Source organism: Notolepis coatsorum (genome assembly GCF_963971535.1).
Source record: "Notolepis coatsorum genome assembly, chromosome: 15".
In the NCBI taxonomy this organism is placed as follows: domain Eukaryota; kingdom Metazoa; phylum Chordata; class Actinopteri; order Aulopiformes; family Paralepididae; genus Notolepis; species Notolepis coatsorum.
Genome location: NC_140179.1, coordinates 96,335,229 through 96,399,432, shown reverse-complemented (window position 1 = coordinate 96,399,432; position 64,204 = coordinate 96,335,229). Strand labels below are relative to the sequence as shown.

General features: G+C 44.5%; 1 protein-coding gene across 1 annotated transcript; it reads left to right on the top strand.

Annotated features, from left to right (window-relative positions):
• The first annotated feature begins 25,459 nt into the window (after nucleotides 1–25,459).
• LOC311241492 (putative N-acetyltransferase 16) lies at nucleotides 25,460–54,491 on the top strand. Its single transcript, XM_084330339.1, has 5 exons — nucleotides 25,460–25,691; nucleotides 32,928–33,123; nucleotides 45,264–45,373; nucleotides 50,326–50,440; nucleotides 53,638–54,491. Exons 1-5 carry the CDS (start codon nucleotides 25,639–25,641, stop codon nucleotides 54,217–54,219), a joined length of 1,056 nt encoding a protein of 351 aa, XP_084186465.1. The 5' UTR covers nucleotides 25,460–25,638; the 3' UTR covers nucleotides 54,220–54,491.
• Nucleotides 54,492–64,204: the final 9,713 nt, after the last annotated feature.

The following is a 64,204-nucleotide window of genomic DNA, read 5'->3' as shown; positions in this document are numbered from 1 at the left end:
CATGGCTGTACATTATGTTTGGGATCCAGAGAGCGACCCACAGTATGATTCAGAAGAAGAAGAAGAAGGCGATTTGCTACAGCGAGGCTTACATTACATCGTTTCCGATTGGTAAGTTGATTGATTGCACTGTTAGTTACTGTTATCTAATGGTTGTGTACTTCTGTCGCGGCCCGTCGAAAACACACACTAACGTTAGATTGTACTGACACCCCCCCCAAACAACAGCGATCGAGGCTTACATTACATCATTTCCGATTGGTAAGTTGATTGATTGCACTGTTAGTTACTGTTATCTAATGGTTGTGTACTTCTGTCGCGGCCCGTCGAAAACACACACTAACGTTAGATTGTACTGACACCCCCCCCCCAAACAACAGCGATCGAGGCTTACATTACATCATTTCCGATTGGTAAGTTGATTGATTGCACTGTTAGTTACTGTTATCTAATGGTTGTGTACTTCTGTCGCGGCCCGTCGAAAACACACACTAACGTTAGATTGTACTGACACTAACGGTACTTGACGATGAATTGAAATTGGGGGACCCTGATGTAAACAAGACGAAAGTCTTTCTCTGGTCTCCATCATAGCAGTTGTTGGTATTGAGCAGTACTGTAGCAATACAAATATGGTATGTCATAAATATAGAGATGTAGCAGTACTGTCTATCTATATATATGTTACGATGAATTGAAATTGGGGGACCCTGATGTAAACAAGACGAAAGTCTTTCTCTGGTCTCCATCATAGCAGTTGTTGGTATTGAGCAGTACTGTAGCAATACAAATATGGTATGTCATAAATATAGAGATGTAGCAGTACTGTCTATCTATATATATGTTACGATGAATTGAAATTGGGGGACCCTGATGTAAACAAGACGAAAGTCTTTCTCTGGTCTCCATCATAGCAGTTGTTGGTATTGAGCAGTACTGTAGCAATACAAATATGGTATGTCATAAATATAGAGATGTAGCAGTACTGTCTATCTATATATATATTACGATGAATTGAAATTGGGGGACCCTGATGTAAACAAGACGAAAGTCTTTCTCTGGTCTCCATCATAGCAGTTGTTGGTATTGAGCAGTACTGTAGCAATACAAATATGGTATGTCATAAATATAGAGATGTAGCAGTACTGTCTATCTATATATATGTTACGATGAATTGAAATTGGGGGACCCTGATGTAAACAAGACGAAAGTCTTTCTCTGGTCTCCATCATAGCAGTTGTTGGTATTGAGCAGTACTGTAGCAATACAAATATGGTATGTCATAAATATAGAGATGTAGCAGTACTGTCTATCTATATATATGTTACGATGAATTGAAATTGGGGGACCCTGATGTAAACAAGACGAAAGTCTTTCTCTGGTCTCCATCATAGCAGTTGTTGGTATTGAGCAGTACTGTAGCAATACAAATATGGTATGTCATAAATATAGAGATGTAGCAGTACTGTCTATCTATATATATGTTACGATGAATTGAAATTGGGGGACCCTGATGTAAACAAGACGAAAGTCTTTCTCTGGTCTCCATCATAGCAGTTGTTGGTATTGAGCAGTACTGTATTGTAGCAATTTTGATCATTGATTGATAATTTCATTCACCCTCAAATCAATCTACTAGGTGCACGTGCGGAAATTGTGAACGGATGCCAACAGAGGCTGAGAATGTATGCTGCATGGAAGTTCCACAGGTAAAGTAGTAACACAACCTTGCATCTTGGTAGCACTGAAAACCATGCATATGGCTAACGATTTAATTTTCTATATATATAGGTCAGACGTCGAATTAACCAGGAACCAACTGGACTACTGTGCATGGTTGATCATCCGGGATTGGATCCAGTGTGCTTCAACCCCTATACCATCCAAATGGCAACTAATATCTACAAGGCAGATTTTGGCCGGATACCAGAAAGCGGAATCAATAAGTAAATAATATTTATTACAGATTTATATATTTTTTTACAGGTGTTTCTCCATCTTGCATCTCTCAGACTATACTAATCTTTCTTGCAAACACAATCTAATCCTTATTTCCCAGCTTTTTTTTTATTTTATTTGTGCATAAATATAATACTTGTTTTTCTTTAGCCGTTTCAGATATATCGCGTACAGGTGCTTTGTCGCGTGGTGTTTTGGATACTTAGGCCGCAGAGTGAGGGTAGTAATCCCTTCCTGTGTAGTGGTTCGAATCCGCACCGAATTTCCGGATGCTGATGGTGTCTATACTGGCTTCAGACCGGTACAAGATTGAAGCGTGACACATAGGCGGAAACCGCTTCGTCCATGGAAGGCCTGTCGAACTGTGCGCACAGATGTTCTGGGATGGGAATCGCCTCTACCACCTGGATATATGGTTGGGGGTCACGAAGGACGGAGTCAAAGAGGAGCTCCATTAGCTGGTTGACATAGTCTGTAAATGAGAAATTGTTATTTGTTTTGTCATGTTAAAAAGGTTATTATTTATTCAATTTATTGTTATTAATGCATTTCCACTGTAAGTGGAAATATTTTTCTATTTATATAGGTCATGTGTGTGCAATAATAAATGTTGATATTTTGACTTACTGACTGTCGCTCGGATTTTCCTTGGTTTAATTGTGTGTCCACCCTTTTTGGCCTTTGGAAAACTCATCTTGTAAGCCGGCGCTCCCGAAGCGTTTGTGGCTTGCTGGCGATTTGAGTTTTCATTGAAATGCATTGCAGCTAGGTATAGTCTGAAAGGAAAATTTCAATAAGCACAAGCAATATATTTGTAGTTGATCTGAGGTTATCTAATGCAACATAATGAGTTATTTGACAAATCAGGAGTCCATAATTAGTCATTTGTACACAATATAAAATACCTGCAAAGCATTCCTATGTATGAAAAAACAACGTTTTTTGGGGCAAAACGTAAAATCACACTGTGATAGGACTCCAATGAAGACGTTTGATGGTGTGGACTCAGTTTGGCGACATCTTTGATGATCCTTGTGTTTAGCAAAACCTTCTCGAGCTGGTGGGCCGGTTTTGAGTCTAAAGTAAAAAAGAAATTGCATTCAGATATTTCATTAGAGTATATTACAGTAGATTAGAATTATTCAAGCAAGTATACATTTGTAAATCACACCAATCTAGAATGAGGACATAAATAAATATGTTGAGTATATATTCATGATGAAAGACAGACAGACATACCAGGTTTAACCCACTTGCTACTATCTCTCGATACACGGTCAGCATGAAGACAACGCGGATAGAGTGGTTCTTCGTCGTGTTCATGTACATTCATCATGTGATTGAGACATGACTTCCACCTAGCAACCCTCTCAGCGGCCGTCTTGGATGTGGCAGCTGTCCAGTAGAGGTGGTTAGATATGTGAGGGCGCCATTTTTTTATCACCTTGCAGTCTTTCGCTTGTGCAACTTTGTCTAGCTTCTTAGACAGACCTTGAATTACATAACATAACATAACATTACATAACAGTCGTATGACATACATGACATACAGATAGACAGTACTGCTACATCTATACATTTTTTGACATACCAGATTTGCAATTACAGTACTGGTTGGGTGGGTGGGGGGGGGGGGGGGGGGGGGGTTGGTAGGAGGGGTGGGATTGAATGTGGGATGCCTTTCGACATACCTTTGGCCACGTGCCACACATCGTAGAAGTGTTTGATGCCGAGATCTCTCAGGTACTTTTGAATCTGCGGGTGACGGTCTGTGACAATACAGTCGAAGGTCACGGATCGGTCGTTCAGAAGAGCGAGGCTTCTCCTCAAGCCCTCTAATTCCATTTGGTAGCTGCCTCCAACCTCATTGCTCTGTTGAGGTACAAGGAAGGGAAGAGCAATGAAATAGCCTTTTCAAAATTCCACAATTTCCATTTCCTAACCCCCGCTCACACACACAGCCAGCCAGACCACTTCACACCTACAGCGATTCAAGATTCAAGACCGAGAGCTTTGTGTTCGTTTGAGCACAATGAAGGGTGCGGTGTCTCTTCAGACTTGTTAATTACCTGAATTAGTTGGACGTCTATGACATGATTGGTGGCGAGTTCCATCACAGAGTAACTTCCGTACTTAGCACTGTGGCCTGTTGAAAATAATAATAACAATTTCAATCAATGTAGTGCAATATTAAAAATGTATTCATAAAGTAGAAATTTGACATTGGGGAGCTTTTTCTAACCTGGAGAATCGGCTCTCATGTCACCGCCGATTATCACCTTTTTTTTCTGGCTTAATCTGGCGAGGGTAACGTCTTGGTCCTTAGACCACATACTGAGAACAGCGGGTTCCAAGAACTTCTTGGCGTGTTCCCGAAACGCTCTGTACTTTATTGTGGAGACGTGTAACGCATTTAGGACCTAAAAGAATAAATGAATAACGCTTTGTTAATATGCACGTGTGAATCACAAACAAAAACATTATGTATATCTGACTTGTCAATCAAATCAATCAAATCAAATACCTTCTCCATTTGGGTGAAAGATGAGCCAGTGAAAAAAACTGCTGCAGAAAGCTGAATATTTCCAGCTGGTGTGCTCCCGATGAGAGGCTGACTTGCCCATTTACGGCTGTATTTACAACCGGGGCAAACTTGGGAGACAGCCAAGAAGGTCCCTCGCGTAGTCTTCTTGATATGACATCGAGCATCGCACACCGGACACTGTTGAAATAATTCCAGTAGACTGTCTTCGTAAACGATGTATTTCTGGACCTCATAGATTGGTTTTGACGGTTCCCTGCTCGAGAAAAACACAAATAAATAACACGGCACAACTATACAGCTTTGTATTTTTACAGGCCATGGAGATGTTTGTAACAACTAACTTACGCTAGAATTGAGGGCTCGCTAATCAAAGAGTCAATGTTGAAAGTGGAATCCTGCGGCTCTGGAACATCGATCGAGCTGTAGGTCACTTCATCGTCATCAGACTCCAGTCGTGGTCTTTTACTGGGTCTAAACCCCTTCACAGGTGTTGACGTGGATGGTCCCTGTTGATTAGACCAGTATCCAGTATTTTGGGTCCCCACCGCAACAGATACAGACACGACTTTCGCCTGAACACCTATTTACAAAACATAGTTTAGTCAAACAAGGGATTTATTGATAACTTTGCTCACTCACTCACTCACTCACTTACCCACCCACCCACTCACTCACTGACTCACTCACTGACTCACTCACTCACTCACTCACACACTCACACACTCACACACTCACACGCACACACACACAGATGAATAATCTTTCGTCTTGTTTCCTTTCATACAGGAATTGCAGCCCAAAGAGCTTCACAGCAGTAATATAGACATAAAATTGGCATAAATATAGACAGGCATAAAATAAGCAGAGGACTGACCAAATAAAAACAATGCATAAAGTAAAATAGACATACAATTTGTATAAAATAGACAGAATAAAAGCAGTGCAATAAAATAGCTCTCATTTACAGTACAATAATCACAGTCTGGATGCATTGAGTCAAAGCATAGGCTAAGGTGAAGAAATGTGTTTTTAGCTTACATTTGAAAATATTTAGTGATCTAGCCTCCCTAATGTCCGTATGTAGGGTTTTCCATAATTCACAAAGGCTGCATCCCCGATTTTCTTTTGGCTGTGGTTGGGAACCTTCAATAAACCAGTAGTAGATGACCGTAATGCCACTTTGGTGTAATATTTACAATTTATAACATGCATATAAGTAGGTACATGAGCATTTTACACACTAACTTCCCGCTTCCATTTCTAGTGGTGAGTTATCACCCACTAATGTCATTAGTAATATATTATTATGTAATACTATTGTAGCCTAATATATAGTCACACTGTAAATAATATGTAATAACACTAAACGCCTTTATCCAAAGCGACTTACAAGTTCTGTACAACAAGGCAGCAGGAGTACAACCCTGGCAGCTAAGGGTAAGTAACATTGTTCGTCAAACTGTCGAACGTGAGCACTACAGTCTTGAGATAAGTAAGTAGTAGTAATATAGGCATAGTAGATTACTTAGTAGCAAAGTGCATACTAGTAAAAGACAGTATGATCTCAGGCCAATCATAAGCCAATCATACCATCATATCATAACAATCAACCATTGATTGAAGCGATACAGGCAAAACCATTACCATTATGCCCCCCCCCCCCCCCCCCCCCCCCCCCAGAAGACCTGAGTGAAGGTCATACAGGTTATCTGGGCGGTCAATGACTCCTCGGATATACCCTTTCTATTTCACACTCACACACACATAGAAACACCACACACACACACACACACACACACACACATTCACATAAACAGACACATATTCAAATGTAGATTATTTCTCTCTCACACACACACACACACACGCACACACACACACACACACACAGATGAATAATCTTTCGTCTTGTTTACATCAGGGTCCCCCATTTTCAATTCATCAGGACATATATGACATACATGACATACAGATAGTCAGTACTGCTACATCTATACATTTATGACATACCAGATTTGATTTGCAAATACAGTACTGTTTGTGATACTGAAGGAGTCAAGAAAAGGGAGTATATACATTTGACTGTATATACTGTATATATACTGTATATTGACAACCATACTGGGTAATTTACATTGGAGGTGGGGGGGGGCACACTGTATAAACAAGTAAAACTGTACATTGAGGGGGGGGGGAGACACTATACAAACAAACAAAATTGTACATTGGACTATTGACAAAACCATACTAGGTAAATGACTGTACATTGGAGGGGGTTGGGTTAGGATATTTACAGGGGCCAGTGTTGAATTGCAGTCTCCCGTAGGTGTCCCTCGAGAGATGTTTTGAAAGTGGGTGATCCACATTCCTTTACAGCTTTGGGTGAAAGCGGTGGGTGAAAGGGCCAATCTAAACAATTCTGGGTCACATTATTACATTACATCACACTGAGTTACAAACCTACCTTGACTCTTGACATGTGAACGTAGTGTTTTCATAGAAAGCTGTGTACCAACAGAACGTATCTTTGGGTTGTCTGTCTGGCAACTGAAGTCCGTTGAAGCAGTAGAAAGGCGTACATTGGCGCTGGAACTTGTGGCCTAAGAATGACCAAATCGTAAATCAATTACAATATAATCCAAGCCACAAAATATAACGTTACCTTGTTTACCTCTCACTAGTTGTGTTCTTTTATTTAGAAGTTATGACTAGCTTGCTTCAATAGTTTTCTATAACGTTACTTTATAAAGAGCAGCAGTTATATACTATAACGTTAGATGGTATTTATGATAACATATCTCACCCAACCCTCAATGTTCCCTCACACATACAAACAGTGAACGTAGCTAGCAACAGTCAGTAAGTTATATGGCTAATTACGACATATCTACTTACTATTTGTGTCGGTCGCGTATTGAAGGTACAGCTCCTTTGTTTAGAACCAACATGGATACCACGCCAGCATCAAAAATACCTTGATTGGCGACGTCCTCGGTGGAAAAATGTGCAGTACAAACCCGAGTATTAGACGTTGCGACGGAACTTGGAGGGTCGCCAAAAAGGAACTTGTTCCATTGTTGGCGAAGTTCGACATCAACGGGAAAACTGTGCAAAGACTTCTTTGTAGCTCTACAGCCAGGAACGTTACATGTTCTGCGGGGTTTGCTCATCGTGAAATATAGGCGAGTGACGGCATTCCTGTTTCTAGGTTGTATGTGTCGGCTGCAGGTAGCAAGAATGGGGGCGGGCATTAGCTAAAACCACAGAGCCAATCACATCACCGTGCGCTATCAACAGCGCCCTGTGACGTGCTCCAGGTCGTCAAATCAAAATGACCTGATTTACTAGAGGCAAAGAGGGGATGGGCTGTAACTGAGGAATTCGCCAATATAGTATTTAGGCCCAAAAACACATTGATACGAACTCCTATTACTATAATACAATGCTAGAGACTGAAAAATGACATTTATAATGCATGGCACCTTTAAGTCATCTCAGAAAGCATTTAAAAAATAATGAAACAGTGACATGCCCATATAAGGATTGTAGCTATAGCACAAATGTTTACTCTTCATTCAATTGCCATAAAAGCAGAGAACGCCAATTAAGTCTTGCATCAGACTTAAAAGCTGTCGTTGTTGAGGATCCCCAAGACAGGATTTCTGAGGTCACTAGTGATTTGCATGAAGAATGTCCAGGCCAGAGCATAGAAGTGGTGGATGATGATGATCAATGTGACACTGACAATCTAAGAAATCAACTTAAAATGAACGTATCTTCCTTGTTCCTAAAGATGCAGGCTATCCTCCATGTCTCAAACACAGCTAACCCTACTGTCCCTACTGTCCCTACTAACCCTACTAACCCTACTAACCCTACTGTCCCTACTGTCCCTACTGTCCCTACTAACCCTACTAACCCTACTGTCCCTACTAACCCTACTAACCCTACTGTCCCTACTAACCCTACTAACCCTACTAACCCTACTGTCCCTACTAACCCTACTATCCCTACTAACCCTACTAACCCTACTAACACTACTGTCCCTACTAACCCTACTGTCCCTACTAACCCTAACCCTACTAACCCTACTGTCCCTACTAACCCTAACCCTACTAACCCTACTGTCCCTACTAACCCTACTAACACTACTGTCCCTACTAACCCTACTGTCCCTACTAACTCTACTAACCCCTGCTGCATGTTTGGACCATGCGATTTGAGGCCAAGCACCGCTTTTTCAAAAGAGTGGTGCATGACACTCAAAACTTCAAAAATATCTTGAAGACGATGGCAATCAGACACCAACACATGATGGCATATCATCTTGCTTCACCATCATATTTCAAGCCAAAAACCCAGGCATCCAGGGTTGACTCTGTTCTGGTTTCATCTCTACCAGCAGTAGCTCAGGTACACATTAGAGGACACACAGTTAGTGACACAATCTACCAGACATCAAAGGTAACCATTGATGGCACAGACTATGTCTGTGGAATGTTTCTCTCCGTCAGAGTCAGTGGTGGACTGTCTACATTTAGCCAAATAGAACAGATCTACCTTGTGAATAACGAGGTTTCTTTTCTGTGTCGAGACTATGACTCCTGGTATATAGAACATCTTAGGTCCTATGAGCTGTCAACCACACAACCACATATGTCCATCTACCTACAGTCTGGTCTCAATGATACAGTCCCACTCTCAGCATATATGATCGATGGTCTGCTGCTGCTGCTGACTCCCAAGCGATTCATTCAAGGTTGTATGTGTCGGCTGCAGGTAGCAAGAATGGGGGCGGGCATTAGCTAAAACCACAGAGCCAATCACATCACCGTGCGCTATCAACAGCGCCCTGTGACGTGCTCCAGGTCGTCAAATCAAAATGACCTGATTTACTAGAGGCAAAGAGGGGATGGGCTGTAACTGAGGAATTCGCCAATATAGTATTTAGGCCCAAAAACACATTGATACGAACTCCTATTACTATAATACAATGCTAGAGACTGAAAAATGACATTTATAATGCATGGCACCTTTAAGTCATCTCAGAAAGCATTTAAAAAATAATGAAACAGTGACATGCCCATATAAGGATTGTAGCTATAGCACAAATGTTTACTCTTCATTCAATTGCCATAAAAGCAGAGAACGCCAATTAAGTCTTGCATCAGACTTAAAAGCTGTCGTTGTTGAGGATCCCCAAGACAGGATTTCTGAGGTCACTAGTGATTTGCATGAAGAATGTCCAGGCCAGAGCATAGAAGTGGTGGATGATGATGATCAATGTGACACTGACAATCTAAGAAATCAACTTAAAATGAACGTATCTTCCTTGTTCCTAAAGATGCAGGCTATCCTCCATGTCTCAAACACAGCTAACCCTACTGTCCCTACTGTCCCTACTAACCCTACTAACCCTACTAACCCTACTGTCCCTACTGTCCCTACTGTCCCTACTAACCCTACTAACCCTACTGTCCCTACTAACCCTACTAACCCTACTGTCCCTACTAACCCTACTAACCCTACTAACCCTACTGTCCCTACTAACCCTACTATCCCTACTAACCCTACTAACCCTACTAACACTACTGTCCCTACTAACCCTACTGTCCCTACTAACCCTAACCCTACTAACCCTACTGTCCCTACTAACCCTAACCCTACTAACCCTACTGTCCCTACTAACCCTACTAACACTACTGTCCCTACTAACCCTACTGTCCCTACTAACTCTACTAACCCCTGCTGCATGTTTGGACCATGCGATTTGAGGCCAAGCACCGCTTTTTCAAAAGAGTGGTGCATGACACTCAAAACTTCAAAAATATCTTGAAGACGATGGCAATCAGACACCAACACATGATGGCATATCATCTTGCTTCACCATCATATTTCAAGCCAAAAACCCAGGCATCCAGGGTTGACTCTGTTCTGGTTTCATCTCTACCAGCAGTAGCTCAGGTACACATTAGAGGACACACAGTTAGTGACACAATCTACCAGACATCAAAGGTAACCATTGATGGCACAGACTATGTCTGTGGAATGTTTCTCTCCGTCAGAGTCAGTGGTGGACTGTCTACATTTAGCCAAATAGAACAGATCTACCTTGTGAATAACGAGGTTTCTTTTCTGTGTCGAGACTATGACTCCTGGTATATAGAACATCTTAGGTCCTATGAGCTGTCAACCACACAACCACATATGTCCATCTACCTACAGTCTGGTCTCAATGATACAGTCCCACTCTCAGCATATATGATCGATGGTCTGCTGCTGCTGCTGACTCCCAAGCGATTCATTCAAGTGAAACGGAAGGTGAATAGTTATTTTATTAATCGATTATTGTGTCTTTATTCACTCGTTGTGTAATTGACCAGTTTATATTCTGTATAAGTTCATATTCTGTATATGTTAATAATGACGCTTTCTGTGTTGTGTTTATGACTACTCCTTAGGTCCTTGAGCTGCTGTCTGTCGACCGGACCACATCTGTCCACTGTCCATCTACCTGCAGTCTGGTCACAACGATACAGTCCCACTCAGCATACAAGATCGATGGTCTGCTGCTGCTGCTGCTGACTCCCAAGCGATTCATTCAAGTTTCCATAGCACAATGGCAGCTGCCTCCCCACAACCCATGATCCTTCGTGTTGTTGAGACAGACCGGGCTAGAAAATTAAAACTCAGTTCACGACCCGCCTCTGTTGATGCACTGGTCAAGATTATAAAAGAACAGTTGGAAATAGACCTTGACTTCAGTTTGCTGTATGAAGATCCAGACTTTGATGGGAAACTTACTTCCCTTGATGACATTACGGAATTGCCACAAAAAGCTGTTGTGCACATTTCACTTTCGCTCGACTCCAGCTCTCTCGCATCTACTGATATACTTTCAGATATGTCATCTCCAGAACGTCTAAGCAGATGGCCTCCAGGTCCTTTTCCAGTTACTACATTTGCATTCGATGTTGAGCTGAAACTTAGAGACGGAAACAACGAATTTGAGAAGAACAAGAGACACCTTCTTTCTAATGAGGGGCAGGTTCTTCTCAGTCTTCTTGACTTCTTCAGCAATTGTCTGCCTCAACTGCTCAAGCCTCAAGGAATCCTCTCCTTGGGGATAGTTGGGTAGGAAGTTTACTTCTGCTCGCTTGGGTCTTTTAATGTTGGAATGTGAAGGTTCGCCATCAGGATTGCTTCTACCTCTTTTTCCAGCATTTACAGTGACCTCCTCACATCCTGCCCGTCTCAGCTTGTTCCTGAAATTGCCCATCTTGAATTTGATGCTGTTCTTCCATCCATTGCAGCCGGTCTCAGATCCTGCTTCCTTCAAGCAGGGATGTTTGGCGACAAGAGCCGCAGAAGCCACTGCTATCTCTTTATCACTTGGATAAGCCTTGAAACCATACATTGTAGATGCAAGCTTTTCTAAGATGTCGTGCTTTAGGTCTCTTGTCAAGCTGATGCAGACCACATTTGCCCTGCGCCGACAGACCATAGTGAAGTCCAGCCCACCAGTGAAAGAGCTCATGGACCTCTGGCCTGCTCTCAAAATGGAGTCTGAGGTAATGTAGATCAGCTCTCTCTTTCCTGTGTTAACATTTGGCACATTCTGTGTGTTTTAAAGTGAAACTTGTGATTCCTAAGCCTGGTTTATATACTCTAGCGGCGCATCTGCGTGTGTGTTCTGTGCGCCCCCGCGAGCTAGTCATCAGCGACCGATTCCGCAAAGCATGTAATGACATGGTTGACCAGAAATCCCGCCGTCATGCTCTGAAGCCCAAACCAAACAAAGTAAGAGATCCACCAAGTTGAAGTGACTAATTGATGTTGATATACTATATTGTCCTGCTGTTTTTAAATATAGGTGTATGCAGAGTTCCAGCTGATTACCAACCAGAACCTGCCCAACACATTCTACGCTGAGCTTGACCGCCATCTTCCTCGACTGATGACATTATTCAGACAGAAGGCGTCCAAAACTGGGAACACAGCAGATGCTTTGGCTCACATTTTAAAAATCCACGATGAACAGGTGAATAGATTATTATACATGTCATAGGTCGAACCTCTGTAACATTGAACAGGTTCAATGATTCAAATGAGCTTTTGAATTTTACAATTAGTCCACCATTGTGTTTGCCATTTTTCTGATTGCATTAAAGATGTGAACATGTTATTTGTGGACATATCTGATTGGACTGTTTAAAATCCGCTTTGTTCAGTAAACATTTCCATATAATACAATTATTTTTCTTCTTCTTAATCTTACATCTTAATAGGAAATCCATGATGTTCACACCAGGCGTACCACTGTTCTCCATGCCCTGCCTGTGTATCTGCATGAGGAAGTCGCTGGATTTTTCAAAACCTGCACAGTGAGTCCGAGTGAAAATTATTTACAGTACAACTGTATATTAAGTGAACAGTTAATCAAAATGCTAAGTATCAGTCTTCCTTCCTTCCAGGTCTCCCTTGTGAAAGAGATATTTGATCTCGACGGGACTAACCTGGTTAAATAAAAATAACCTTCTCACCAAAAAAAAATTTCTAACTAAAATATAAACAACTTACAAACACAACTCCATATACTTAGCTTTGTGCTGCACTTTGTAGAAACCATGGATTTATTTGTGATTATTATGTCTCTTTCATTCCTTCAGGACACGCCTGATGAGCGAGAGCTTCAGGGTGTTGCAGTGGCCCTCCTTACTGTCATCAGTGACCATGACACAAGTCCAGTTCACTACCAGCCTGTGACAATCTCTGTTGTCATTGAAAGTCACATCATGATCAGCCTCCCCAGATTTGGTGATTCCTTCCTGGTAATGTTTGGACTAATCTATGCACTACACCTCAGCTACCCCAAGGGACTTACCAACACTTTTGAATTCATTCAGAAGATTTTACTAGGTCTAGAAGCTGGTAAACTGTCGCCCAGGTTGCAGACTCTCAAGAATGACTTGATGATGCAATCATTTTTTTTCTTCTGATTTTTCAATGGATTTTCTCCCCGTCCCAATTAGTCGTTGTGCCAATCCCCCCCCCCCCCCCCCCCCCCTCCCCTACCTGGTGCTGTATGCATGTTCTCCTACGAGTCGGTATAAGGGCGTCCCGAGTCGATCGCACGCTTCCCCCGAGACATGCGCCGACAGCCAGTGACGTCTTTTTACTTGGCAGCGAGGGCTCTCATTGGTGAAGTGTAACGCGTGGGAGGGCACGCTATCTCCACCAAGTCCTGCCCCGCTTAGCAAGCGCCGAGACCTGACCTGTAGGCATTGCTGTCCACAACGCCAGATTCCCACCCGCCAGCTTCCCCACCCCCTAATACTGCCAAATTGTATTAGTGTGAACGGCCAGCCAAGCTGGTGACAACGCAGGGAGTTGGATTCGAACACGCGAATCCAGTGTCTCCAGCGTTGGTGACGAATGCAATCTCCGCTACGTCACCTGACCGCTCTTGCATTAAACTTTTGAAGGTATTATTTTGACATGACAAGGAAATTAATACCTCACCCCACATCCTTCTTTCAGATGAGTTTCTATTCCTTACTGTAATCAGTGATCATGACACAAGTCCAGTTCACTACCAGCCTGTGACAATCTCTATTGTCATTGAAAGTCATATCATGATCAGCCTCCCCAGATTTGGTGATTCCTTCCTGTAATGTTTGGACTAATCTATGCACTACCCCAAAGCACTTACCAACACCTCAAAAGTGTGTCTATAGAAACTCATCTGAAATGTCTTGTCATGTCAAAATAATACCTTCAAAAGTTGGTGTACTACTTTGCAGATGTTCAGCCAATAGGTCCAAACTACTCAATGTACCTTGTTCTTTATTTTTTATGTAATATGTTTACATTTGAGAGTTTTACAGTTCGAATTTTCTTAACCGTCTATAGCTGGCATTATTGTAATTTCATCCAAGTAAGTTTTAGAGTTGAAAGAGTTTATCAGAATCTCAAAGGCAACATCCAAGTCCCAAACGTTTGTGTCTCGAGGAACAATAGGAGGCAATGGGCATAAATGCCACTCTGCTCTGACTGCTTCCATTGCTTGTAGGCAGTGGTAGAGTTAGTGTTCTCAGTACAGAGTACAAGGCGATATACCAGGAGCCATAAACGCAACACAGAAGCGTTATTATTAACATATACAGAATATGAACTTATACAGAATATGAACTGGTCAATTACACAACTAGAGTGAATAAAGACACAATAATTGATTAATAAAATAACTATTCACCATTAGCTGGACTCAGTTCCGTTTCACTTGAATGAATCGCTTGGGAGTCAGCAGCAGCAGACCATCGATCTTGTATGCTGAGAGTGGGACTGTATCCTTGAGCCCTTGTAGGCAGTAGTATACTGCCCTGTCAAGGCTAACCGCAGTAACTTGAAAAAAGTAAAAATTTTGTTATGAGTGAAATTGACCTTGTCAATAAATGTTTTATCTTGTGACCAAGTTTCAGATGTTAATGTCGCTCAGTTTTGGAGATATGGGGTTTTAAAAACTGCAGTAACTACAAAATCACACTCAAAACCCAGGCAGACCGCAGTAACTTCCAAACAGTGAAAAATGGCTTTAAAGTGTTTTGACTTGCCATCCAAAATGTGTTATAGGTAAATAGATGATAGTACCCAGATTTAACATGTATTAATGAAGTAATCTTTAGGCATACAAAAATATGACATAATTATTTTAATTAACCCCAAAAAAGCAGATATTGCACTCTGCTGCACGATTTCCTTAAATAATTATACAGGTAATGTACAGGCAAAGTGCAGTAACTTCAAATACAATGTTGTTTTCCCTCCAGCTTTCATAACTTAACCTAGCCATTTTGAAAATGAAATTTAATACCTGAATATATTGGAATGATGATGATCCAAATAAAATGGCTAGGTGAAGTTATGAAAGCTGGAGGGAAAACAACATTGTATTTGAAGTTACTGCACTTTGCCTGTACATTACCTGTATAATTATTTAAGGAAATCGTGCAGCAGAGTGCAGTATCTGCTTTTTTGGGGTTAATTAAAATAACTATGTCATATTTTTGTATGCCTAAAGATTACTTCATTAATACATGTTAAATCTGGGTACTATCATCTATCTACCTATAACACATTTTGGATGGCAAGTCAAAAAACTTTAAAGCCATTTTTCTCAGTTTCACTGTTTGGAAGTTACTGCGGTCTGCCTTGACAGGGCAGTATAGTTAGTGTACTGTATAGTGTTCTTAGTACAGAGTACTGTAGTGTTCTAGTTATCATTCTGCAAACATAGCCTGCTCTAAATGACAGATGGTGCCTCTGACATTCTGACTAACTCTTTCAATGAAAACACCATCTTGTTCCATGATACATCATGGAGCAAATACAGCTGCATTTCCATATGTAGGTATGTGCACTATTAACAGTATTGCCAGCTGTATAGCATGTAATGTGGATTGGTATTTTGGTTCCACATTGGCAGGACCCAATATACAGCACAACGTTTGTGAATTTTACATGTGCCAAGCGGATTGACAATTTTCAGATAATCTATACATTTTATTCTGTACTGTACATAGATACACTGTGTTATCCCAACGGTCACAATAGTTGCCGTCAACATGTTTGCTCATTCTATGACCACACTATACAAATTTGAGTAATTCAGCCAAGATGTAAACGGCTCTAGTCATGTGCACTGCACATATTGAGACCCTTATTATTTCAATATTTGCTGGAAATACATTGATACATCATTCAGTAACATTTTCAGAGCCTTATAACAAACATTATTACACTATTGTGACCAGTGGGATTAAATGTGTAATATACATTACATTGTATGTACATGTTATAACATGCATGTATTTATTTTCTATATATATTTTCTATATATATATTTTCAATTTTAACATTGCCATAATGTTGGAGAGGGCAACACAATGTTTTTGTAAGATAAATAGATGTATACTCTTTGAATAGAAATAAATATAAAGAGTTTGAAGTTGTAACACAATGTTTTTGTAAGATAAATAGTTTCGATGAAGAACAAAACCTCCTAAATGCATACAAAAAAAGGGGAAAACTTCATATCTGCACTTTGCGAGGCACTAATACCTGGTCGGTATTGTTAACATATATAGTCCAAAAACAGTGTACGGTGTTTACAGTGTTATTGTACATTGCTAACATACAGATTATATATGTATACTCTTTGAATAGAAAAAAATAAAAGAGTTGTTTGAAGTTGATATAATGTGCTTGTGTAGTTATTTTTCTGTTAACTTATTCACATGGATTTTAAAACTGAACCTTAAGTTATAGTAACTGCAAATATTTGAGTTGATTAACTTAAAAATTTGAGTTGATTAACTTAAAAGAAATGAGGCATTAGATTGCCTCAATGTCTTTGAGTTCTGTTAACTTAATCACATGGATTTAAGGTTGAACCTTAAGTCACAGTAACTGAACATATTTGAGTTGCCTCCACTTGAGAACCTTAAGTCACAGTAACTGAACATATTTGAACTGCCTTAACTGAGAACTGTAAGTCACAGTAACTGAACATATTTGAGTTGACACCACTTGAGAACCTTAAGTCACAGTAACTGAACATATTTGAACTGCCTTAACTGAGAACTGTAAGTCACAGTAACTGAATATATTTGAGTTGACACCACTTGAGGACCTTAAGTCACAGTAACTGAATATATTTGAATTGCCTTAACTGAGAACTGTAAGTCACAGTAACTGAACATATTTGAGGTGACTCCACTAGAGAACCTTAAGTCACAGTAACTGAACATATTTGAACTGCCTTAACTGAGAACTGTAAGTCACAGTAACTGAACATATTTGAGTTGACACCACTTGAGAACCTTAAGTCACAGTAACTGAACATATTTGAATTGCCTTAACTGAGAACTTTCAGTGTTTCCCAACCGGTGGTACGCGTACCACTAGTGGTACGTGGGTGGTCCCCAGGTGGTACGTGAAAAGGTTTTGAAAAGTAAAAAAAAAAGAAAAAAAAATTGTTTTTTTTATTTTTTTTTATTAGAAATTGTACAGGAAAACTGTACCCACATAATGAATAATGCATAATCTGTAATAATGTAACCAAAATTGTGGGCATTCAAATTAAGTAATCATTTGCTGGCTATAATTATATTATTATTGGCGCTGAGTTCAGCTTCCCGCCCGCCGGCGCCGGACTGTCTGTCAGCTGTCAGGTGTTCATTGAAGAAAAACAAAACTCTGAATTATCATCATTGTAGTGGCGCACTGGCTAGCAAAACAACATCCTATCAAGTGAATGCGCTGGTGTTTATTGAGATAAAAATCATTATGGATCAATGGCTGAGTCGAGCTGGTTCATCCAGAAACAATGTAAAGCATATATGTTCGCTTTGCAGTTGGATGAATCGACGGATGTCAGTGGGGAAGCACAACTGATTGCGTTTGTGCGTTACAAAGACACTTTGGAGATGAACGAGCACATTCTGTTTTGCAAGAAACTCACGGGGAGAACTACTGTACTGGACGTTTTTAACGTTATTGACAATTTTTTCTCTCAACACAAGCTGGATTGGAAATACTGCTCTCATGTGTGCACAGACAACTATATGAATTGAAAATGGGGGACCCTGATGGAAACAAGACAAACGTCTTTCTCAGGTCTGCATCCCCTTAACAATTGTATGTATTGAGCCGTACTGTATTGTACCCATTCTGCAATCTGTTAAATAAAGTTTTCATTCATTCATTCATTCAGACGGCGCTGCGGCGATGACCGGTAGAGTAAATGGATTAATGGCACACGTTAAAAAAGGTAAACCCTGACGTAGAATGAGTCCAGAGTTAAATGATGTTTTGAATGATGCCGTAAAAGTGATCACAGATTCACAGTCCAGGCCTTTGAATCATAGACTGTTTCAGTCACTTTGTGAAGACGGTAGGTCAGAACATAAACAGCTCCTGCTTCACACCGACGTCCGGTGGTTATCCCGAGGGAAGACATTACAGCGGCTGTTTGAGCTGCGCAATAAAGTGAGGGCATTTCTGTCTGAGCACACACACCCCCTTGTGGCGATGTTCGACGACGCAGACTACTGGGTAGCCCGGCTGCGTGGGATACCTCTCTGATATTTTCAGCAAACTCAACCAGCTGAATCTCTCTCTTCAAGGTAAAGAGTCAGACACAACTGTTCTTAGCTTGTATGACAGGCTCAAGTGTCACATTAATTGGTAGGTTACTAACCTTTTTTTAGTCTTTAAACAATGGCTATTATAATTTATATGATTAGTTATGATTGAATATATGATTTAAGTGTCACATTAATTGTTGCATTGGGTCACACAGACAAAAATCTCCTCTTCTCTATCTCTCCTCATCACTTCTCTCCTTCTTCCACTCCCAGGTTTCACCTTAGCTACACACACACACACACACACACACACACACACACACACAGGATGGGCCGCCATGTCAATTTTAATGTAGGGCCGCTGTGCCACGTATCGGCCGCCGTGCCGATTTGACTATACACTGCTCTGTGCTCTCATGGTGGCTGGTGGCTATCCATGGTGAATGGTGTCTCAGAACTAAAGCTTTACTTCAATAAACTGCCAACCTGTGTGACCATGTGACTTTATCCAGGTCTCACACACACACACACACACACACACACACACACACACACACACAGCCCGTCTGCCACAATATGTAGACTATTCATTTATTAATTATACATCCTGGGCATCACCACGATTGATCGCGTAGTAGGTGGTACTTTTGGTTGGCTTGAAATGCTTTGGTGGTACAGTACTCAAAAAAGGTTGGGAACCACTGCTGTAAGTCACAGTAACTGAACATATTTGAGGTGACTCCACTAGAGAACCTTAAGTCACAGTAACTGAACATATTTGAATTGCCTTAGCTGAGAACTGTAAGTCACAGTAACTGAACATATTTGAGTTGCCTCCACTTGTGTGAGGTTTCTGTCCTTGCCTTCTCACTCGTTCTGTTCCTTTAACCACCCTCGCTTTGTTTTCATTCATTTTCTCTGTCAAGTATTTCAATTCCCTCGTTCACACGTTTCTCCCCGCTGACGTCATCTGAGACGTCGCTGATTGGTTCCCTCACTTCCCCACGCTTTTCAATCACATTCCCCAGCTGTCACTGCCTTTCAATCAATCGATCCCTCATTATTTATACCCCGTTTTCCCCACCCTAAGTTGTTGGTTCGTCTTGATTTGTCGCTGGATGTTTTTCCCCGTTGCTTCTGTTTCACTGTGCTAAATCTCCAGGAAATTCCTAGAAGCCTTCGCTTGGATACCTGCTCCGTGGCGCGCGCTCGCCTCCACTGTTTGTTCCTGTTCCTTTTACGCAGCTCGTCTGGGTGAGTTTTTCTAGCTTGACTGTCTTGACCTATTTCCGATTTTCGTGTGTAACCTTTACACTGAAGTCTACCACCTTTTTGTCAGACAGTCACTCACCCAGCCTTTATCGTTTTTGCCCTTTCCTTATGGAATAATATTTTGGGATCTTCCACCTCCCACTGTGTATTTACACGAAGATATTATTTCACATTTGGACTGTGTTTGGATTTTGCTCACTGTGTATTTACACGAAGATATTGTTTCACATTTGGACTGTGTTTGGATTTTTGCTCACTGTGTATTTACACGAAGATAGTATTTCACAATTGGACGGTGTTTGGATTTTTGCTCACTGTGTGTTTACATGAAGATATTCACTTGGGCTGTTTTTGGAATATTGCTCATCACTGTGTTGTTTAACACGAAGAATATAACACCCTGTCCTCCAGCTCGTTTCAAGTCTGCTCTGTCACTGACCCGTTCCCTCTCTCCCTCTCTCGGTCTTGCACAACATCTGAGAGGTCCGCCGTGAGAGTCTGCAGAGCGGTACAGAGGTCTGCTCCTGCTTCCCAAGACTACCCTTCCGGGAGAAGCTGCAGAGCAGCAGAACTTTGCCCCTTGTTCATTGTACCTGTTTCTTGTTGACCTGCTTTCCCTGTTTCACTTATTCTAGTCACCAAATAAACAAGCCCTTGTATTTGGCAACTCTGAATCCAACTCTCTTGTGTCGTTGCGTTTGGGGTCGGTGTCAAACCATAACATTACGAACCAACCAATGACGACCCCAGCCGACACAGAGAGAGTAGTCACCTTGGGCATCGAGGGGGTGGTAAGGCGTGCCCTACGCTTCCATCGCGCTCCAGGCAATGTACCTGTTAACCGTCTCTTTGTCCCCAACTCAGTCCGGTCCCGGGTCCTCCAGTGGGGCCATACCAGCCGGTTCGCCTGCCACCCGGGCGTTCATCGCACGTTCTCCCTCCTGGCTCGTCGATTCTGGTGGCCCACCATGAGGAACGACGTCAAGGGGTTCGTACTGGCCTGCGCAGTCTGCGCCCGCAAGAGAGTCAGCACAGCAGCGGCAGTCCAGTTAGAGTCAGCCAAGGAACACGCCCTACAGCTGGATGCGGCTGCAGCTGCTGTACAGGGACTCCGAGAGCAGGTCCTGCTTGTTCAAGGTTCAATGGCCGCTTTGGCGGGACAACAGTCCGACATTCTCGCTCAGCTTCACTCGCTGGGCGACACCGTTAATGCCTTTCACCTCTCACACCCTTCAGGAACATTCCCCGCAGCCCCAGCAGATCTCGCATCTCGGGAACCCCTTCTCTCCGTCCCACGGCTGTTCGACGGTAATCCCGAGGAGTGTGCCACATTCATCATGCAATGTGAGTTGGTTTTCCGTCATCAACCAAGCCGTTTTTCTGCTCGTGGGTCCCAAGTGGCTTATATAACCAACCTACTTTCAGGCCATGCTGCCCAGTGGGTCACTTCCTCCTGGGCAATGGAGGCAGATTTTTTGTTCTCCTACCCAGACTTCGTGGCGGAGCTCCGCAGAGTGTTCCACCATCCAGCCCGAGGTCTGGACCCTGGAGCCCGGTTGGGGACCTTCCGACAGGGGAGCGGCAGGGTGACGGACTATGTCATGGAGTTTCGACTGGCGGCGGTGGAGAGTGGATGGAACGAACCTGCTCTTCGCCTAACCTTCATGAGGGGGCTCTGTGACGCAGTCAGGGACCAGCTCGCGACCCAGGAGGAACCTGGTTCCCTCGAGGACCTGTTCAGCCTCGCCATCCGCGTCGACGGACGCCTCCAGGAGAGAAGACGTGAGAGAACCCGACGGGGACCCCCAGACGCACCCCCCGAGGACCACGACCTCGAGGAGGATTTCGGTACCCCGGACGTACCCCCCGAGGACCACGACCCCGAGGAGGTTTTCTTTACCCCAGACGTACCCCCCGAATACTACGACCCCGAGGGGGTGTTCAGGGAGTCCAGGGCTCAGGTCTTTCCGCCTCGCCGGCCTTACGACTGTGCCGTCGACCGCCGCTCAGGGGCTCCCTTTCCCAGCGGCCGCCTCTACAGTGCTGTCCGTCCTGCCCCCTCCGTGACTGATGGGTTTGTTCCCTCCCGAGCCGTGACCAGGGAGGAACCCATGCAGCTGGGACGCAACCGCCTGAGCCCGGCCGAGCGGGAGTCCAGGCTCTTCTCCGGCCGTTGCCTCTGCTGTGGCCGGGATGGACACCGTGTCTCCAATTGCCGTGCCCGGCCAAGAGGACCAGGCTCGCCAAGACCCCGGGAGATCCTGGTGAGTCGTCTTTCCTGTCCCCCGCCCCGGAGGCCCGCTGGTGAGTCGCCTCCGGACCTCTCGTCCATACCCACCCGTGCACCACCCAACCGTCTGGCGGACGTCACCCTAGCCTGGGCGGACCAGCGGGCGACGGTGGGTGCACTCATGGACTCTGGTGCTGAGGGGAGTTTCATGGACGTTGGGTTTGCCACCCGGGCCGGCATTCCGCTTGAGGACCTCGAGAGGCCCTTGGAGGTCTTCGCAATGGATCATCGCCGCCTGGCTGACGTGACTCAACGCACCTGTCCAGTCCTTCTCACCGTTGCTGGTGACCACGTTGAGAGGCTCCAGTTTTTCGTCACCAGCTCTCCTCTTGTCCCTGTGGTCCTGGGCAGGCCCTGGCTCGCGCTGCACGAGCCCCACATCGCCTGGTCCTCCGGTGCCATCAAGGGGTGGAGCCCCTCCTGTCGTGCCCGGTGTCTTCGGTTGCCGTCCAGCCCCCTCACTAGGTCCCAGTCCTCGTCTCCGGCCTCCCTCGCCGGTTCTCTGTCCCTGTGCCCGGCCTCCGCTGTCGGGTCCCAGTCCCCGTCTCCGGCCTCCCTCGCCGGTCCTCTGTCCACGTCTCCGGTCCCCCTCTCCGGGCCTCTGTCTTTGTCCCCCTCTCCAGTGCCCCTGATCGCCGGCTTCCTTGGGTCCCGTCCGGGCAGGCCGGGGCCGTGTGGGTCGCCGGGTGCTGTAAGGGTTGGCTCTTTCCCCACCACGGGCTTCTTGAAGTACTGTGATGATTGGTCCGCTGCTCCAGACGTCTGAGCGCGCCTGTCGTGGTGCCGACCGGCGCCGGGTTCCTGCGCCGACTTACCGCCCTGGGCAGAGGGTGTGGCTCTCCGCAAGGGACCTCCCGCTACGGTCCTCGGCCAGGAGGCTCAAACCCCGTTTCGTCGGACCTTTCGAGGTCCTGAAGGTACTCAGTCCGGCGGCCCTGCGCCTGAAGCTTCCTGCATCCATGCACATCCGCCCCGTGTTCCATGTCTCCCGGGTTAAGCCCGTCTCCCTCAGTCCCCTTTTGCCTCCAGCTCCTGATCCGGCGCCTCCCGTGTTGGTGGATGATCACTGACTTCCATCGAGCCCATCCTGACGGGCCGGGTCGGCCTGGTCGCCAGGTGGCTCCCGTTGAGGGGGGGGTACTGTGAGGTTTCTGTCCTTGCCTTCTCACTCGTTCTGTTCCTTTAACCACCCTCGCTTTGTTTTCATTCATTTTCTCTGTCAAGTATTTCAATTCCCTCGTTCACACGTTTCTCCCCGCTGACGTCATCTGAGACGTCGCTGATTGGTTCCCTCACTTCCCCACGCTTTTCAATCACATTCCCCAGCTGTCACTGCCTTTCAATCAATCGATCCCTCATTATTTATACCCCGTTTTCCCCACCCTAAGTTGTTGGTTCGTCTTGATTTGTCGCTGGATGTTTTTCCCCGTTGCTTCTGTTTCACTGTGCTAAATCTCCAGGAAATTCCTAGAAGCCTTCGCTTGGATACCTGCTCCGTGGCGCGCGCTCGCCTCCACTGTTTGTTCCTGTTCCTTTTACGCAGCTCGTCTGGGTGAGTTTTTCTAGCTTGACTGTCTTGACCTATTTCCGATTTTCGTGTGTAACCTTTACACTGAAGTCTACCACCTTTTTGTCAGACAGTCACTCACCCAGCCTTTATCGTTTTTGCCCTTTCCTTATGGAATAATATTTTGGGATCTTCCACCTCCCACTGTGTATTTACACGAAGATATTATTTCACATTTGGACTGTGTTTGGATTTTGCTCACTGTGTATTTACACGAAGATATTGTTTCACATTTGGACTGTGTTTGGATTTTTGCTCACTGTGTATTTACACGAAGATAGTATTTCACAATTGGACGGTGTTTGGATTTTTGCTCACTGTGTGTTTACATGAAGATATTCACTTGGGCTGTTTTTGGAATATTGCTCATCACTGTGTTGTTTAACACGAAGAATATAACACCCTGTCCTCCAGCTCGTTTCAAGTCTGCTCTGTCACTGACCCGTTCCCTCTCTCCCTCTCTCGGTCTTGCACAACATCTGAGAGGTCCGCCGTGAGAGTCTGCAGAGCGGTACAGAGGTCTGCTCCTGCTTCCCAAGACTACCCTTCCGGGAGAAGCTGCAGAGCAGCAGAACTTTGCCCCTTGTTCATTGTACCTGTTTCTTGTTGACCTGCTTTCCCTGTTTCACTTATTCTAGTCACCAAATAAACAAGCCCTTGTATTTGGCAACTCTGAATCCAACTCTCTTGTGTCGTTGCGTTTGGGGTCGGTGTCAAACCATAACAACTTGAGAACCTTAAGTCACAGTAACTGAACATATTTGAACTGCCTTAACTGAGAACTGTAAGTCACAGTAACTGAACATATTTGAGTTGACTCCACTTGAGAACTGTAAGTCAGATTAACTGACCATATTTGATTTGACTTAACTGAGAACCTTAAGTCACAGTAACAGGCCATATTTGAGTTGCCTTAACTGAGAATTGTAAGTCTTAGCCAACTGAAAACATTTGAGTTGATCAACTTAAAAAATTTGAGGCATGGGATTACGTCAATTTTTTTAAGTTCTGGAAACCTATTCGGGTTTACAGTGTACTGTACCATTTTAACAATTATTTATATTACAGTAGTTTACCTTTGCAAAAGAACAACGATGCAGCAGTCCCTCTATACTTAAAACAAATAACAATATATTATTTAATATTTTGTAGTAGTTTGATAATGTGAGTTCCATCATCCATCAGACATCACCATCCAATAATGGTTCAATTTATTTTGAAGCAGGGTTGATTTATGAAGTCATGTATTTCCCAGTTTTCACCAGCTGATGGCGACTGGAGTCCATGTTACTAGACACCAAAGATAACAGCGCACCAGCTGAATAAACACATCCGACACGGTAACATTGATTGATTGATTGAAAAGTTTATTAACAGATTGCAGAATGGGTACAGTACAGTACAGCTCAATACATACAATTGTTAAGGGGATGCAGACCAGAGAAAGTCTTTCGTCTTGTTTACATCAGGGTCCCCCATTTTCAATTCATCATATGACACACGTGACGTACACGACATACAGATAGACAGTACAAGCAAACCGTTTGCAAACATTCCTCTCGTGCCCAAAAACACACGAGAGGAATGTTCCACAAAGACACAGTGGCTCTCCAAGAACTCAAAACAGGTTGTAATAATCCAGGAAATTAAGAATGGGAGATATGTATCATAGTACATTATTTTATAACACACGTTTGCAGTTAGGTCCAAAGAGGAACTGCGTCTGGGGTTGAAGTCTATCTTCCTCCGTTGGACGGGCCAGGAGACTCGCTGCTCGCTCAGCTGAGTCAGCTCCTCCAAGTCACGGGGAAGATTGTAACGAATACAAAAAAGATAATAGAAGGTCGAAGAGAGATTTATGCAAAGTGAACTGAGTCACGTGCTGCGCCCTTATTCTCCAGATTCTTCAGAGTAAGTCAATTCAAATCATTGTTATGTTTCCTAATCGCTATGGCTCTTGGGGTAACTTTGCAGTTTAAACTATTATTTGGTTTGTTTATTGATCACTCTGATTATGGAAAAGATTTTTAGGAATGAGATACTATTTATTCGCATGGGTCTGACATCTCCTTACATGCATGCAGCGTTTTTAATTTGTAATAGTGTTGATTGTTGAATGAGTAACTGTGTTCCCACTTTACCACGAGTTAAACCTATAGGCTTATTATGTAGTTGGTGTTCATTAGCCTATACTCCTACATAAGTTCAAGTTCACGTTTTGTTTTATTTGTCACATATATATAGGGTGACCATATTTAGATTTCCAAAAAAGAGGACATGCTGGCCCCAGCCTCGAGATTATTAATGATACTTTGCACAATCGAAGCAGCCATGGCCACCTTCATTTCACTATGTCTTGTGTACTGTACTGTATCTGTATGTGATGAATAAACCTCTTGAATCTTGAATCTCTACTCAAAGTTTACTCAAAGATGCCTTTATTGTTTTAACCTCTTAACATGCACCCAGAAAAGCGGGCTTTTTTTTTTAACTTGAACTTGAGGACTGCATTCTTTTTTTGCAAAGCTTATCTTTATACGTTATGCTTAGCACACGCATAAGCCTGGTCTCTTTTGAAAGATAACATTCTGAAGTTACTAATGCAAAAAAGGAAAATCACTTAGTGCTAATGAAATAGAGTAGCATATAGGTCTGAACTTGAGTTGAACGTGAACTTGTGTACTCACATTTTTCTGCAGTGGTTGAAATATCCCAAATGTAACCACCTAACATACACCCAGAAAAGTGCAAATTTTTTTACTTGAACTTGAGGACTGCATACTTTTTTTGCAAAGCTTATCTTTATACTTTATGCTTATAGCACATGCATAAGCCTGGTTTCTTTTGAAAGATAACATTCTGAAGTTTCGTACACAATAAATAAAAATCACTTTTAGTGCTAATGAGTAACATAGGGCTGAACATGAGTTGAACTTGTGTACTCACGTTTTTGTGTAGTAGTTGCAATATTCCAAAATAATATATATATATTTTTTGAATAAGCTGGAAAACACCGCAAATCCATAGCCTGAAGTCTTACGTGTGTTGTCGCGCCTTATGATTGAAAATTGTATTAACAGATTGCAGAATGGGTTTGATTGATTGATTGATTGATTGAAAACTTTATTAACAGATTGCAGAATGGGTACAATACAGTACCTACAGCTCAATACACACAATTGTTAAGGGGATGCAGACCAGAGAAAGACTTTCGTCTTGTTTACATCAGGGTCCCCCATTTTCAATTCATCATAACATAAATGACATACATGACATACAGGTAGACAGTACTGTTGCATTTAGACATTTATGACATACTGTACCAGATCTACAAATATACAGTACTGTTTATCAGGGTTCGAGTTATCACCTGAGAGCTATGGGGGCCCCCTGAATTCTTTTTTTACTCTTTTTTTCCTGATATTTTTGCCGTTTTTGAAGTCATATTTAGAGGAATATCTCATTAGGATCAGAGTCTAATACTAATGAAAACTAATGAAACTGGCCCCTGTAAATGCCCAACCCCCCCCCCCTCCTAATGTACATTTTCTGTTAGGATCTCTGTTTAACAGTATATATTTGTATGTCACAAATGTAACAGTAGGCTACTGTATATCTGTATGTCATCATGTATGTCATTAATGTCATGATATATATCTGTATATCTGTATGTTGTGTATGTCATAAATGTCACTATGAATTGAAAGACGAAAGTCTTTCTCTGGTCTGCATCCCCTTAACAATTGTGTGTATTGAGCTGTACTTTATTGTGCCCATTCTGCAATATGTTACAGTTTTCAATCAATCACATCACACAACAGTCTAATCATTAGACGATTGTGTGATGTCATTATTCAGTCTCATTCTTAACCATCAATATTTGTTAATTTTCTTACTCACCTCTGATATATAATGCCATATGTACTTATTTCCATTTTGCATCTGATCAGATAATACAACAATTTAATTTGAAAAATGAGACCACATTTATGAACTTGAATGAACATTTATTTGTTTATATTATAAATCAAAAACTAACAAAAAAATAAATAGTTGTATGGCACTTAACAGCAGCATTTACCTCCATTTACCTCCATGGCAAATAACCAGCTGTATTTAGTTTTCCAAAAGGTCCTGTCAACCAGTAGCACTGTCAACCAGTAGCGCTGCTAGCTGCTGCGCTAACAGCATTAGTCAAAGTCTTTAACTAGTCTTTAGCCTTTTTATAAAGACAAAGCTGTCCAGCCTTGGGCAGCCTTGTGGCGGGTTAAGCATTTTTTTCCGGCGGCATGTGGTGTACACTGTTTTTACTTGAGTCGCAGTTGCAGGACACATTGAGTGTTTACATAACGTTAAGCTGGCTGCTTCTTCTTCACCAAATGGGTTGGAGTAGCGTTAGACACGCTCATGGGCGACAGATAGCGGCTTGGATGTGAAACGCAGCCTATTCCACAACTGTACATTGGAGGCGGTTGGGTGGCGGGGGGGGTTAGGTAGGCGGGTGGGGGCGGGGGGGATTGTACATTGGAGGGGGTTGGGTTTGGACATTTACAGGGGCCAGTTACGAATTGCAGTCTCCCGTAGGTGCTCTTTGAGAGCGGTTTTGAAGGTGGGTAGTGATTCACATTCCTTTACGGCTGTGGGTTACGGTACGGCTAAGGTTGGCCTTAGGCTAAATGCCAAGAAAACCGAGGTCATAATGTATAACATCCTCCCGGATCATCCACCTCTAAGGACAACAGGAGGCTCTGCTCTAAAGGAAGTCGGTGATTTCAAATACCTGGGCTCGTGGGTCAACTCGTCCGAGCAAGACCTTAAAGTAAGGAAGGCGCTTGCGTGGAGGGCTCTGAACGGCATGACCAGTGTGTGGAAATCCAACCTCCCCCGTCAAATCAAGCTCAACTTCTTTCATGCAACAGTTGAGTCTGTCCTTTTGTATGGCAGTGAATGCTGGACCTTGAAGCCCACCCTGCAGAAGTCCTTGGATGGGTGCTACACCAGAATGATGCGTGTGGTGCTCAACATCAACAGGGATGAGCATGTCACTAATGCAAACTTGTATGGGGGGGTGCTAAGGGTGAGCGAGAAAGTGGCAGTCAGGAGAATGAGGTTGGCAGGTCACTGCCAGAGACATCATGAGATGCCAACCAGCAAACTTGTGCTGTGGGAACCAACACACGGGCATCGATCACGAGGACGTCCCACATTAACCTACGTGGACGTACTCAGGAGAGATGCGGCAACAGAATGCACCGGCGAGCTAGCCAGATGTATGGAGGCTCGGGATGACTGGAAGCACCGATGGAGGGCCCGTCCGAGGACGACCTAGATAGATAGTAGGGCGTTCCACATTGATGTGGCATAATTGCGAAACATGCAGGGAACAAAATAAGTACCCGCCAACCGCCAATGGCGGGCAGATTTAAGGTTTGGCAACTAACAATGAGAGGTCTGCCCGCCACCTGGCGTGTAGTTCATATGGATACTCTTATGTAGAAAATCCTGTGCGGGTCTCATTTCCGCCCCAAGCGCAGCTCCAGCTATAATATCTATGGCTCCGTCAGCTAGCAACGTTCGGTCCATATGATACTCTTATTTTGAAAAAACCTGTGGCAACTCCGCGAGTCATATCCGCCCAGTCCGTGCTTCTGCTCGCATTAAAGCAGAGCAGGACTACACAGCAGTACGCCTATTTTGCGAGCCGAAATAAGTCTGTGGTGTTATTTTTTCTCACAACGGGTCAAATGTATCTAACATGCGTTGCATCGTCGCCATTCCTTTATGCCCACATCGCCCGAAATGAACGTTACGTTAGCGTAAGCTAACAAGCTAATCATGATCAGCGGCAGAGCCATAGAGAACAGCAGACAGTGTGGACTGGGGAAAGGGAAATGGGGGGGGGGGCACTCTTCCTTTCCCTGTGTGTGTGCGTGCGTTTGGAAAGACGATGACGTCACTAGTCAGGACAGGAGTATATTATAGTAAACTGAGGATTACTGAGGATGGACAGATAATGTTGATATTCAAATATAAAAAAGTTTCGAGAGGAGTGGAAGTTTGAAGACAGACTTGACTACAATATGATGCGGGGGTGGTGAACTGGAAACATGTTTAGTCCCTTGTTTGAGCCGAATCTGGGTTTAACATGATTTGTGGAGCTCCCTCTGGTGTTGTGGTCGTGGTATTCACTGACCTTTGGGAAGTATTTTGACATGTACATGGGTACCTTAGTGGTGTATCTTGTAGTGCAGGCCCATTGCAAGTTGCTGTACTCTGTCGTCAACTCTAAGCCATCCTAGGTTGTCAAAGTGGGCAGGGGTGAGGTGGGTTCTTGGAGTAAGGTCAAGCAGTAGTCTGACCAGTTTGTGTTGACATGTTTTATAATTTTGTTTTTAACGCCTTTGAGGTGCTTTGGTACCATGAGGTGCACGCATAGTCGTAGTACCCTTGAATGAGTGCTCCTGCCAAAGTCTTCAGGGTATTCTTGTTTACCAGAGAGGAGATCCGGTACAAGAATCTAGTTCTTTGGTTGACTTTTTGTATTACATTGGATGCCATTTTGTCACAGGAAAGATTTTCCTCTAGGATGGAGCCCATCTTTCCTTGTGACAATATTGTCACCCACTGTAACTGAGAAGCCGTCGGTCTTGCTGTTATTTGATCCGAAGAGAATGGACTCTGTTTTACCCATGTGAGCCAGGTGCAGATTCTGCCGAGTTCCGAGCTGAGGGTTTTTTCAACCTGTAACTTGTTCCTGTCAGAGACCAGCAGGGCTGAGTCGTCCGCGAACAAGAATGTGTGTGAACAAGTTGCAGTCACAAGCTGTCACAAGCAGTCACAAGCTGACGACATGTAATTTGCATAAATTAGGAACAGTAACAGTCTCACTATGCTATGTGAGAATGCTATTCATCGACTACAGCTCGGCATTCAATACCATAGTCCCCTCCATACTCATAGCCAAGCTCAGGGACCTGGGCTTGAACTATGACCTCTGCCAGTGGGTCCTGGACTTCCTGACGGGCAGACCCCAGGTGGTGAGAGCAGGCAACTGCACCTCCTCATCCATCACCCTCAACATAGGGGCCCCCCAGGGCTGTGTTCTGAGTCCCCTCCTCTACTCCCTGTACACACACGACTGTGTGGCTCAGCGGAGTAGCAATACAATCATCAAATTTGCTGACGACACAGTGGTGGTGGGCCTGATCTCTGCCAACGACGAGAGGGCCTACCTGGAAGAGGTCAAGGTCCTGGCGGGATGGTGCCAGGAAAACAGCCTCTCCCTGAACGTCAGCAAAACAAAGGAGATGATTGTGGACTTCAGGAGGTCGGGGGTCAAGGACTACAGCCCCCTCAGCATCGACGGGGCACCGGTTGAGAGAGTCAACAGCTTTAAGTACCTCGGAGCCTACATATCCGAGGACTTGACATGGACCACACACATTGACAGTGTTGTGAAGAAGGCACGACAACGCCTCTACTTCCTCAGGCGCCTAAGGAAGTTCCAAGTCAGTCAGAAGATCCTTAAGAACTTCTACTCATGTACAATAGAGAGCATCCTGGCTGGCAACATCACCTCCTGGTTTGGGAATAGCACTGCACAAGACCGAAGCAGACTACAAAGAGTGACACGTTCAGCCGAACGCACAATTGGAGGGGGGCTCCCCACCCTCCAGAACATTTACAACAAGCGTTGCAGGGGCAAGGCTAAGAGAATCATTAAAGACTCCAGTCACCCGAACAACTGCCTCTTTGAACTGCTGCGGTCAGGCAAGCGATACTGGAGTCTCAAGGCGAGCACAGAAAGACTCAGAAGAAGCTTCTATCCCCAGGCCATCAGGCTGCTAAACGAACAATGAACACTACACAACAACAACCATCAAACGCACATAGCACACACATCCACACGCACACACTCACTTTAAACAAACACACTGTAGCACCCACCCCACACACTTTATAGCACACACTCACTTTAAACAAACACACTGTAGCACCCACTCCCCACACTTTATATTTATTGATGAAGGATTGCACTACAACTCGTACACCTTACTGTAAATTGTACCTAAATTGTACCTCATCCCATTTCTGCTTTGCACTATATAGTACTGTACATTAGTACACTGCATAGTATTGTATATTATATGGTAACTCAGTTACGTCTATCCTGCATCGAACATTGTACATATGTCCATACTGAACACTGTGACCTCATTTTCTACTTTTCTACTTCTAAATTACATGCTATACTATGTTATTTGATACTATCTTGTCTAGCACAGTCTCTGGAGCGTAACAGTAAGAAGCATTTTGTATGAAAGTATTCTGTACTTCTGTATGACAACTATTAAAGAAACTTGAAACTTGAAAAACTTCCTTGCTTGGTTCTGTATGCCCCCTGAGAATGTGCTTCATACAGTACAAACATTTAAAGAATAAAGTCCAAACACTACAAAATATACATTATATACAAACTAAAGTACAACCTAAAGTACAAAATGCAAACAATGAAGTACAAAATGCAAACTTTTTAAAATACAAAAATAAGGTAGGGATGAAGTGCAAATCCTTTTGTAATAAATAGATAAAATATGGTGTGGTGTTAAAAAGCGAACTGATTGTCACATTGTTGTCTCACGAGGGGTGAAGCGCATCTTACCAGCACCCTCTCCAGTTATTGGTGTCTCTGAATAGAACTAATCATTTCCATACTAAGGATTCCAGAGAGGTTAGCCTGGTTTCTGCTAAGATTCGCCTAGTCTACTACTATCTCAATATCCAATATGAGGATAGAAATTGCTAGGAATTGGTTTTGTGCTGGATAATTATGTCAGCTATAGGAAACGTTTTAACTCACTGTTTGTCTGAGGTAGAGATATAACGGTATGAAAATGTCACATCACAATTATAGTGACCAAAATTACATTATTGTTAAATGTTCAAAAAGTACTGATACACAAGTATCAGTATATATATATATATATATACACATTTTATATTGAAAACTGCAAATATAATTATGCACTTTTTGTTTGCATGAATTATTATCATTATTCTCACATGCACACACATGTGAGAATAATATTCACATATTCAAATTTTTTATTCAGCTACGTTTTCTCCTTTTTTTTTTGAACGCCCAAGGGTTGTCATGGCGAAAGGTTGCCTGGGTGAGATTGATGGGTTAACATTCTGGCTGGCACGACCTGATGACTATGATGATGTCATGTCCATTTCTGACGACATCTACGGGGGCAACGATTACCTGCCCCATCGCTACCATGACTGGATGAAAGAGCCTGGCAGGACAGTTATACTGGCACGCAGAGAGGGCAAGCTGGTGCGTATACACATGCACGCACCCACACGCATGCACGCACGCTCGCTCGCTCGTTCACTCACTCACTCACTCACTCACTCACTCGTTCACTCACTCACTCACTCACTCACTCACTCACTCACTCACTCACTCACTCACTCACTCACTCACACACATTCAGTTCACACACATGTCTGTGACATTACAGACTTACCATAACCTTAACCTTAAAGGAACACGCCAACATTATGAGAAATGCGCTTACCGTCTTCTCCAGAGTCAGACAAGAAGATAGATACCAGTTTCCTCTCTGTGCGTTCCGTAGAAAGCTACATGTATCCGACTGCAGGCTAGCCTATAGCTTAGCACAAATGAATGGAAGCGGATACGGACCAGCTTTTTGGCCAAAAAACCCTCTCCCGGAGTTTTAAGCTACACTGTAAAAATGAAGACTGTAAAAAACGGTAAATGTCTGGCAGCAACGGTTGCCAAATACTTACTGTCAAATTGCAGTAAAATCAAATACATTTACAGATTCCAACCTTTATTTAATGATTAATATTTTGATAAAAGGTAATTTACTGTATTTTTATGGCATTTACACTTAAAGTAGAGAAACAAGACTAATCTGTAATATAATACAGTGAATTTCCTGTGAAAAAAACATTTATTTTTTACAGTGTAGGTTAGTGGTCCATATCTTCATCCAGGTGAAAATGTACAATTTCAACATCAATATATCATTGTGAACTCACTGTGTCCATACTTTGGCAGGATTTCCGCAGAAACATAATGAAACAGATGAGAATGACAGATGACTGATGATACCTAGACAAGTCTGTGGCAGGGCCTCGGAACAATGACAGACTACAAAGGCACCTCCCTCAAACTGAACAGTGACATATCCTTAGCAAATGATCTCAATTCCTTCTATGCGAGGTTTGAGGCTGTGAATAACAACACCAGCCTACAAACCACGGCAATGTGGGGGGGGGGGGGGGGTCTGCTGATGGAGACTCAGTGTTCAGGGTAACAGAGCATGAGGTGAGGCGGACCTTTAAAAAAGTGAATATCAGGAAGGCAGCAGGACCGGACGGCATCCCCGGCCGCGTCCTAAAAGTCTGTGCCGACCAACTGGCCCCGGTATTCACTGACATCTTCAACCTGTCCTTGGAACAGGCTGTCATCCCCACCTGTCTGAAGAAGTCCACCATCATCCCTGTACCCAAAAAATCTACGCCCACTTGCCTCAACGACTACCGCCCTGTAGCCCTCACCTCCATAGCCATGAAGTGCTTTGAGAAGCTAGTGAAGGGCTACAACTGTTCCTCCCTCCCCATCAACCTGGACCCCCTGCAATTTACATATCGCCCCAACAGGTCCACGGAGGACGCCATAGCCCATGTGCTGCACACAACAGCATCGCACCTGGACAAGAGGCAGGGGAACTATGTGAGAATGCTGTTCATCGACTACAGCTCAGCATTCAATACCATAGTCCCCTCCAAACTCATAGCCAAGCTCAGGGACCTGGGCTTGAACTATGACCTATGCCAGTGGGTCTTGGACTTCCTGACGGGCAGACCCCAGGTGGTAAGAGCAGGCAACTGCACCTCCTCATCCATCACGCTCAACATAGGGGCCCCTCAGGGCTGTGTTCTGAGCCCCCTCCTCTACTCCCTGTACACACATGACTGCGTGGCACAGCGGAACAACAACACAATCATCAAATTTGCTGATGACACAGTAGTGGTGGGCCTGATCTCTGCCAACGACGAGAGGGCCTACCTGGAAGAGGTAGAGAATCTGTCACAGTGGTGTCAGGAGAACTGCCTCTCCCTGAATGTCAGCAAAACAAAAGAGATGATTGTGGACTTCAGGAGGTCGGGGGTCAAGGACTACAGCCCCCTCAGCATCGACGGGGCACCGGTTGAGAGAGTGAACAGTTTCAAGTACCTCGGAGTCCACATATCCGAGGACTTGACATGGACCACACACATTGACAGTGTTGTGAAGAAGGCACGACAACGCCTCTACTTCCTCAGGCGCCTAAGGAAGTTCCAAGTCAGTCAGAAGATCCTTAGGAACTTCTACTCATCTACAATAGAGAGCATCCTGACTGGCAACATCACCTCCTGGTTTGGGAATAGCACTGCACAAGACCGTAGCAGACTACAAAGAGTGACACGTTCAGCCGAACGCACAATTGGAGGGGGGCTTCCCACCCTCCAGAACATTTACAACAAGCGGTGCAGGGGGAAGGCTAAGAGAATCATCAAGGACTCCAGCCACCCGAACAACTGCCTCTTTGAACTGCTGCGGTCAGGCAAGCGATACCGGAGTCTTAAGGCGAGCACAGAAAGACTCAGAAGAAGCTTCTATCCCCAGGCCATCAGGCTGCTAAACGAACAATAAACACTATGCAACAACCATCAAATGCACACAGCACACACACCCACACGCACACACTCACTTAAACAAACAACACACTGCAGCACCCACTCTCCACACTTTAGATCACACAATCACACTTTATATTTATTGATAAAGGATTTGCACTACAACTCGTACACCTACTGTAAATTGTACCTAAATTGCACCTCATCCCATTTCTGCCTTGCACTATATAGTATTGTATATTAGTATACTGCATAGTTGTAACTGAGGGGTACAATTCCCTGACTGTATTGAATAAGTATGGTATCATTAAACCACTACTGACTTATGTACATTACTACTGGCCATACAGTACACAGGTATATGAGATGAACACATCCACAATAACACGGCTTCACAACAAATACTTGTTTAGAAGAATATTTATTAGCAGCACGAAGATTATCTTACATTACTTTACTTATCAAGATTGAGAGTTGCGCTTGTAAGGCGAAGAATGTGCATGAATAGGTCAAGAGCGTAAGTCCATGAGCATATTACGCAGGAGATAATTAATACCACCTGTATCATAAGAATTATATATATGGTACACTAGTAGGGCAGCTGGAGATACTAATAGGGTCCCTCCGGTTGTAGGCCAGCAGGGGAGAGGATTTGTCGGTAGCGAAAGTCTGGGTCAACGAGGAATAAGGAGACTCCAGGTACAGGAGACAGTGCAATAATCTCTTGATCCGCAGACGAACAACAGCTATTCTCCGGTATGCAGTGCCGCATGGAGGAAAGCTAGCCAGCCTCAGGCGTCCTAGAGGCGGGCTCGACGTTGCTCCTCACAGGGTAAATCCCACACAATTGTGGGTGTAGACGATTCTCCGCTCCATCAGCTACAGGACCAAAGCAAATATAATCCAGCCGAAAAGGGCTCTGTAGTCGCCGGTGTAGGTTATCCAGTGTACATATCCACACGGTTCTCGTCTAGGGCTCCTCGGATGACGGCACCAGGTTAAGCCGCCCAGCCTGGATAAGCACACTAGCTCGGTACGAGGAAGCGTTGGTAATGCTGGTCACTGTAGAACGGTAGCCGCACGATACACTATACATAATAGACTATTACTTAATAATAGAATAGGTCGAACTCGACGATACAGCGTTAAACTCTGACACTTCAGCTATCAATTCGCACGCGGTCTCAAGGCTCTATTTCGGGGCAAAACGGGCCCACTTCCCAGCACGTTGTATCGTGGTGTGAGGCTTCAACTTATTGATTAACATACTGCTGTATTCACCTGCGCCGTATTTATACGTTAGGTGAACAATCTAGTACCAGCCTTATTTCTGTCCCGTATTCTTGCGCAGAGCCGGTCATGTCCAGGCATGTCTTTGGCGGTGACTTTGAACTAGACATTGGGGGTATGGCCGTGGCGCCTAGGGGATCGCTGTCCAATAGGAGAACGAAATATTATGGTCTGTACTAGGTAAAGGGATATTCCGTGTATATGTACAAAGAATATACAAGGGATATCAGACGATATACAAATACTATACAATATATCTCAAGTAATAAATATATATATTCGGTTTAATCTGATCCTTCGTAACAGCCGCCTCCTAATTAGTCTGCACCTAATTAGATAAGCAGAGACAGATTAACCGCACTGTCCACTACTCAATGTCCGTTGTGAGGGTAGGGCAGTTCACAAAGTCAGGGGGTCATGGTCATCATCAAGAGAGTCGGGGAGCCTTGGCAACTCTATCAGCCTCGCCACGGGTCGGGTGTATGTCCGCCCTTGGACGAGCACTTCTGCCGCTCTGACCTTTCCGTCGGCACCAGTGATCACTTTGCTTACGTGGCCGGCCGGCCACATAGCTCGGGGTAGTGACTGGTCGATAATCATGACGACTGTACCTTCCGTCAAATTGTCTCTTTCTTTCACCCATTTCTGACGGGTCTGTAGAGACGGTAGATAGTGGAGGAGGAAACTGTTCCAAAACTTGTCAGCCAATACTTGACTGTACCTCCACATTCTTCGGCCGTTCGCTTCTTCAGGTCTGTACACTGTCTGTGGGAGCGCGGGGTCCAGCCGCCCCATCAAGAGAGTGTTGGGGGTGACTGGGTCGACATCTGCTACATCACTTGAGACGTAACCGAGGGGCTTTGAGTTCAATACTCCCTCGATCTCCGTGACGACTGTCGTGAGGACTTCTTCCGCCACGGTCTGGGCCCCAAGCACGGCGTACAGGGCTGTCTTTATTGAACGTACTTCTCGTTCCCAAGTTCCACCGAAGTGAGGTGCATTCGGGGGGTTAAACTGGAAATCAATCTGAGATGGAGCGAGGTGGGTCTTAAGTTCTGGGCCCATAGCTTGGAAGCTCTCTCTCAGCTCTCTTTCTCCGCCTTTGAAGTTTGTCCCGTGATCAGACAATAATATAGACGGTTTTCCTTTCCGCGATGTGAATCTCCGGAAGGCCATAAGGAATGAGTCCGTACTCATGGTTGGAAGGAGTTCTATGTGTATCGCTCGGGTGGTCATGCATTTGAATACAATACCCCACCGCTTCTCCGTCCCTCTTCCTTTCTTTACATACAGCGGGCCGAAACAGTCCATACCGGTGGAGTGAAAGGGCTTGTCGCCGAGTCGGAGGCGCCAGGGGGGTAGGTCAGCCATCCGGGGTATACTGGGCTGTGCTCGCCACTTGCGACAGTCTAGACAGCAGTCTAGCGTCGTACTGCTTCTCTTCCTTGCAGTATCCAATAGCGACGTCTTATCTCCGCGAAGACTCTCTCTGCCCCGGCGTGGTGCACGTCCTCGTCGTATTTCTTTATGATGAGCTCTGTGACCTTGTGTCGGCTGTTTAAGACTATCGGGTACTTGACGTCATCCGTTAAGTCTGGGGCTCTCCTCAGACGACCACCCACTCTGATGAGATTATGGGCGTCGCTCTCAGGGGCCAAGTGGAGCAGTCTGCTGTCTGACGGGACTGGCTTTGATCCCTGCAGACAGTCTAGCTCGTCGGGGAACGAGTCTCTTTGGGCTCGCTGTAGCAGAAGGAGTTCTGCTTCTTCGTAGTTAGCTGCAGTAATGTCAGTAGTGGACGGAACCTCTGGGTGGTGCCACAGGAATGTCTTTAACTGCGCACTCTCAAGGGTGGGGCAGTCGTCTATGTTGGGATCTGTGGGGACGAGTGTGTGTGTCAACCCACAGAACATAGATTTCTTCTTCTCTGCCTCCTCTTCACTCGCCTCCCGTAGGGTGGGTGTAGGCCACTCTTCTTCCGGGAGCTTGAGGAACTCGGGACCGTCACTATAGAGATTGTGACGGGTGAGGTCATCCAGGGACATTCCCCGTGTGATGACGTCAGCTGGGTTCTGTTTTGTGTCCACATACCTCCAGCATGCTGCTTCTGTTAAGTCTTGGATCTCTGTGATTCTGACTCCCACGAAGACCTTGTATCTACACGAATCGGACTGGATCCATGTGAGTACGGTCATGGAGTCTGACCACAGGATTGTTCTTTGCACCGGGATGGTGAGTTCACGTTGGATTAACGTGGCGAGTTGCGCTCCTGCTAGGGCTGCGCAGAGCTCTAGACGCGGGATAGATTGTTGCTTGCGGGGGGCTATTCTTGAGCAAGCCAGGATGAAGGCAGTATGTATTTCTCCTCCCTGCTCTCGGGCCCGCAAGTAGGCCACCGAACCGTAGGCTACTTCGGAGGCGTCGCTGAAGACGTGCAGGTCCATCTGACACGTCTCCGGCCTCACTGTGGGTGGGAAGTAGCTGCGGCGTATGTTGACACCTGGGAGCGAGCTGAGTTCTGTCTCCCACTCTCTCCATGTGGAGGCAAGGTGTTCGGGTATGGGATCGTCCCAGCCCTGGTCCTTGTCCCATAGCGCTCGCACAATCATCTTTGCCCTGGTGGTGTAAGGTAGAATACATCCCAACGGGTCATATTGTCTGGCGAGTGTTCTGTATACACTCCGTCTTGTGGTCGGTAGTGAAGTCGACCTTCCCTGCTCCTTGGTCAGGGGTGTGTGTTTATAATGTAGCGAGTCTGTTTTGAAGCGCCAGACTAGTCCTAATGTCATTTCTTGGGCTTCTCCTGGGATGGTCGCCATCCAGGTCTCGCTGCTTGCTGCCTTGTCCTCTGGGGAGAGGCTGCGCAATACTTGAGGGTCGCTGCTGGCCCACTGCCGGAGATCAAAGCCGCCTTGAGTAGGAGGGCCTCGGCTTCTTCTGGCTTCGAGACGCTTTGCAGACAGTTGTCCACGTAGAAACTATTTCCTACACTTTGTCGGACCTCTTCATCAGCTGCTGGGTCCTCTGCGACGTGTTTTTGCAGTGCGAACGTAGCACAGCATGGGCTGCATGTGGTTCCGAAAGGGAGGACTTCCCATTGATAGATGGATGGTTGCTCATCCCCGATCCTCTCTCTCCATAAGAACCGCAGCAGGGGCTTGTCCTCTTCCACTAGTCGCACCTGCAGGAACATCCCTTTGATGTCGCCGCTGATGGCCACCTTGTTCTGGCGGAAACGTAGCAACACGCCCAGTAGAGAGGGGCCGAGTGTTGGGCCGGGCAAGAGCTCTTTATTCAGATTTTGTGATCCGATCTGGTAGCTGCAGTTAAACACAATACGATCCTTGCCGTTGTGGTGGACTTTGTGGTGCGGCACGTACCATGATTCGGTCGTCTGATCGGCCTCTTTAATGTCAATTCTCTTTATGCTTGTCAATCTCAGCGCGGTACACAGTAGCTTGAGCGGGGTCTCTGGCTAGGCGCCGCTCTGTGTTCGATAGATACCGCTCCGTCACTTCTTTTGGGGCGTGGAAGGTAGGCATACCCTCTCGCCTCAGGAGTGGAGTTGCGTATCTCATCACTCCGTTGACTTTGACTCTCTTTGTCCCCTGCTCGAGGAGGGCTATAGCATAAATGTCTTCCTTGGAACGAATGTGTTTCTTTTCGTTCTTAAAGGGCATTGTCTCTAGTGTCCATAGCCTCTCAACGTGCTGTAGGAGGGTGGTGTCTTCTTCTGTCACTCTGGAGTGGAGGCAGCGAGTGGCTGCTGTTCGGTTGGGAGACCTGGAGAGGGGGCCTTGTAGTGTCCATCCTAAGCGGGTCTCGACTGCTGCTGGACAGCCTCTGGGCCCAGTGTGGACCCGGTCCATCGGGACGATGAGGTGTGCATGGTCGGATCCTATCAGCAGGGTCGGGGTGGCACCGTCTATGAGCGGTATAGGTAGTTGACGCAGGTGCACGTATTTGTCCATCAGCTTGGCGATGGGGTAGGTGTACTGCGACAGGCCTATGTCTTGGCTGGTGAAAGCGTTAGTGATCCTATACCGTCTCTCTGGCTGCCCGCTTGCTGCGATAGTGAAGGAGACGTTCTCACCCTTGATCGTCTTCAGGTCTCTTCTTATAGTCCGAATCGTCATCGTTTCTTCGCTCCCCCGCAGCCCCAGCTAGGCCACAGCGGACGCGAGGAGAAGGGTCTTCTCTGACCCGTTGTCAAGGACGGCGTAGGTGTCCATGACCTTGTCCTCGTAACTCAGTGTTACGCGGACCACCTTCAAGAGCACCCGGGCGCCCCCGCTGCTGGCGGGGTCAATGTACATAACACTTGCCTTTGTGCTGCTTGAGGGTGCAGGCTTTCTTCTGTTACTGTCATGTAAAACGTCCAAGTGGGCTCCGTCACACCGACTACACCTCTTCTTTAAGCGGCACTCGGCTGCCATGTGACTGCGCGCACATTGGTAACAGCGGCGGTTGGACTTTATCCATTGACTCACCTCGTCGGCGGTTATCTTCTTGAACGTGTCACAGTGTGACAGCCAGTGTTCCTTTTCGCAGTACGGGCATACAATCTTCCACTTCTCTTTCATCGAGGGGGTACTGTGGTTCTTGTTGCGCGGTACTGATTCGGCTTGGTGCATGACGGTCACCAGCCTGCGGCCATCGTTTGATCTCCTAGGTCCCTCTCTGGAGCTTGGCGCGCTCCGCATGAACGTATCCAATCGTAGGCTGCTGACCTCTCTCGCCAGGAAGTCGGCTAGGTCTAGGAGGGATGGCTCGGGACCGTTAGGATCACGGTGGTCCCTTTGCCGCCTGAAGCGCTCTTGTCGGGCGGGCGGAAGCTTCTTTAATATTCTCTCAACATTAGAGTTTGCGTACAGTTCGTGCATACCCTTTTCCTTTTGTGCCCCCAGCATCCCTACCAGGGATTGTACCTTGATAGAGAGGTCATCTAGTGAGCGATTGTCTGTGGCTGGGGGTAGACGATCAATATTCCTTATCTCTTGTATTACGTAGTCCCATATGCGTCCATAACGTTGGTCGAGGGCTACTAGAGCCGCGGTGTATGGGGTAGTAGAGTTGGAATATGCCAGCGCTATATTGTGCGCTCTGGGCACCTTCAGGTGCTTGAGTAGGATAGCATACATGTACGGTTCATCTGGTACATTGGACATCATTGTCTCTAGGCACATTCGTAGCTCTGTGTACTGTGCTCTGTTCTCGTGTGTGAAGTCCGGGAACGTCGGTGTGCCAAGGTACGATGCCATGGATGGCTGGCGCATCGGTGAGCGTTGGGGGAGAGGCCTCCTAGGCGAGTCTCCTCTTATGTGTCGTGGTGGGCTGGTACCTGTCGGGTACCAAGGCCCGTGTACCCAGGTGCTGTTCCTCGGGGCTGGTCGTGCGTCAAGCTCACCCGTGAATTGAATCGGGGGTCTGTAGCGCAGAGCCGCGGGGGTAAAGTCTGGGCTGTACTGGACCTCCTGGTCCTGTGGAGTACGATGCTGCTGTTGGGCTTGACTTTCCTCCTCTCCCTCTTCTTCTTCCTCTGCCAGGTCGTCTAGATCCTGTAATCGTCTATTTAGTCTCTCAGCGGCGTAGGCCGGTTCTTCCCTGTTGCTGGGTCTCGCATGGACCGGTCGGGGAGGGGGTTCGGAGAGGTGTATAGGCTCTTTCGGTTGGCCGGGCTCAGGGTCGCTTGATCGGGTAGGGGAGGGTGCCCTAGACCCTTGTCTTGACGAGGCCCTGGAGCTCCGTGCGGAGGGAGGGGGGGTTGCCCTGGCAATCAGTTGCTCCATTATCTGCGCTTGTAATCGGTCGCGCTCGGCTTCGCGCTTGATGTGAGCGAGGTCGCGCTCTGCTTCGCGCTGGGCTTGGGCTGCGTCGCGCTGTGCATTGGCGGCTCCACGCTGTGCATCGGCGGCGGCGCGCTGGGCTTCGGCGCGGTCTCTTTCCATATTCTCTTCCGTCTGGAGGCGTCTAGTCTCTAGGCGTATGCGGTCGTCGTCACTCCTTTGCTGCGCCTGGAAGCGCTCGCGCTCGATCGCAGAGTGTTCGCGTTCACTAAGGGCTTGCGCTTGGAGTTGCGCGTGGAAGCGTTCTCTTTGGTCTGCAGATTGTTCGCGCTCACTTACTTGTTGAGCCTGCAGGCGGTCTCTTTCCATGGTAGAGTGTTCGCGCTCACTTTGGTGTTGCGCGCGGAGGCGCTCTTGTTCCATGGAAGAATGTTCGCGCTCGCTAAGCGTCTGTGCTTGGAGTCGATCGCGTTCAGTGGAGGCTGCCAGGGTGGTGATAAAGGCCTGCGCCAGCATCTTGTCCGCCTCGCTGGGGGAAGACACTGATGGAGGTGATCGGCTTCTGGTAGTGCTCGTTGGAGATCCGTTCTCCTGTCGCGCTCCGAGGAGGTCCATCTCCTGGGTGCGCGTCTCTTCTGGTGGTGGGTCGGGCTCCGTCCCTGGAGGGCTTTCTTTATCCTGGAGCTCTCCGGGGACTGCCTCGTCAACGTTGGCGGGGGGTAAAGTCATGTCAGGTCCCTCCTGGTCCCCCCCGTGAGCTTGGTCAGTTACGTTAGAACCCACTAGGGTCTCTACTGGCAGGGTCGCCTGTTCGGTAGGGTTTGACATACTTTTACTATCCGCTTTTTCCGCGTTTAACGTCTGTATAAAGCTAGGTAGTAGACTGGCAGCGTAGTCCTCTAGGTAACGAGGTGGCTGCCGTCTGCGCTCCGGGCGATCTAGCTTAGGAGAACCGTTTGTGGAGTGTTCATCATTGGCCATGTTAATATTAATATTATATTAATATTACGCTAATTACCCTCCGGCTCGAAGGACCAATTTTAACTGAGGGGTACAATTCCCTGACTGTATTGAATAAGTATGGTATCATTAAACCACTACTGACTTATGTACATTACTAGTGGCCATACAGTACACAGGTATATGAGATGAACACATCCACAATAACACGGCTTCACAACAAATACTTGTTTAGAAGAATATTTATTAGCAGCACGAAGATTATCTTACATTACTTTACTTATCAAGATTGAGAGTTGCGCTTGTAAGGCGAAGAATGTGCATGAATAGGTCAAGAGCGTAAGTCCATGAGCATATTACGCAGGAGATAATTAATACCACCTGTATCATAAGAATTATATATATGGTACACTAGTAGGGCAGCTGGAGATACTAATAGGGTCCCTCCGGTTGTAGGCCAGCAGGGGAGAGGATTTGTCGGTAGCGAAAGTCTGGGTCAACGAGGAATAAGGAGACTCCAGGTACAGGAGACAGTGCAATAATCTCTTGATCCGCAGACGAACAACAGCTATTCTCCGGTATGCAGTGCCGCATGGAGGAAAGCTAGCCAGCCTCAGGCGTCCTAGAGGCGGGCTCGACGTTGCTCCTCACAGGGTAAATCCCACACAATTGTGGGTGTAGACGATTCTCCGCTCCATCAGCTACAGGACCAAAGCAAATATAATCCAGCCGAAAAGGTGTAGGTTATCCAGTGTACATATCCACACGGTTCTCGTCTAGGGCTCCTCGGATGACGGCACCAGGTTAAGCCGCCCAGCCTGGATAAGCACACTAGCTCGGTACGAGGAAGCGTTGGTAATGCTGGTCACTGTAGAACGGTAGCCGCACGATACACTATACATAATAGACTATTACTTAATAATAGAATAGGTCGAACTCGACGATACAGCGTTAAACTCTGACACTTCAGCTATCAATTCGCACGCGGCCTCAAGGCTCTATTTCGGGGCAAAACGGGCCCACTTCACAGCACGTTGTATCGTGGTGTGAGGCTTCAACTTATTGGTTAACATACTGCTGTATTCACCTGCGCCATATTTATACGTTAGGTGAACAATCTAGTACCAGCCTTATTTCTGTCCCGTATTCTTGCGCAGAGCCGGTCATGTCCAGGCATGTCTTTGGCGGTGACTTTGAACTAGACATTGGGGGTATGGCCGTGGCGCCTAGGGGATCGCTGTCCAATAGGAGAACGAAATATTATGGTCTGTACTAGGTAAAGGGATATTTCGTGTATATGTACAAAGAATATACAAGGGATATCAGACGATATACAAATACTATACAATATATCTCAAGTAATAAATATATATATTCGGTTTAATCTGATCCTTCGTAACAATAGTATTGTATATTATATGGTAACTCAGTTACGTCTATTCTGCATCGAACATTGTACATATGTCTATACTGAACACTGTGACCTCATTTTTTTTTACTTCTAATTTACATGCTATACTATGTTATTTTATTTCATACTTATCTTGTCTTGCACAGTCTCTGGAGCGTAACAGTAAGAAGCATTTTGTATAAAAGTATTCTGTACTTCTGTATGACAACTATTAAAGAAACTTGAAACTTGATCTTGTCTGTTGTTTTGCCTCTATTCTGTATGTGCCACCGGGGGTGAAATCTATAATTCATTTTAATAATTTCTTCCCTCTAGGTGGCGCTGGAGTCGGGTCTGGTTGTGGATGAAGGTAGGACGGTCGTGGTGGAGGGGCTAAGGGTGTGTCCTTCGGAGAGAGGCCATGGTGTAGCAGGGGTCATACAGAGGTTGGTGTACGAAATGATGGCCTTTTTACCAAAAAAAAAACATAAAATGTTATCTAAAGCACCTTTAAAACTATGACTAAAACCAAATAAATGTAACTTTCCATATTTCCTAAAGACACATGACTGTTATCCAGTGTGCTTGACCTAACCGAGCAGCTCCCTGTGAAATGTTCTGCTACAGAAAATAACTATTTGGGAATGGGTTTTGGGTTGGAGTTTAGTAACTTATTATACAGTTCATTTCTCCAGACCTCTCCTGGCAGAGCCTGAGGTGTGGCCAATAGCAACCCCACCCCCTATCCCCACTTGACTCCAATCCACACATCAGCCCAAAACAAAAATAAATGTAAACAAAGTATAGTCTTTTGCCTAGAGGTCACTGTTTGACGACATTACAGAGTCTACCTTTAAGCATATTTCCACGGTAGTTGTTGAAAGAGGCAAAAGTGATTTTGGTCGGAAGCCAAAAATAGGGTCTAGGTTTAAAAATAATTGGAATGATCTTTTAACCTCTTAAGCCCGACCGGTCCAGTACTGGACCCAAGCCATAAATCCATCTCTCCAGACTGTATGGATTAACGTTTTTTTTTTTTTTTTGCCAATAGTAAAGACCCTAATCCTGTCAAAACAGCAGTCATAGTGTATATTTTCAACAATAAGTTTGTTTACCAATAGGTTAAAGTGTTATTAGTGAAATATCAGTTTAGGAATTGTATTCATAAGCTAGCGAATATCGACGGTAATAAATGCGAGCCGCCATTTTGTTTGTAGTCATTATGATGAAGGACAGACAGGGCTTTCAATGAGCGTCGGAATTTCAAAAAACGACACTACCCAGCTCAATCCAATCCAATCCAATCCAATCCAATCCAATCCACTTTATTTATAAAGCACATTTAAAACAACAAAGTTGACCAAAGTGCTGTACCCAGCTCAAGCCAGCTCATGTCAATCAAATGACTTTTTAATTTATCTTATTTTTCGGGATTATCTACCACAAAACTGAACATTATTGGCATGAATTGGAACACAGTTAGTTTATCTACCTTTCTGTGAACGTTTAGCAAAAATCCACGTTGCAATCCGATTCAAAATGGCAGGCCAGTTTCCATAATAAAAAGTGACTGTATTTACAGTAGATTTCATTTACGGTTCTTGCTGCACGCCTGGTGATACTAAATAGTCAAAATAGGCAAAATGGCTGCAAATAATGATTAACATTTGAGCCAATGTTTTTCTGTTCATTTAGGGCCTGATAAACAAAAAAATGCAAGGAGCCCAAAAAATGTGCTAGGCCACGGCCACTTTTTAGGCCTGGAATTTTGTATCTTGGCTCCTGAAGGTCGCAGAGAGTTGATTTTGGGCTCAAAAGCTGCGGAAACACCACATTTATATTAGTGTTCTGAACAAACATAGACTCTAAAACCTTTACTTTTTCAGATATTTGTGAAAAATCGTTTTCACATGGTGCGCAACGGATTTAGTCGGATTTCGGTTTCCGGGTTCGCCTGATTGGCCGCAACGGCCACGTGACACGCCGTGGCACGCCCCGCGGCAGCGGCAGACTTCACTGCCGCTTTCCCACTTCAACGCCAGAGCAATATTGTCGCGCCATCTTCTGAGTGCAGACGCGCTGCTGTTTAATCACTTTTCCCACTTCAATGACAGAGCTGCTGTTTAATGCTCACTTTTCCCACTTCAATGACAGAGCTGCTGTTTAATAATATTGTCGCGTTGTGGAAAGCAGGATGAGAGAGCGTAGATTTCAGTGTGTATCATTTAATCATTTATCATTTAACATTTGAAAGGCATACATTGTTGTCATACAGAAGTACAGAATACTTTTATCCAAAATGCTTCTTATTGTTACTGTTAGAGACTGTGCTAGACAAGATAAGTATGAAATAAAATAGTATAGCATGTAAAATAGAAGTAAAAATAGAGGTCACGCTGTTCAGTATAGACATATGTACAATGTTCGATGCAGAATAGAAGTAACTGAGTTACCATACAATATACAATATACTATGCAATGTACTAATATACAATACGGCTCACTTTTCCCACTTCAATGACAGAGCTGCTGTTTAATAATATTGTCGCATTGTGGAAAGCAGGATGAGAGAGCGTAGATTTTATGCTATACTATTTTATTTCATACTTATCTTGTCTAGCACAGTCTCTAACAGTAACAGTAAGAAGCATTTTGGATAAAAGTATTCTGTATTTCTGTATGACAACAATGTATGCGTTTCAAATGTTAAGTTCAATCTACAGCATCAGAGGGACTTGTGATAGATCTATCTGTGCAAGTACGAATCATGGCGAAGTCTCTCACCAAAGGCATGACATTCCGGGACTTTGTCATCAAGGTGTTGAACAGCATTGCCAAGATTGGTCATGAGAAGGGAGCAAATCGTATTGACATTGTGGCTGACCTCTACCAGACTATGAGCATTAAAACTGCGACTAGGAAGAATCGGGGGTCAGCAGGTAGTTCACAGATGGCCTTCAGTGAGAATGACACCGTGCCGGAATCTAACCAATTCTTTGAAGGTTTTCTGTCTAATCAAGACAACAAGGTAGCCCTGAATTTAATGTTCGCCAGGATTGCTAAGGAACATGCATGGAACTGGAGCAAGGAGTTCAGCATCACCTACGGCAGGAAGATCCTTGCAAACTTTGGCGAAGATTTTGAGATCCAGCTTTATGACCGCATAGAGATGCTTGAGGAGGCTGACAACCGCATCATTTGCCATGTGATGGACATGCTAAACAAGGGGATCAAGTCAGTTACGGTTAGAATAGTCGACTCCGATGTCATCCTACTAGGGTTCACTACAAAGTTCCTGTCAGTATGTTGTGATTTGCAACTTATCGTTGACTTTGCTGTTCCGGACAAACGGCAGTTCTCAATCACAGAAGCACACAAGAAGCTTGGTGGAGATGTGGCTGATGCCATGCCTGTGTTCCATTCTTTCAGTGGCTGTGATTCTGTGAGCGCCTTCTTTGGTCACTCAAAGAATGCTCAATTCAAAGCCTGGATGAACCACAGTAAGTTGACAGAGCTCACTGCTGCATTGAGAGGACTAAGTTGCTGCCCTAGTATCGAGACTGTTAAGAAGAGCATGGAAGTTATTGAACCCTGGGTAATGAGCTGGTACAACAAGGCTGGACTGTACGACTCTGCAAGTATAGATGGAATCAGATTCCAGCTGTTCAAGCACTCAGTTAAAGATGAGCTGCGAGACCTGCCCCCAAGCCAGGATGCACTTCTACAGCATCTGTTGAGAGCTACATTCCAGGCAGGATGGCTGTGGGGGAACAGCCTTCTACAACTCCCTTGTCCCCCGGTTGTTGAATGGGGATGGACTACCGATGGGGAGGAACTCTTCGTCAAGTGGAGCACAGTTTCCGCAGGAGACACATTCTCTCAGGTAACAACACATTCTCTCAGGTAACAGGGGTGTGTAGCTGCAGATCTAATAAATGCACCTCATGTTCTTGTGCTGGCAGGGGGATGAAATGTCTCATTTATTGCAAGTGCCTCAGCAAGTGTTTGAATCCCGTGTGATGGGATGTGTGATGTGTTCAAATAAAGTTTTTTTGGAATTCAAGTGGTTTGCTTTGTTTCTTGGGTGGTTGTTGGGGTCCTCATCTTCTAACAAAGCCTCAACCTAAACACTAGTATGTCCCATGAGTAGATTTAGAACTTTGGCCCAAACTATCTGCATGGCCTTCATGAGCAGATTTGGCTGAAGTGGCTTGGGCGCTGATCAATTCAGAGATAAAGAAAAAAAGGTTTTTCATGAATATCTCAAAAAGTAAAGGTTTTAGGGCATATGTTTCATAACACTAATATAAATGTGTCATTCCCACATCTTTTGAGCCCAAAATCAACTCTGTGCGACCTTCAGGAGCTGAGATACAGAATTGCAGGTATAAAAAGTGGGCGTGGCCATTTCAGAGACTTCGCCTACCAAATTTTTTGGGCTCTTTGCATTTTTTTCTTTATTGGACCCTAAATGAACAGAAAAACATTGGCTCAAATGTTAATCATGATTTGCAGCCTTGACCCCATATTTGCCCCAAACTGACCAGACTAAAACCCAAATTGAACTCTGCTATTGGTCATTTATAGGCAATACTATTCTATATTCTATAATAATATTTCAAATTGCATGGGTCCGGATGGCATAATTTTGTACTGTATCTACAAAACCTTCTGTTTAATCATTGATTGATTGATTGAAAACTTTATTTATGTATACATTTTTGTAATTATGTTTTTGGTAGATATTTTATTGGTTTTTGCTACCGGGCAGTCCGGAAGAGAGAGAGAGAGAGGAAGTATGGGAGATAGAGGGGGGAAGACATTCGGCAAAGGTCGCCAGGTCCGGTAGTCGAACCCGGGACGGCCGCGTTGTACCGCAGCGCTGTACGTGGTGCGCCACCCCGGCACCCCGATTGAAAACTTTATTAACAGATTACAGAATGGGTACAATACAGTACGGCTCAATACAAACAACTGCTAAGAGGATGCAGACCAGAAAAAGACTTTCGTCTTGTTTACATCAGGGTCCTCCATTTTCATCTTCCCTTTATTCATTTACTTAGATTTTTTGTACACGTGATCTCAAGAAGGTGCTGAACGAGCTCACAATTTACTCAAGCCGGCGGATTTTCAGAAAATAGGGCTAGGGCTTAACCCTTTCACCGCCGCACTACCAAACAGTTAACCCTTTCACTGCGACAATACACAGAAGGTTAACCCTTCCACTGCCACACGACAGCCGGTTAACCCTTTCACTGCTACACGACACAAGGTTAACCATTTACTATCACACAACCGACGTCTGTTGTGTGATAGTAAAGGGTTAACCTTCTGTCGTGTGGCAGTGAAAGGGTTAACGAGGTTAAAGGAGTAGTCAGTGAAATGTGCTTGGCTGTAGGTTTGCTGATGGCTACATCCGGCAGCTGAACCCAAGCGTCCAGATGAAGCGAATGACCAGAGGGGAGGACCCTGGACCAGAGAAGCTGGCCAAGTTCACCGTGCTGGCACGACGGGTCAGTGTGGTGGTGGGGGTGGGGTGGGTGGTTGAGTAATGTGTGTGTGTTTGTATGACATGTATCCCATTCCCATGTGATAAGGTAGGGTCAAATTGTATGTATAAATTGATAGTTGCAAATGTAACAATAGGTTATAACTATAACCAAGTTCTGTGAGTAATGGTGACGCTCGGCGTCACTCTCTGCACTGTACCTCGCTTGTGCATGCGCACTGAATAAAAAATTCCACAATGCACCTTTACATCCCAACATCCGTCTGGCCACACCCCCATCAGCTTACCTACATAAGCAGGGGTGGGGCCACACACTCGCCTCCTTCCCAAGCTTTCCAAGCTCCCTAACCCTAACCCTAACCCTAGTTATATGAATACTGACAGAGCGTCTCGCTCTGCCATAATGAGATATCGTCTCCATGCACCTATTGTGCACGTGAAAAATGTACACATGCACGTCACTTGCACGTGACCACGCCTACTCCTGTGTGTTCCTTCAAAACACAGGAAGTGGTCACGCTCACGCCCTTCCAAGTCTGAATTCCATGCGAGAAAAACAGGGCGCTGAAGAGCGAGACGCTCTGTCAGTATTCATATAACTAGGGTTATAGAATAACCTTTGTTGTATTTCATTATACTGACATTGCGTCTCGCTCTGCCACAATGTGATCAAAGGGGCAGAGCGGACGCGTGGCCACGTCAAATGCACCCCCTAAGCCCCTGCCAGGGAGGAGGGGAGTCCCATCCACCCGCCCGTCCTAACGAGGGGGGGGAGGCAGTCAACTACAACAAATGTGCGAAAAAGGGACCAGTCACCCTAGTACGCACAGTGCAAGTGGGACCACGTGTGACAGAGCACTCCGTGGTCCACACTAGGGGTGGGAATCGCCAGAGACCTCGCAATACGATACTATCGCGATACTCGCCCCTTGGCGTCGGCTTCCAGGCGGGATACCGCTCTACCATGTCAGGGCAAAGGGCCGATGCCACCTGCTTCTCTAAGCACGGCGCGCCTGTCCTGAGCCCCGTCGTCAGACCATCCACCCGTGTAAAGGGTAAATAAGCCTCAGCCAAACCCCCAACATTAGACACCGATTGACCTTCAGTAATGTAAGGGTTAAGCGGGGGGAACACTGGAAATAGTCCCCGCGAAGCATATGGGAGCGGCGTCCCGAAGGCATTAGCATTAGCAGTAGCTGCGCACGCCATGATAATTGGAAAAACATTTAACAACGTGTCATGGTGACCACATTCATCCAAATACAAAGCCCCCCGCGCCATCACACCGCCCGGTCATCTCACGGGACAACGAGCAGTAGTGAACATGCTAGTACCAAAACCTGCCAGTGTCGGCCCTACCTGAGCGCGACGTAGCTCGACCGCCGACTGTCGCGCGAAGTCCGTCGGTCCACTGCCAATCGAGGACAAATCAGAATAGGGCCGCCGTTCCGTCTGGACACACCGAGGAGGGTCCGGGGGCTAGCGAACCTCCGGCGAAAGTCCAACATTGTGTAATTTCTCCTTTCGCTTCATAACAATGCGTGACCACTTCCTGTGTTTTGAAGGAACACATGGGAGTAGGCGTGGTCACGTGCAAGTGACGTGCATGTGTAAATTATTCACATGCACAATAGGTGCATGGAGACGATATCTCATTATGGCAGAGCGAAACGCGATGTCAGTATAATGAAATATAACCTAAGATAGTCCTCGTCCGGATTCCTGAACCAGTAGAGAAGTGCTCTTAAGTGGCCAAAATTATCATAGCTGAATGAAGAACGTCACTCATTCTTCAACTGAAAGAGTGTTCTCGTACACCTGAATTTGCAGACAGAAACACCCCACCAGCTCCTTATACCGGAAGGGAGAGGTTAAGCATTGCATCTCGGTTGTGCTGACCCCCATATTCAACAGGTAGCGCGGAAGCGATTTGCGACTGATCAAAATTAGATTTGATTAGATTCAAATGTATTGTCATTATACAGCACAAGTACAATAAAACGTACGTAACATACATTAGTGCGTCATTGCTAATAAACTATAGATTTATAATATATATTATTATATATATAGCCTACTGTACATGAAAGGAATGGGGTGTGCTGAGAGCAGAATGTAGATGTGTCCATTCTATTCCACTATAGCAATGTCTGCACTATTGAGTTTAGTTATTATTTATTTATTTATTCACTGTCATTTGCCGTAATTTTTGATGATACAAATATTGTCATATTTATTATTATGGCTAAGAGGGAATCCCAGAGCATGAAATTTACTCCTAACTTTTCTCGTAAGTCGGTTCGTGAATGAGGACCATTACCCTTGCCCCCAGAACAATATCCAAATAAATGGCTGTTACTCACTGAGGAAAATGTGTATTTGCACCACATTTTACATGGAGGTTCAAAACATCTAAATAGAACGTTCCATGTTGAAAAAATATATAATTCCCTGTTAAACTATGGAGCTATTCAACAAAACACTAAATAAATTCACTGGCCGTCTCTTTTTTTATTGTATCCCCACACAAAGGTAATGTATGATGGTGACTTTAAACTGCAGTAGAAATAAAGGGTAGGTTCCCCTGAATCATAAAAGATAACAGATAACACTTGATACTGACTCAAAGCATAAGCTCAGAATTGGCAAAAATATAACACTATGTCCAGGCAAACATTTGTCTATGTAGTCTTTAGAGTTTAGAGGGTAAAAGTAGCATGCCAAAATGATGGGAAATGTGCTTACAGTCTTCTCCAGAGTCAGACAAGAAGATAGATACCAATTTCCTCTCTGTGCATTAAGTAGAAAGCTATCCGGCTGCTATCTAGCCTAGCTTAGCACAAATGAATGGAAGCAGATACGGACCACTAGCCTACCGTAAGCTTAAAACTCCGGGAGAAGTGTTTTTGCCCAACAGCTAGACTAGTTGGTTCGTATCCACTTCCATTCACTTGTGCCATTCGAGGTGATGAAAACGTCCCTCGGAATGTCCCTCCATGTATGAGTGGGTGAGTGTCCAAAATTGGCCACAAAAAGCCAATAATGCAGGCGGTCCTGCATGCTGTGGGGAAAAAAAGATGTCAATGTAAATGATTCGGGATGTACAGAATAAAATGGGACACCACAAATATGAAAGGTCTCTCTCTCTCTCTCTCTCTCTCTCTCTCTCTCTCTCTCTCTCTCTCTCTTCCTCCTCTACAGGCTGTCCTGTCTCTAGTTGGTGAAGCAGAGAATTTTGATGGTTTCCTCTCTCACCTGAAGAAAAAACTACATTCCATGCAAACAGGAAGTGACTCAGGTGTGTCCGTAGCGGAATCGGTTCCCCTGCCAGAAGAGCATGTGAAGAGCATTCTCCTGGACCCCGAACTCCCCTCCAGGATCCAACTCCCCGGTGGCGTCATCATCCAAGACTGGCAGCCATTGCGACCAATGGAAGGCAACTTGGAGATCCTGGGGAGGCGTGGCCTCTATTGGTTGGCCGACAGTCAGGAAGCGCCCGCCTTTCTGAGCTTTCACACCCCTCCGTATCCGATCGCGTATGAGGGAGGGTCCATGCGGTTGAATGTCGACATGTTCGGGACGGACCCGCTGTCGGCGCGGCGGGCAATTGTCGGCCATTTTGAGAGTGCAAGGGCGAAGGGGGAGCTCAAAGGAATGGTGATGGTTCACGTATACATGGACGTGCCGCTGTGGGAGATGCTACGGGGTTTCTGTGAGGGGTACGCAGGGGTGACGAGGTGTAGGGACTATTGGGAACAACTCTTTCTGGAGATAGGGATGTAAGAGAGAGTGATGAGGAGGAAGAGGGGAAGAGAGAATGAGAGAGTGCACACTAATGAGAAAATACCTCATCGGTGTTGCTAGTGCCAGGCTGCCAGCCCTTAATCAGAACAACACATGTATGAATATTATCCTAATCACAATGCTCTGTGTTGATTTGATAGAAGCAAATTAATGGTATATACCTCATCATGATCAATGAACGTGATCAATATTTTATGACAGTGATTATCCTATTCTTTCCAAGCATTATATTGCTATAGTAGGCTATTACTTACATTTTCTTGATCTGAATCTCTGTATCACAGAGATCAGAGAAATCTGATATATTATGTATAAAAGAATAAAGACAAGTTTTGTCTGAAGAGGCATTCCATTTATTCCATCAGACTTTTACCCAGTGCATATTGCCTTTGACAAATTTATAATAAAACACAAGATACTTGTGCCCTAATCATAAGGATAAATGCCCAATGAAGAAACTATTACCATTGCTAAAAGAAAGTCTAACATGCCTATAATGATGATGATGATGATGATGATGACAATAAAGTACAATCTAATCTAATAACTACATGTACTATGGAACTACACACTGTGGATGTGTTGCCCATAACGCCCCCAAAAAGACTTGTGCCCCTTTGATGTGAGCCTCAGATATTGACAATACCAACATAAGGCCCGACAATTAGTAACTAGGGGTGTAATGATGCAACCTCACAACGATTAATTTCGATTACGATTATTCAGGCAACGATTCAATGCATCATGACATCTCTTCATTTGACCACAATTCGATTAGATTCGATACATTTTCGATGCATTTTCTATACATTTTCTATCAGTTAATTCCCCCAAAAATGTTGAATACACAAATGTGGCTGGGGGAACTGATTCACTCAGCATGAATGGACTATAGGTCAATAAAAACAATACAAAAAATAAAATAAACAGTAAACAGATTATAATCGATTCTAACATATTCAAATCGATGCATTGTTACACCCCTATTAGTGACAGTGTCCCAGAACCCCCCCTCCATGCTAGCTCTCATTGTCTAGATGAATAATTCAACACTTCCTGTTTCAGACACAAACCAGAGTACAGTTAATAGTTCAGAGGGAATGGAATAATAATAATTATCAGTTATAATCTCTCTGACTCCCAGGGTTTCTTTTTATTAGTCATAATGTTAACACAAGGTCAACGGTACAATGAAACGTGTTGGACGAGAGACATATTAGAGCACTAGTCATGCAAGTAGAATAGAGAAAAAAGAAAAGAAGTAGTAATATGGAATAACACAAAATATAACACTATGTACATATAATATATCATATTATGAGACTGAGGATTTGTTGTAAAGTTGACAAGCATCCTGGAGCAGACTCCTTTTCTGAGGGAAAATGAACAAATGATCATATGTGTTCCTCTCTCATTTACACTGAGGGCTAGATCCACACACACACACACACACACACACACACACACACACACACACACACTGCATCTGTCCTGAACAAGCTGTAGCATTGACACATCGACACACAAGTGCTTAATTCTTGAATTATTAATATCTTATTTTTTTTTTTTGTAATTTTTTGTATATACAAACACATTCGACAGACAAGTACAGTTTAGACATAGATTACCAAACAAGTCAAACTCCAAACAAACAAGTAGAACAAAGGAAACCAAAGGAAACAGTTACAATCAAATATCAGAGTTCAAAACTTTAAAATCTTCTAATGATTGTTTATGACAGACTTCTAATGAACTGTTTTCTGTAGTTCATTCCATTTGTATGCGGCATAATATCTAAAACTAGTTTTGCCAAGCTCAGTTTTTACATGTGGTGTACCTGTGACCTAGCACCATATGTGCTGTATTTAAAAGCAATCAAGAAGTAGAGATAATAGGGATGTTTCATAAGCTGAGCCGTATAGATAAATACCAAAATTATTAAAAAAGGCCATCCCACTTTTTCATATAAAACACAATGGTGAGGGAGAAATGTAAAGTGATGAAATGCAATGCACTATGATACACAGCATCTAGGGATTATAAGGTGGAGGAAGAAAAATGCATGCATGTACAGAATGTCACTATAATAAAATACAGTCATAGTTGTTCATTGTACAATGGTTGTCCTACTGGCAGTAGAAAAGCACAATTTTCTTCTATACAAGAATCACATTTTACTTTCTAGACAGGTGTTCCACATGGGTGTAAAAAGATAGCCTATTGTCTAACCAAATCCTTAAGTATTTAAACAATTCTACAATAAAAATGTGAGAACCTTGAAGTTTATGAATAATATTAAGAGTATTCCTCACACAAGACCTTGAGAATAAAATACATTTTGTTTTTATCGGATAGATAAAAGATAAGCTTGTGGTTAATGAGAGATATCTGAAAGGCATCAATTGCAGACTGTAAATGTGTAGTGGCCAGTTAAGAATGGAGCCAGTAGCATACAAGATTGCATCACCGGCATACAAATGTTCATCATTAATTTATAATTTAGGACCTGCTCCGAGGTCATCAATTGGCACACATGCGATGCATGCATGCAATTCGTATCTGCGATTAACCCATCCCGTCGTCCTTCCCCCCAAGGGCAGCCGGGAGCAGACAGGCGTCAACGTGAGCCGCGCCAGGGGACCAATCCAAGTGCTCCTGTCCGTCTTCGTCAAGGACGCCACAGCGTTAGCGATCTTGTTGTTGTGCATGTTTTTCCATTGGGTTTATCTTATCGGGGGGGAAACCCTTGCGAGCACGGGGAGAACATGCAAACTCCACACAGAAAGGCCTGGGAGATACCCCACCTGGGTAACTGGCATCATGGAAACCTGGTCCCCAAGCAGGAATCGAACCCTGGACCTTCTTGCTGTGAGGCGACAGTGTTAACCACTACACCACCGTGCCGCATTCACAATGCAGGGAAGAGAATACCATGTTATTTATATATAATGTAAAAACAAGTGGACCCAGAATAGACCCTTGTGGTTGTGGGACACCTTTGCTAATTTCAAGAGAGCTTGATTTGATACTATCAGGTGCAACAGTTCTCTTGAGTTATCCCTGAGAGATAATCATAAAACCAGTTAACAGAAAGCTCATCTAGTACTGTGGAAGATAGCTTACTTATTCAAATATAATGGTCAACAGTGTCAAATGCTTTTGATAGATCTATAGAGTGCAGCATAGTGCTGACGGTTATCAAGATCCTTTATTACAAGTGCAGCTGTAACTGTACTATGCCCTGGTCTAAACCCTGATTGCTGTGGTTGTAAAATGCTACAAGCATCATTTTGATATTGGATGATGATTATTTAAGTCACTGGATTCACCACCTTTATGTAAAGAGACGACTTGAGCAGCTTTCCACACATTTGGGATTTTACCAGAGATAAATGTTAGATTGAAAATGTGAGCAAGCGGTGCAGCAATTATATGAGCACTAATAAGAAGGAGGCAAGGATCAAGATCATCCCTGGTGTTTAAGCCTATAAATGCCTTATAAACATCTGCAATGGAGAGACTACACCGGCTGAGAACGAATCAAATGCTTTTTGTTCTTTGAATGTTGCCATATAAAGCAAGGCTTTGTGCAGTTTGTACACGTACTGTGGGAGGACCATGGAGACACTGTGGCATCTCGCCTCTTTTCATCACCTTCCTTGAAGTCATCCATTCACTCATATACCAGGAAAAACAGGCAGGTTTCAGTCTACAATGGCTATAATTGACCAATCATAACCCCCCCATAGTCAAACCATACATATGAAGGCTCAGACGAGAACACATACTGTAGAACACTTCAAGTCACAAAGCCATGCCACGAGGAACACAACGTGCTGCCCCTCCACTCCTTACGGGCTTTGTTCCAAGGTCAACCTCTAGGGGGCAGTGTAGCATTCCAAAACTTGGTACTTTGTGCAGTCTGCTTTTTCCTCTAAAGCCGAGTAGGGTCGAGCTGCAGACTCGGAGCCTCGAGGTCCAGATTGGTACTTCCGGCCTGCCACAGGACTAATGCGGAAGTATCTCGAAGTACGTCTGACGTAATAGTCCTGTGGCAGGACTATGCGGAAGTATCTTGAAGTACGTCTGACGTATCTCTAATTACGTCTGACGTTTCTCTACGTTAGCTAAGCGAACATTAAACGTTGTATTCATAAAATAATATAAAATCAGCAGCATGGGGAGGGCCGGGGGGCGTGAATATTAAAGGCAACCAACTTGTGTTCGGCTTTTCTCTGATTGGCCGCGCCCCCCCCCGCCCCCACGCGCAGGCAAGCGCACGTCCCAAATGAAATCCAAGGAGCAAGCGAGCGGCAGCGCGGCAACCAACTTGTGTACTTGTTGGGCTGCTGTTCCAACCAACTTGTGTTCAGCTGCGGTAGCAGTGGACATACAGTACACCTCCTATCTATGTTGGGATTATGTTTGGTCATGACAAAACAATAAAAATCGCTACTGTTAGTAATGCTGCCACCACCCACTTCAATGACAGAGCTCTCATATTTGCGAATGCATAAACTATATCTTAAATTATGGCGATGTGTCTAATATGGCTGTCGCGAAGTCATTGATAAGCGACAGCCATATTAGACACATAGCCATAATTTAAGATATAGTTTATGCATTCGCAAAATATGAGAGCGCGCCGCTGTCATTGAAGGGCTTCCTACAACAGAGCACCGCCGCTGCTGCTGCTGAAGCTGGATCAAGCCGGCGGCGGTGCACGGACGCCGGGGAAAGACCACCGCTGCGCTTCAGGCTCAGCAGCCTCCACCGGCGAAATAACATATAACATTACAGTTCCACACTGATGTACAGTGAGTGTCTAATATGGCTGTCGCGAAGTCATGCCTCTCCCTCTGAAAGCCCATCCACGCTGGGTATCATAGACTACCAGATTCACTCGTGTATAAACAAAGCCCATACAGTTATGAAATGCGCTGAACTAGAAAGCGTAACGTTATTATGTTTCGCGTTCCATTGATTAACGTCATTACCTGCTGTGCTGTAGGAAGCAGAGGTACAGTAAGTTACAGTAGGTGTAGGTTACATGTTTAATCAAAGCCCATACCATTTTTTAGATGAATGATTGTGGATATAATATAGAAAACACATCATTAAGATATTTGAAATATTATGAAAAATTTTATGGGCGGTGCTCTGTTGTAGGAAGCCCTTCAATGACAGCGGCGCGCTCTCATATTTTGCGAATGCATAAACTATATCTTAAATTATGGCTATGTGTCTAATATGGCTGTCGCTTATCAATGACTTCGCGACAGCCATATTAGACACATCGCCATAATTTAAGATATAGTTTATGCATTCGCAAATATGAGAGCTCTGTCATTGAAGTGGGTGGTGGCAGCATTACTAACAGTAGCGATTTTTATTGTTTTGTCATGACCAAACATAATCCCAACATAGATAGGAGGTGTACTGTATGTCAAATGTCGGTCATATGGTGGAAGAGTTTAGTACAGTCACACAACAGAACACCGGCTGTAGTACAGTCACACAACAGAACACCGCTGGTTCGACCAGCGTTCTGCCGCGTCTCTCTTGCCGCAAGGGCGTGTGCTAGTGGATTGATTGATTGGCCGTGTGGCCAATCAGAGAAACGCTGAACGAAAAGCTGAACACAAGTTGGTTGCCTTTAATATTCCCCTTAACAATTGTGTGTATTGAGCTGTAGGCTACTGTACTGTACCCATTCTGCAATCTGTTAATAAAATGTTCAATCAAGAATGGAGTGATTGACAGTGTCAAAGGCCTTTTGTAGGTCCAGCATGATCTGTTAATACAATTTTCAATCAATCAATCAATCAATCAAGACCCTCGTCGCGGGCACTGCATTCCGTTCTCAGAATGGATTTGACTCGAGAGAGAGAGAGATCATCAGCAGGCTATTATATGATATTCAGACTCTAGATCTATTTGCAGAGCCAGATGAGATGAGGCAACCTGTGCGATTGGCGAGTCTTGACAATTAATTTTGCACGTACTGTATAGCTACAGACAGTATGTGTGTATGCGCGCACTGCGGGAGGTGGCCAGAAGCGCGCAACTAGCCAACTACTATTATTACTACTATATTAATACAGTTTGATCCATCGCAAAGCGCTCCAGCGCTTGAATACGGCCGGGGGATCCGCTCTATACAATGCAGACCCACGGCTCTCGTATTATAATGAGCCCGCGAGGCGTGTTATTATTAGAGTTAATAATATTGTATATTGTTTACACTGCCTTTTTATTCCATTTTTACTTCTCCACTGTACTATAATTATGTGACCTGTACCTCTATGTCTTCTACTACCTGTACCTCCCCTCCCCCCGGCCCTCCCCATGCTGCTGATTTTATATTATTTTATGAATACAACGTTTAATGTTCGCTTAGCTAACGTAGAGAAACGTCAGACGTAATTCGAGATACGTCAGACGTACTTCGAGATACAAGTCCTGTGGCAGGCCGGAAGTACCAATCTGGACCTCGAGGCTCCGAGTCTGCAGCTGGACCCTATTGCTAAAGCCATAACGGAGTGGAACAAGCTCCCGAGTCCCCACAGGTTTGAAAAACTGCACGAATGTCTTCGTCTCGTGAAGTGAAAACATGGATCCTGATTAATCAATCATGCATTTTATTCTTAATGTACATAGATGACAATTATTCTGTGTGTGTGTGTGTGTGTGTGTGTGTGTGTGTGTGTGTGTGTGTGTGTGTGTGTGTGTGTGTGTGTGAGTGTGCGTGCGTCCGTGCGTTGTGTGTGTGTGTGTGTGCACTGCTGTTGTGAAAATAAACGAAGAATTTATATTTAAGACACAATATTTCTGACACTGGGAATACATTCCCTGAGGTCCATAGATGTCCCTATAGATACCAAGAACATGCAAATGTTCCTTGTAGAATTGGAGCAATCTTCCATTTACTTGGGTATGTACTTAGGCGAATTTAACACCTGCGCAGAGCAAATGACAATGACATAATGGTCCAAATCTCACTGGAAATTCTCCACAGCTGATGGGGGGGTATGGTTTTGATGTGGACATAGCAAGACAACAGAATAGCACAGAAACCAGAACAATACAATTACTAATGTAATGTCACTGTGATATTATTTTCTTATGGAAAATTATATTATCTTTAATAATCTCCAATAATAATAATAATAAATAATATAAAATGTGTATTCACTTTTTAAAAGGGAATCTCCTTGGTATGTGTGTATTCATTTAAATTCAACTGTTAAAAAACATTTTTCAAACATTATTTTATATTGGTTATTACTATTGTAAATCATGTGATATTCTAATTCTACTGATTTGTTTGATCAGTATCCTAAAAGCGATTATATATACCATAAAGCTAATAAATTATCACAATATTTTAATAATTAAAAAATAAATTATATATATATAAATATTATTTTTCTTTTAAAATTATTATTACAATTTTGTGATAATTTATTAGCTTTATGGTGCAGTGTTATGGATGTGAGTTGGAATGGCTGACTGTAGCAACTTGATAGAATTTGAACCACCTTTCAGATAATGAATGATGTAGTGGTAATTTATGCTGCCTTTTACATGGGAGAACTGGGTTTGATTCATCATTGCTTTTCAGTATCGTTTGAGAGTAGTTGCACTTCTTTTACCCAAAGGTAAAAAGGTAGCAACACACACACAGACAGATCTTCACACTGCTATTAGCTGCATCATTAGTTAAATGTCCGTTAACCTGTTAAGACCTAGCCCTATATACAGAGATAGATAGATAGATAGATAGATAGATAGATAGATAGATAGATAGATAGATAGATAGATAGATAGATAGATAGATAGATAGATAGATAGATAGATAGATAGATAGATAGATAGATAGATAGATAGATAGATAGATAGATAGATAGATAGATAGATAGATAGATAGATAGATAGATAGATAGATAGAGATAGATAGAGATAGATAGATAGATAGATATAACAAATATAACAGTGAAATTACACCAGAACACACATAATATATACAATACATACATAGGGGTTGCAGAAAGGATAAGATAATGTAGAAAGACAAGTTGTGTGTGTGTTTGTTTCAGGTGTGTTTGAGGACAAGTATAGGGAGCTGCTGATGATAGTTCATCAGTGAGCTGGATGCAATCCTACCTGGAGGGGAGAAAACAGATGGTGGACGTGAATGGTACACTGCCCCCCCCCCCCCCTCCCAGTGAGCTGTGGTGTTCCACAAGAAAGCATACTAGGACCTTTACTGTTCCTAACAAATTACATGTCATCAGCTTGTGACTGCAACTTGTTCCTGTTCGCGGACGACTCGGCCCTGCTGGTCTCTGGACAAGTTGCAGGTTGAAAAAAGCCCTCAGCTCTGAAGTCTGCAGAATCTGCACCTGGCTCGCTGATAACAAACTATCATTACACCTGGGTAAAACGGAATCCATTCCCTTTGGATCAAATAGCAAACTCAGCAAGGCCAACAGTTACAGTGGGTGACAATATTGTCACAAGGAAAGATGAAATTACCTACCTGGGTTGAAGGTTCCATCCTAGAGGCAAATATTTCCTGTGACAAAATGGCAACGAATGTAATCAAAAAAGTCAACCAACGAACAAGATTTTTGTACAGGATTTCCTCTCTGGTAAATAAGAATACCTTGAAGACTCTAACAGGAGCACTCATTCAAGGGTTCTACGACTATGCTTGCACCTCATGGTACCAAAGTAAATGGTAAATGGCTGCTTTTTTTATATAGCGCTTTTATCCAAAGCGGTTTACAATTTGTTACTCACATTTGATCCATTCACGCAGATTCACTCACACATTCACACACCGACGGCGGAGGAAACCATGCAAGGTGCCAACCTGCTCATCGGGAGCAATTAGGGGTTAAGTGTCTTGCTCAAGGACACATCGACACGCTGAGCGGGAATCGAACCAGGAACCTCCGGATTGCCAGACGACTGCTCTACCTCCCGAGCCTCTGTCGCCCCACCAAAGCACGGCCCTAAAAACAAGGCTACAAACATCACAAAACAAACTGGTCACTCTACTGCTTGGCCGTACTCCTATAACCCACCTTACCCCTACCCATTTCGACAATCTAGGATGGCTTAGAGTAGACAACAGAGTACAGCAACTTGCAATGGGCCTGGTCTACAAGATCAAGAATCAAGAGGTTTATTTGTCAGAAATGAAATGCGGGTGGTCATGCCCGCATTGATTGTGCAAAATACAATAATAAAATAGGCATAGAAAAAATGTAATAGATGACACAATATATGCATGGTGAAAAAAGACATGCTAGGTTCCTGAGAAACTGGTTCTTATATACACTACTATGCAATATACAACTAAGAGTGTTTCCCCTGAAAAGAAATTCAACAGCGGTGCTGTGGTGCGCGCACTCTGTCGGAATCCATATTTGTGCGTGCGCACGTGCCGCCGGAATCCATATTCGTGCACGCTGCCGGAGAAATAACTTAAAACTACCTTAGAATTGTTAGAGATGTTCATGTTCATGGAGTCATGTGCGTGTGAATTTGCTAGGATGTTTTTGGTGCGTGTGCCCGCTGACACTAGAAGTGCTCTGGAGGCCCAGGTAGCTGCGTATTTGTACACTGCAAAAAAAGAAATCTTATGAAGTGAAAATATCTTGTATTTGGTACAATAAGTCCAATATTGAGTAGAATTATCTTGAATTATCTTATTCCACAGATAATTTTGCTGATTTCTTTCTTGATTTTGGTCAATTTAATCTTGTTTTAAGAAAATGCCCATGTGCTGCACACAGCAGCATCACACCTGGACAAGAGGCAGGGGAACTATGTGAGAATGCTATTCATCGACTACAGCTCAGCATTCAATACCATAGTCCCCTCCAAACTCATAGCCAAGCTCAGGGACCTGGGCTTGAACTATGACCTCTGCCAGTGGGTCTTGGACTTCCTG

Excerpts from the sequence above, each read along its gene's own strand:
- LOC311241492 (XM_084330339.1), top strand. The coding sequence starts at position 25,639 with ATGCAAAGTGAACTGAGTCACGTGCTGCGCCCTTATTCTCCAGATTCT. Across the intron at positions 25,692-32,927 it reads TATTCTCCAGATTCTTCAGA|GGTTGTCATGGCGAAAGGTT; the intron begins GTAAGTCAATTC and ends TGAACGCCCAAG. Across the intron at positions 33,124-45,263 it reads CACGCAGAGAGGGCAAGCTG|GTGGCGCTGGAGTCGGGTCT; the intron begins GTGCGTATACAC and ends TCTTCCCTCTAG.